This window comes from Manacus candei, unplaced genomic scaffold (assembly GCF_025592945.1).
Source record: "Manacus candei isolate 608988 ecotype Guabito, Panama unplaced genomic scaffold, ASM2559294v1 h1tg000014l, whole genome shotgun sequence".
In the NCBI taxonomy this organism is placed as follows: Eukaryota; Metazoa; Chordata; class Aves; order Passeriformes; family Pipridae; genus Manacus; species Manacus candei.
This window is the reverse complement of record NW_026138062.1, coordinates 40,343,396-40,415,069: the sequence shown is the minus strand read 5'-3', so window position 1 is coordinate 40,415,069 and position 71,674 is coordinate 40,343,396. Positions and strand designations below refer to the sequence as shown.

The following is a 71,674-nucleotide window of genomic DNA, read 5'->3' as shown; positions in this document are numbered from 1 at the left end:
GAGCCTATTGTTTACATGCTTTGCCTTGTACTTCCAAGCAGCTGTCACTGACTGTCATGGAGACCTTGAACCTCTTCTACTAAGGTATTGTCATTGTTTCTTAAAGTCAGTGTCAGTTTTGCTGGAGATTTTCGATGGGGCCGGGATTTCAACGCAAGATGGATTTGATTCCTTATGCGATCTATTAAGAAAGGAGAAAGAGATTTCTTGATGACACATTTCCTGTTGACTTTGCACAGCAGCCAGAAAGAGTAGAGGGTGTCTCTCATGGTAATGTTAAATAAATTGTGTTATGTTTGCAGCCTGAGGTGCTATGCAGAGGATCTATGGTGGTTGGGATCTTGAGAAGAAACTGTATTTATTGACTTCGATGTTTGCGTCTAGTTTAGGTATTTTTCTTTCTTATGGTGGATTTTATCCTTTTGGTCACTTCCATCTGTTTGTTTTCAACTCCGATGGGGATGCATGAGATTTACAGAGCCATAAATAAAGGAAGAACTAAGACAGTTTTTAAAAGGGGGTCTGTGTTCTTCACATTTCTTTGTGCTTGCTTAGCTTGGCACACTAAAGTACCCTCAAGGAAAATATCAAGACTGTGCTGAGGATACATATTTTCTCTGTGTATAAGCATTTCCAGAACTGAAGTCTAAGAAGGAACACTCCTCTACCTGAGAGTACAGTAATAAAGAGGTGTGTATCAGTACGGATTTGCTGGGTTTGGCACCCTTTATGGTTTCCTCAGATTTCACCCTTGCTTTCAGAATGAAACCCTTGGCTTCACAAACATTAGCTTTGTATTAGTGTTCCATCCACCCCTTAACTCACCTTTGCATTTCCATATTAAAGCAGATGATGCTGTTGGCAGCAAGCCCTGTTGGGTAACATGAAACATGCTTTAATGCACTAAGTACAGAACTGTAAAATGTAACTGATATCATTCAGTGTCGTTCATTCATGCACGTAGAAACACAGAATCATAGAGTGGTTTGGGCTGAAAGCAACGTTAGAGAACATCTAGTTCCAACTGTCCTGCCATGGATAGGGATACCTTTCACTAGACCAGCTTGCATCCAGCCTGGCCTTGAACACTTTCAGGAGCAACTTGTTCCAGTGTCTCACCACTGTCACAGTAAAGAATGTTTTCTTTATATCTGATCTAAAACTTTTTAGGTTTAAAGCCATTCCCCTTTGTCCTATCACTACATGCCCTTGGGAAAAGTCCCTCTCAGCTCTTGCAGGGCCCCTTTAGGAACTGGAAGGCAGCTATAATGTCTCCCTGAAGGCTCTTCTCCAGGCTGTACAACCCCAAGTCTCTCAGCCTGTCTTCACATCCTCAAGGCAAAGCAGTAGCCCAGGATGCTGTGGTTTTGGTACATGGGCCCTTCAGATGTGCTTGTGTGTGAACAGGAAAGTCAGAGTAATACAACTCATGAACAACAACAAAGTGCAAGTACAAACTTTGAATTACCAGTTTCAAAAACTGAAGTAAGAATGCATCACAGGGATGTACAACATGGCTATGATCAGGAAGAAATATGAAGCAAGGCTGGGGATTTTTTTTTTTTTTTATAGAGGATGTCTCTGAGCAAAACATGATCAAGGCATGTTATAATCAGGCTTAAGCACCAGAGTAGAGTCAGCTGTGTGTCCCCCATCTCATCCCCACTATTTCTTTCTCTGCTGTTTTCACACTGCACATCAGAAGGCTTAATTTTTCATTCCCATTATACAATATGTCTACTTTAGGTGCAGGTCCAAGCACATGAGCCCACTGCCTCCCTAACTATAAAAAATCTCTATGAGCTACAAAGGTATGTACAAAAAAAAAGGCTTTCCTTTATGCTGCACACAATCTTTGCTCTTGAATCAACAGAATAATCCACCACTGAGCTATCTGCCATATGTGTTTTGGAAGAAATTAATGTAAAATTCTGTAAGTTTACAGAGTGAAGACAAAACTATGCTATGCCCTTAAATGCTTTTGAACTATCTTTCCAAAGTTTATCACTGTAGCAGTATGCACTATATGGCAGAAATATCTGTGGGGTAAAATCACTCAAAACTCTCAAAGCTGAAGAAATGAAGTGCTATACATTATATTTATTGATAGTTGGTAGAAAATAAGACAAATTCTCAGAAGACAAAGTCTAGAAGTTTAGATGAAAAAGTAAAAAATTCAGAAAAAAATTGAAGTTTTGACTGAAGAAATTAAATTTTGACTGCTGTAATTAAAACCTGTAGCTTACAGGAATTTTTATACCTTCCCAAGTTTTTCGGTAATTAAAAATTATTCATCTACAATATGTTGCAAGGTAATTGATAACTGCATTGTTTTAACACAGCTATGTCCTAACTCCACAGATGTTCATCACATATTAAGCTGGATTTCTATTTCCCTTTACTGTCATCTTTACTAGTGTCAGAGGAGCTAAGTCTGTTGAATTTTGATGAAACAGGTTCTTTGCTTTTTGCTCTGGAGCAATTTTGGGTGTCTGTGTAATGGGAGAGCAGCTGTTAATTTCACAACTCAAGTCCAAACTGGTGTTGACAGCGGTGATTTGCATCATTGCAATGAAGAGGAGAAATGATTATTTTTTTCAAGTACATCTCAGAGAGTAAACTAGAGGACAGGCAAATGAATTTACAGGATACAGAAATTTATGTGGAAAAAAATAACAGAGAAGTAACAAACAGGTTTCTAATCATTGAAGGAATGAAGCTCTCTAATGAGAAGAGCAGTAAGTGAAGGAGCTTCAAAAGAGGACTTGGTAAGTCTTCGAAGGGGACTATTCAATGTGTTTTCTTGTCAGCTCTGAACTCAGTGAACCAGAATGCCTTTCGCATGGGCCTCATGCTTTAAGTTCTTGCTTGCTGGGTATGTTCATGTTACATTAGAAATTCCTTGTTTTCAGTATTTATCCTTCTTATGATGATAAAGTATGGTGGCAATAGAATGATGGTGGGTGACAGCAGTGACAATTATGCCTGTCCCAAAATAGTCCATCCACTGATAAGTGACAATATGAACCCTGTGACTGATTATGCCTTGGCTTTCTAGTTATGAGTGTGCTGTGTTGCAACTCAACTAGAGAGAGAGGAAACATTCAAGGGAGGGCTAACACCAGGTGTTCACCAGGGACAGTGCGGAGCTATTCTGCGGTACCTGGAGCTCGATTGCACAATGTTTCCTAATTTTCTCTGAGTTATGCAACTTTGTACTACGCAAGAATAACAGAAGAACCATTATTATAAACCCCAGGTTATGAGAAACTTCAAAACAAGGCAAATAGGTACATAATGGATTTATTGTGCAGTATTTTGGTTGTGTAAGCACAGTACAACCCACTTCAAGTTACTATAAATTATATATAGAAGCAAGGTTTTGGGATCCTGGCTTCCAAAAGTCTGAAGTCTTGGGGGAAACCTCTGACTCCTTTAGGTGAATGTTAAAAATCAGTAATCTCAACAAGACCTGGATTTCCCTTCAGATGCCTTAACCCCATTCTCAGCAGCTGCCACTGTGTCACAACCCGTAGAGAAAAAACTTAAGGGCTGTTTCACTATAACTTTTGTGCACATCAGCCTCCAGAAGGGAAGAGTTGTTACTGAAGCAGACTACCACAGTTTCTTTTTTTACTTGATGGGAATGAAGGCAATTTGAACTACAGACACAATATGTTTCTTCAAAGAGAAAATTAAGAAAAAACAGATACAGAAACCCCACATTATCTTGCTGAAAATACATAGTGGTCAGTCATCTTTCTAGACAGCTTAGCTGATACTTCAGAAGATTTTCACTGATGACATTAAACAAACTCATTGCTATTTTCATAAATCATGGATATCAAAAACCAAAACCTTCTCTGTGCATTGTCCCAAAATAAAATATTAGGGAAAGATGTACTCCTATTGTGTAATTCCAAATCTTTTGCAAGCATTTCTTTGTTTCAAAATTTTTGGCATGAAAATAACTGGAAAATAATTGTATCTGGATGGGTCAGATCAACTACATTATGCTAAAATTCTCAAAATTGCACTGAAAATCATAACAAGAAACATTATGTAATAAAGGATAAATTTAATATCTTACTTAATTTTTAATGAGAAAATTACCATTTTTGATGGAATATTAAAATCCAGTTATCTCACAAGTTTCTTGGCATATTTACAAGTTCATGAAAAAAAAATTAAATACAAGAACTATAGGTATGAACTAAATGTTAACTTATAAGTCCACAAATAAATGTTTTCTACTGTGATAGTAATGTCAGAAGCTATATTTCAATCATTTGTAATAATAAAACACATTTTTAAATATTTGTTTAGCTATTTATCTTAGTGTTTTAGAATGTTTTTATTCAGTAACCTAGAATATGTACAAAAATCATATCAATCGTTTAGTTCATATGATCCCAGGGGTAGTTTTATTTTCCTCTGTAGAATAATTATTCCTCTCCTTTCTCTATCCATGAGGCCAAAATCTGCTTAAATGCCCTGGTATTTTTTGTCTGAGGGGATTCTCTTCTGGTGGAAAGATGGTAGTATGGCTTCTCCAAATTTGAATCTAAGAGGTGTGTTACTGAAAAAATTCAGTCTCTTAATCTAAGATTTTGATGACATGGAAAATTCATCTGTTAAAATGCCCCTGCATTTCTTATCTTGGGAAAAGTAATTTGCCTTTATCTTAAGCAGTCTTTTATAGACACTGATGCAAAGAGCTACTGTACTTTTTCATAGTTTTATGGCTTTGAACATGTCTCATATTCTTGACAACTGATTTCTTGTGTGCTTATACTGAATTTCTGGATTGTTCAATAATGTCTGCTAAATTCAGTAACACCAATAAATAGCTGTTCCCTTTTAGCAGTGTATTTGACAAATCATGTTTACTTTTTTTTTTTTCTCAAAGAGCTAGAGATGAAAAAAGGTTTGTTTTTCACTCATGGTTGCAAAAAATAAAGGGATGTGTATGCAGGACTCTCATTCAGATGTGCAAAACTGGAGGCTATTTGGAGTAGGGACAAATTTGTCCCAGTTTTGGATCACAGCTTTTTTGCCCCTGGGCTTTGTTCTGAAGTAGATAGAAAGGAAGATCCACCCACAAGAAGTAGGACAGAAGACTAAAAATCATGCAATGAATTGCAGATACCAGACATGAAATATATTTACCTTCTGCATAGGTTCCACAGTTTTGAAGGAAATCATAACAGCTTTATGGTCTGCTTATACCTAGGTCTCAGGCTCTTCTGGGGGTTAAAATGTCTTCCTGTCATGTAAGTAAAAGGAACAGAGGCAGTTAAGATCTTGCTTAAATTGATTTGGTGCAAGTATTTTACACATTTGCAGTTTCTCTTCAAGCCTGATCCATCAGCCAATCTTTTGTCAGTCAACTAAAACAACCTGGATAGTACAGTTTCTGGTAGAGAAAATTTTTTTATTGGCATAAAAAGGCACAAAGGAATGAGTATGAAAGGTACATATGGCATAATGCATAAAATTTGGCATAATGCAAAAAATTGTGACAACAGAACAACAGCAAAAGCATCATTCATGCATAGCCATACATTAAACTATGCTTCTTCAGTGTTTTTGCATTTCCATTTTTTAATGCAAATCCTCTGTCATTGTTTTCAGCTAAATAAGTGTGTAGTTACTGTGCCAGGTCTAATTTATTATTAGATCACACAATAGGTTTTTTCAAACTAAAAATGGAGAAGTGGTGACTGGCTTCCGCTCTGTCATCACCTTCTCCTTGATGAAAACAGATTGTGTTGATGAAAACCCAGACTGAAGAGGCTGCAGACTGAACTCCAATAATTAGACACTGGATGGGTATGAATATTTGCTTCTTTGCTCATCTACCTTGCAAAGGACCACTTAAACCACAAGATGGTTCTTCCCGCAGAGAGCTGCTCACTCTGGAATATTTTCCTGGTTCTTTTGAGAAAGGGCTTAGTTACTTACAGCTTCTTCAATGGTTTCCCATTGTATCACCTTGTTCCCTGAAAATGCAGGTCTTTAGGAGCTGGTCAGAAAGGGTTTCTCATTGAATTTCATTAGAATTGATTCTAGGTTGGAGTTTCTGAGATGAGACTGAAGCTCTTCAAAATGCTGACAGTGATGTAATTATTGGAATAGTGTTATATTGCAGGGCTGAGTTGTAGCATTCCTCTTTGTGCTCTGTGTTTACATAAAAGGAAAACCTCAGAAAAGGAGTAGCCATGTTTCTGGTCCTCATGGTCCAGTCTTCACTTTCTTCTACTTCCATCTGATGGTCTGCTCAGCAGCCACTCTAGCAACCCATCTAGAACTGGTTTTAAAAATATTAGTCACATTTTCCTTTTCTCTCTCATATTTGTAGGCTTTTGGACCAGAAGAGAAGTATATAAATCTATAAAAATGAGAAAAGGGAAAAAAGGAAAAAGAAAGTGTTTTTTAGAGGAATTACAAATCTAGACTGTTCCTGGGGTGCCTTGTCTAAACTTAGCCTGAATGTCAATGATAGGTTTCAGATAGAACAGACAAATTCACTCTCATGCATCTCTAACTTACTGTCATGAAGGAAAACCTTGATGATGAATTTCTCAGATTGAACCTCATACTTGCCACATCCTGTGTGCATTCATGAAATGTCCCTATTGCTCTCTGTAGGCTAAAAGGTCTGCTGGCAAACCCATGTGATTGTATTTGTTGTTGAGTCACTGAGAAGAGTTTCACAATCATCTCTAGATAGAGCTCCCAAAAGTAGTTCCTGCTGTTGAAGAGCATGAGATGTGAGCCCCAGTGAGCCCCATGAGAATAGAGATGTGACCCCCAGTGAGCACCATCGGCTGTGAACTCATACATCTGAACAGCTGCAGAACTTGTTTTGTGTTTAATCCATGTCAGTAGCTATTGCTGCCTGCCACAAGAAAAACTGCTTGCCTGGCAGTTACCAATTCTCGTTTCAGCTTTGTCATGCTCTAGAGAAGTTATTTATATTTTGAATAAAAGACAGGTACCTGTTATATAGATAATTAACTCTTTAGTAATTAAATAATTTTTTCTGGAAAAAAAAGGTAAGGCGTCTTTATTTTACAGGGACTTTACCTGTTTAGAATCATTTAGGTTTGAAAACACCTTTAAGACCATCAAGTACAACTGTTAACCCAGCACTGCTGTGTTCATCGCTAAACTATGTCCCTGTGCTCCACATCTACACGTCTTTTAAACACCTCCAGGAATGGTGACTCCATCACTTCCCTGGATAGTCTGTTCCAATGCTTGACAACATTTTCCATGAAGAAATGTTTCCTACTGTCCCATAAAAACCTTCCCTGGCACAACTTGAGGCCATTTTTCTTGTTCTATCACTTGTCACTTGGGAGAAGAGGCCGATTCCCACCTCACTACAACCTCCTTTTTTAATTGTAGTGATGGTTATCACCTCACCAGCGTGCCTCAGAGACTCAGCTTACACCTTTAGACAGCAATGAAATCTGTGTTATCCCAGTTCCATTTTTAGTGATATCTGAGCTGTTGTTGCATAGTGTCCAAAGGTAGTGCAGACTTGGCTGTCTGGGTTGCACTACTTACAGTGTATCGATACATTCATTTTCAACTAACTCAAATTCACTGTCAAATCAGTTCTAAAATACTGATGTCAGTACAAACTAACATCTCTGCTTGCTATTAACATTTGTGGGTCCAACATGGACCACTCACTCCTTTGTTATGGCAGGTCTTATACCAAAATACACAGAAATAGAATAGAATAGAATAGAATAGAATAGAATAGAATAGAATAGAATAGAATAGAATAGAATAGTTCACTTGGGAGGGACCTACAGTGATCATCCAGTCCAACTGTCTGACCATTTCAGGGCTCATAAATAGTTAAAACATGTTGCTAACAGCATTGTTCAAATACCTCTTAAACACTGACAGGCTTGACACATCAAGCACTTCTCCAGAAAACCTATTCCAGTGTTTGACCACCCTCTCATAAAGAAGTGCTTCCTAATGTCCAGTGTGAACCTCTTCTAGTGCAGCTTTGAACCATTCTGCTGTGTCCTGTCAGCAGATCCCAGGGACAAGAGTAGAATTGTATCCTGGGATTTGAAATCATCTGATGATGACATAGCTTGGTTATGGAGCTGACACATTTCAGAGTTTTTGTTAAAGCAGCTGGTAAGGAAATTTCATTCAGCTTCATCAGAGAAATAAATCAATAAATGTGCTATTTTTTTGGAAACAAACATTGTGCTTATATTAACCTCTTTACCTCCACAGAGCACAGACTAGCAGGATCAGGCCTATTTGATGTGTGGTTAAATACTTGCCATTAATTTCCAATGCTGCATCTCTTTTGCTAGTGATTCTTCTGAACTCTTTATGAATACTTTCTGGATGATCTTTTCCAACCATTTTTTTTATCATAGATTTGGAAGAAGAAAGAGTTATTACAAACAGCTAATGCTGTAATTTTCATACTTTTGAAAATATATTTGGAATATTGAGACTTCCTCACTGCAATCATAGAATCATGAAATCAGAATGATTTGGGTTGGAAGGGACCTTATAGATCATTTAGTTCCAACCACCCTGTTGTGGCCAGGGGCAAGTATGATCTAAATTGTATCTCTGATAGACAACTTTGAATATGTGATAACAGAAAGTGGGCAGAGGCAGGTTTTTTCAGCCTAAGGATGGTGTATGAAGAGCAATAAGATAATAAACAATCCCTTCCTGCCTCCTTCTGCTGTGTCTGCCTCAGGAAAACATGCAACCCTTGTACTTACAGTACTCACAGTAGCCCTGCTATGCCTAACTAACCTTGCCTCCTCACCTACGCAACTGGTTTCAGGCTACTTCACTTGGATTGCACAGTTTACATAATATAGTCTTCAGGAGCACAGTTGGACATTCTCATACCTTAAAAAAAATAGACTAATAAGGCAGAAAAGGAAACATTTGAAGATTTTAGTTAAATGTGCTAAGTAGAAAACCTATTGGGAGCCATAGGAAACTGCTTATCTGAAAAGAAAGCTAAAGAAACTAAAAGTAAGAAACATCATTAGGTTTAGGATAATAGAAGTTTTCTAGAACTGATAGAAAAGGCTCATGAACACCAACTCATGCTGGTTTTCTCCAAGATTAGTATCCACTAACAAGATCTGGAAAATCAGATTAAAAGCTTTGATCATACTTTTAATGCTAATCTTCAAAGAAAGTCAGATGATCTTCATAGCAACTTTGCTAAGTACTAACTACAGTAGCACAGACATTGGCTTAGTTCTGTAAGAATTTATTTTATTACTCATGCATAATGCAGAATATAGACATGCTCTGTATTCACCAAGTCAAATGAATTTAATGACTTCTATAAAATTTTATAGCTTTTTTGAGTGTGATTTCTTTAGAATGAATCAATGTCTTTGCTCAGTGGCTGGAACAGCTGCAATAATATTGTGTTCACTGTGCATCCTTATTTCATTTGCTTAGTAAGTGTGAGCTGATTTTAAGACAGATGGGTCAGAATTTACCAGACAACTTTTCCTGGAAAAGTCATGGAATTTTTCTTTTTTTGGAGCAAATGCTTCTTTCTTCAATTTTCAGATAACATTTGTTTTCCCCATTTCATTAGGAAAAATAAAGAGAACAAATTAAATTTTTTTAATTTTAACTTTATTTACATGGGTCAGAAAAAAAGCAGTATGATAGGTAAGAGAGGTAAATAATCAAAATCATTTAGGAGGGAAAAGATATAAAACCAATTCACTGCTTTTCCACTGATTCTTTTATAATTTTACCAATTTTAAGATATTTTTATTCTTTACTTCCTTAACCATTGTAAATATTTCAAATTGCACTTCTATGTAGATGAAGCTAGAACATTTTAAGGATGATTAATTCTACTATCTACTTTAAACACAGGTTTGATTAGACTGGCTTCTGTGCTGTGCTTATTTTCCCCCAGCATCTTCCTGAAAACAGAGTGATAAGTAATGATGGTGGAAAACGCACTTGTGACTGATGACATCTAAAGACCTAAAAGACCCTGTATCTGATCAAATGTTTCCCTTTTCTATGCAAATTAATGTAAAATATTTCCAGTGCTAAAACATCTCATTTAATGAGTTGGGAAATTCTTCATCACTTGATGACTTTAAAGAAGGATTTGATGAATTTCTTTAAAAAAGTACTCAAATATAAGGTCAGTTGCATAGAAGATAAGAAACCCTGGAGAAGTTTCTGGTCTCTGTATTGTGAAAAGATAAAACAAACTGATGGACTAGATCCTACTAGATATAAATGTACTTGTAAATGACTCCTTCCTTATTAAGCCTTTTGGTGCATTAACTTTTGCTTAGTGTTTAGTGGTGTTCACTTCATAAGCAGCAATAATATTTAACATGAGCTGTCACGTGAGTTGAAGAAAGGAAAGAATGGCCAGTCTCTTAGTGTTGCAGAGAGCTCTTCTTTGATGAATGGCACATGGCAGTGACTTCCTTGGCAGCTTCAGCTTTGTGTTCTCTTTAGATAAGGAGATTAAAAAACAGTTGTCAGAACTGTACCATTGGAACAGGGAGAACATTTATTTAGGTCATGCATACAAAATCTGTCAAAAAGAGGTCATAGAAAATCTGCACTGAATTTACAGTAATAAGGACTTCTGCCTTGGTCATTGTAAACCCATAGTTACCTTGATGGGGGCTGTGTGGGGTGAGAGGAGGAGCAGAAGAGATTCAAAGGGCTACAGATTTGTCAAGTGCAGTTTGCCCATATGCAGCCACCACACACAGAGCACCTCTCTAATATGCTGCCTGAATTCTCTTTGAAGTTTTATGTGTATGCACACATATATATAGGCATGTGTTGTGTGTGCGTCTAAAAAGATTCTGTGCTGTCCTACTGGGCCAGCTCTCCAACATAATCCTATGTCTGTTCATGCTGCCACTAGACCAATGTGCTTCACATATGTTTTGAATGAGCGATAGCAGTCTCCAAAGGATATCCTGCTTTATAATTTCTTCCTTTTTTTTAATTGTGGTGTTGTGGCTGCTTGCAAGGAACTGCTATGCTGCCTCTTGTGAAATGGTTGTAGCAACTGCAACTGATTCAAAGTCTTGCCAAAGTCATCTGAATTCTCTTGTCAGACAAAAATTTTCTTGTCAGGCATAAAATAAAATGAGAACACAATAAATTGTCATGAAATTAAAAGGAGGGAGTCTAGGTGAGAAGAGCAGAAAACATTTTGCCTGTGAGTCTCACTGAAAACTGCTGCACTGGCATCTGTGAGCCTGATGTTCGATGGACTTTGAGAGAGATGGAATGATACTCAGGTTCTGGCTGGTATTAGTAAATTTTGTGGTACTGAAAAACATTTCCAGGCACTAGACCTCAATCTGTCCTGCTGGAGTGGTTGTTGCATGGCTTCATTTCAGATCAACCCTCTGGATGGTTCCCAGGCTCTATTCAGGGAATGTAATGTGTCAGGGACAATTCCCAAGTAACCTGTTTGGAAGTAGAAAACTACCTCAGAGATTAACAGACTTTAATAGCCTGGGTGTGAGCTCTTTTATGCCTCTCAGACACCATATCAGTGAATGATCTCAATTGTATTTTCTCTCCTGACAGAGATGTAGCCTTAGGCTTTAGACTTCATCTGAAATGCTGTCTTACATGCTTCATTCTAGTAGCCTCAGTCCTACAGTTTCTCTTTGGTCACATTGGTTCTGTCTACAGCTGGAGATCCTCATCCAGCACTGATTAAAGCATTAGCCCAGCTACAATCACGTTACCTCTGGTCTGTCAAGAATTTTTGCAGGTGGTATCTCCTCTAGGAGCCTCAGAGACTGAGTGGTGATAAAAAAAAATAATAGTAAAACAGAAAAGAGTTAGTCTTGTCACAATTCTAGGAGATGACTCACAGGCCACAAAGGATACAGCAACCAGTTTACGAAATCTGGGGAATTTTTCAGTTCCTTATGAAAAATGAAAATCTCATAAATTAAATTTCTTTAGGAAGCTTTTTTTATTTTCCAAAGGATTTTGCTGACATTCATTATTTTTGGCAAAGTGCTATTAAGGCACAAGTCCAGTTAAGTACTCCATGACTCTCTACCAGCTCATGGGAGGCTGTCATGAAAGGTGGCTGGAGTATATGGAGTTTCACTGGACTGTTGCTCCAAAATGGTTCAAAAATGCTGACTGTTTTAAGTCTTGAAAGCCCAAGAGAAACACTGACTGTCACAGCTTTAAGTGGAATGCTGATTGATTGTTATCCAAAAGAACTTTTTTTCACAGAAGAGGTTCTCAGTCCTCTTGGTCCCTGGTTTCACAGTAGCTGAAGGGGCAGGCCTGTAAAGCTCAGCAGAAGAATTAGTGTTTAGGATATCTGCTGTAAACTTGGGCTGAAATGTATCCAAGTAAACCTTGTCTGCCGTCTTCTAAATGATAATTTGATTGATGCTCTCACAGGAAAGGTGTGCATCCATCTTCACTTTCCCCAGCTGCTGAAGTATCTGTTTAGGGGGTAACAAGTCACTTGGGTCAGTGATCTATGGCTGGACTTGGACCTCCCTGGTAAGTCAAAGGACTGCAGAAATAATGCTGAATTTGGGCCCTAAATTTTGCAGATGAGACAGTCTATACAGATTAGAAAAAAGATAGTCCAGAGCTTTGAAGGGCCTGAGGTTTGGCAGAGAGGTATGCAATCAGTGTCTTAGATGCTTTGTACATGTTTAAAGTTGGTTGTTGTTTTGACTAAAGACTGAATGATACATTGGTCTTAGGTCTGCCTTGTAAAGAAGGATGTTATAGAGTGTAGTTGGACAAACAGCAGATGTTGAACAGGACCTTCTGTGGTATTAGATTTCTGTGGCACTATTAAGCAAACCCACCCAAACAGGACTGAGATGACTGAGAGCATGTGCTCTAAAAAAACCCCTAATAACCAAGCTGCAAAACCACATTATGAAGCAGTGGAATATCCAGAAAATAAAAAAAGAAAGAAAAGGCTTTTGCAACTTTTTGTGGGGTTTTAAGGTTGGACCAATGACTTCTATCTAAGAGTTAGGTTTGTTTTTCTTACCAAAGAAAGCTTCCAAAAGAAAGGTTCCTAAAACTTGAATGTGCTATAAGAGCACCTTGAAGGAAAAGTATTGGGTAATACCCAGGTGCATGACAAATAACCTATCAGATAGGAAGAAAATGTGGTGATATAGACAAGAAAGCAGGTATGTTATGCTTATCCACATGAGTGAGGTAACTCATCAAGTTTCAAAGAGCAAACTGCTAAAATAAATAGGCCTGAAACCATTCTCTTCTTATCTAAAATTAACTTTCAAAACAGGGCAGATACATGCAGATCACTTGATTTCTTGAGGCAAGTCTCTGAACTGTACTGACTCCTGAACTATGTTCAAATGGTAGTTTGTCCAGGACAAAGCTGTGTCAGGGACCAAGTTAATAATTTAAGAGTGTAGAGTATTACTTCTCTGCCACTGCTTAATTTACTTCACTGATGACAATGTACCAGTATGTCCCACAGACATTTCAGGATTTTAATCCTCAGTACTACAAGATGACAAAGGTTCCAGTGTTGATCTTGCAAAGCTCTTCGGGATGGGCCTGACATTAAAGCAGCAATTCCTCATCTTAGGGTCCTACAGACTCCTGTCACACAACAGGTAAACTGTTATCCCATGGCTCCTTAGAAAACCACAACACTTAACAACATTATGAGTTTATATACGTATTTATATTGATCCTCACTGAGCAGCAGTAAAAACTGTAGCTTGTGTGCTTTTTAAAAATAAATGTTGCAGATAATGATGGATTTAATTTTGTTCTTCTACTCTCTGTTACATAATGATAGGTCAGAAATAACTCCCTCAGGATTGAGTTAGCCCAGTTTTGAAAGAGTAACAATAATTCCTTTCCTTTTTAATTGTTTCAATGAGTTTGCTCGGGATTAAGGTTTATCAGTCTATTCATATAGTATTTATTTTCCAAACTGACCTCAAATTTATCCCCTAATGTAGGATTTCATATTTCAAACTTCTACATTTTAAACTGTTCTAACATCCTACATTGTTATGTTGTTACTCAGGTAACTCAGGAATGGACTGATTTCTGGAAGGAAATTTTAAGGGTCATTTTTCAGGAAATCCTTGAATTTGCAATGTTTATAAACTATTTTCAGGTACCATTTCTTCCCACAGTCCACTTCTTTGTGCTTTCAAAATTATTGTCCCCTTCTAATCCTTCACTGGGGCAAAAGCATGTACCAGGGTCCCACATGGGCTATCAAAGGGATAAGAGTCATGATGATCTAGCAAATAATAGCAGAAGAAAGAGGAAGAACACCCACATGTATAGCATGTCAGAAACTCTATTTTTAATGAATAACTGAGGTGCTTTTTTTTGGAAGGAAAAATAACCTAGCATCAGACTAGGAAGCAGATTACAAGAGAAGGTGCCTTTTCACAGCTGCAAGCATGAACAGTGACTGAAAGACTCCATGGAAAGCAATAATTTAGACACTTTCAGGGAGGAAATTAGATTAAAGAAAGATATCATCTCTTCAGTAGTGCAAATACTTCATGCCCACTCAGAGCATTCAGCTGAAGGTTTAAGTCTGTGCAATGGCATGAAATAGTGTAACAACACCATTCTGATGCAAGTTAAACTCATCCCTAGTAATTAACTATAATATTATATGGGTTATGTCCCATGGCTTTCCCTCTGTAGTTAGAAAGGGATAAACCTGACATCAGCTTTGGTTTTTGGTATCATTTACTATGACCAAAATCCCTTTGCATCGTTCCACTTTATACAAGTACTAGAAGAGAATGAAGTTCTCTGAAGCACATTTTTTTCCTATAAACATGGATAGAGCAATCAGATTAAACTGATGTAATCACAGAATACAGAACTTGTCCTGTATGCAGGTAAAGTGGGAAGCTTTTCTCTCGTGTTATACACAGAACATTGCCTTTTCCTTGTCCCTCCCCTTTCTAGCTCTTGTCCTGGGAAGTTGTGACCATGATGGCATTCATAGTCCAAGGCTAGTCCTTCTGTTGAGTGCCAGGACATGGTCCAGAGCTGTGATCTTTGCAAATATTCCCTTAATCTGTTATGGACAGCATTCGTCAATTCCATGACACGACATAGAGAATGTACCAAGTCTCCTTTCCTTTAGGGTCCTGTTTGACAACCTTCTTGAATGTAAACACAGAATGATATTTCATCACCAAGCCCCATACTTAGTGCAATTTAGCTGTGAACATGGGCCTGAAGGGCAAGGTCATGGAGCCAGCTGAGATGTAAATACAGGTAAGTCTATACTGACTGAAGTAACTATACCTGATAATTTATTTTTCTTTATGTGACTTTAATTTGTATCAGATAACTTCTGAGTCTCATTTTTCTATAGTTATTTAGTGTTGGAATTGTGCTAATGATGAAGAGTTCCTGCAATGGATCAGACTCCATTTTGAAAGATGCTCTAAAAACAGTGTAACAGCCCAGAGGAAGAAAGTGGCTTCAAGACCCTTTCTTGTATATCACAACAGTGGTATTCTTCCTAGAAACCCCATAATTTAATGCTACTAAAAGCTAAATATCAATAGTTACCTATTTTCACCTGGCCACAAGGAAAGTGCAATACTTTCTTCAAAGTTATCTCTTGACCAGACTTGCGGGGACCAGTGGGGCCTTTTCATCATCTGACATCTAGTGGCAGCGCTGTGCAATAGGGACAAGGTAAAAAACAAAGCCGGAGTTGTCATAGTGTGGGAAAATTCCAGCCATTCATGATCTCATATTGTGAGACCATTTCATTTTGTGATAGCCAACCTATATTTTTAAATTGGTTGTCTTCATAATGTAGTGCAATGCACTTAGTGGTGCAGTAACAAGTGTGTGTTTCTCTCTAAAACAGATGAAGTATTGTGCATTTGAACATGCATTGTGCTCTTTTATAATACAATCTTCCCTTAATTTTAAGGACTAATAATTTTTGGAAAAAAACCCAAAACTTAGAGGCTTATTACAAAGTCCTTGCTGAGTTTATAATGGAGATAAAATATATGAAATACAAATTGGAGACAACATTGACAAAAAATAAAAAGTTAATTGTCCTTTTAAAGCCAGAAACCCCACAACTCGCCTGTGTATTCGTGTATTCTTTTTGCATTCCTGAAAAGAGGTGGTAGTTTGCTATGTGAGGAACACCATGACCTCTGAGTCATTCATGCTCCTAGTGCTGTAGCCCACATTCCTGGTCACCTGAACACCCAGGAATGCCTGCATCTCTAAGATTTCTTATCATGAAGCTGCTGCTATCCTCACAGACTGATGCTTTCCCTTTTGGGTATTATACTTGTCAAAGGACTCCTAAAAACCTACAAAAATTCAAGCAAATTTTTCTCATTGACGTGTCAATATTTTGATTGATGTAAATTGAGTATTTTCCAATACAAATTTTACAATCTGACTTGTATGAAATGCTGATTAAAAAAATAATCTAGATGACCATATAGTTCTTAGAAAAGTCTGGTAATGAAAAATGAGCAATTATTAATATAAAGACAGTGTAATTTATTTATACCAAAATTAAATCTTATGCTGAATTGGGGTTCAATTCAGAATGAGAAGAAATTGTAATGCTGGAATTTCCTATGATAGCAAACATTCTGGGTTTGACAAGTTTAGATTATTTGCATCAGTTTTCTCTAAGGTAAATAGAAATTCGGCAAAGTCTAAACTAGAATTTTATTCTAGTATGCAAAGAGATTATTATTTTGTAGATGGTTACTGCTCAGCTTTTCTGATTCAAATACACAGATTGTGCCACTCTGTGATTTGCACAGGCCCTCGTCTGGCAGTAGCACAGGAAAAATACTGCTGTTAAATCTACTATTTTTTTTTTGTCAAATGAGCGAGATAAACTTACTATTGTGCATGGAGATAAACTTACTACTGTACATGGCAACGAAACAAAACCTTTATCTCTTTGTCAGATAGCATATGATACTGGTAATTCCAGCTGCCAGCCAAGGAGGGTGGTACCACTGCTGGAGGAAGACAATTTAATTTAGACTAAGAGAAGGGACTAGGACCCCTGTGTCTTGCACACCAACAGTACACAGCTGTGCTGTGTTACAGAGTATTCACATTTTTTCTTCAGTGTTCAAAAAAACCCCACAGCAGTCTGGTATTTCTCCTACAATGTCAGCCTGGCCTTGGTGACTGACAGTAGGTGCAGAGACTAGGTTTTTGAGAAGTCCATGCCTCCCTGAGCATGGTTCCCTGGCTACCTGTCCTGAGGAAGGGACAGACTCCCAACAGAGGTGGATGCAGGGATCACTGTGTGCTGATTTTTTGCTTGGTGTTGCACAAAAGTGTTACCTGAGAGCTATGTCCATCTTTTCTATAAGTCTCTTCTGTTAGCTACACACAGGGAAAGCATTCAGTAAGAGACTTGGGACTGACTTCTGGTCACTTGTCTTGGCCATGTGATTTGAAGGTGTCCAAAGGACCATTCATTGGTCCAAGCTCTGATCTCTCCATTAGGCATATGGGCAGCTGTGGCAGAGCTTTCCAGATAGCTTTCTCTACTAGGACTCTGATTCATGGCCACAAAGTGCTCCATAAACTGAAGTCATGCACGGCAAGTGAGGGTGATTAAGAGGCTGGCTTCAGAAACATGCTGCTCTGAAATACAATGCTAGTGCTCTCTAGACATACTTATCCTAGTGTTAAAGGCTAGAATTCCTTTGTCCCTTGCCGTAGAGAGATGCCCCAAGAGACAAAATCTTTATTTTCACCTACAGGCAATATGTTCCCTAAATTCAGGATAATTTTTTTCCACGAGTATTTTGTCTCACCATCACTTTAAAACTTTAAGAATGGCATCATGATGGTCAGATTCATCCCAAATTGCAGAGACTTTTCCTGATGGTTACATATCTTTAAAGACTCAGATCCAAACAATAGAACACCAGACACAAGGATATAGGTGGAAATCAGATAATTAGATAACTAGGACTTGGTCTTCACAGTCTAAACAAATTCTTACGGAAATGCCATGTGTGCAAAAATATCCCACAACGTATCAGAAATGGATGAATGACCTCTGTATTTACCTTTGTACAATTTACATTTTATTTAGATAGACTTCTGCCTTTTAATAGCAACTGATTCCCAAAATTATGACCTCCAACAATCTGCACCTGAGGATAAACTTTGCAAAACCGGAGGCAGAGACAGAATGGTTTGCAAAGTGGCAGGTTAAGCTCTGGGGATGAGAGTCAAGGGGACTGCAACGGGAAGGAAGATGGTGGGTTCCATTCTCATTTATGTACAGATCGTTTTGAGTGTAACGGTGTGAATGTACATTTCTTCAGCCAAGTGCTTGAGAAATGACCATGCTTTGTGTGAGCTTTGTTGAGGCAGTACATTTTTATGGTCTTAATGAGCACAGATGTCTCATTAGGACTCTGATTACGCAAAACATTTCAAAAGTAGAGTTACATAAATAGGTGTTTGAATTTTGGCATGAGCTTGAAGGCTTTGCTGAATCTGCACCTTCTCTAATTAAAACCTGTTCTCTAGCTCATGATGCACACAGTTTCACTGTGTTCCTGTTAATGAGGAAATAATTTGTCATGTTTAGAAATGAAAAAGATGCCTTTAATAGTAGTCATTCTCCTCCCATAGTCTGTACACCTCTGTAAAGAAACACTTGTTAACATGCAGAATTTTGCTCCAGAACATACCTGTACATACCTGCACCAGTTTGGTCTCCTCCTGAGATCAGTGTAAACTTTTCTTGCTTGCTGACACAAGGTGTTTCTTTTATGCTAAAAGCTTGGTTTGTTCACGGTAATCCTGTTTACAGTAGCATGAAGTGATAAATTCACTTCTCAGCTGCTTGGAAAAATACAATAGCCTAAGCTAAATTGCATCGTGATGAGTTCATATATTTACTGTGTAAATAATTTCCCCTATGATTTTGGGTGAAAATCAAAAGCAGTAGTTACAAAAGTAATGATGATAGTCTGAAACATAGTTAAAGATAAATATACATATATATTTATATAATATACATACACGTTTGAAAAATGTTTCCAGTGCTTTTTGTAAACTATTTATTTCTTATATTTATTACCCACTTTTTCTATTTAATAATTACATTTCCCATATATCTGTAAGCTATTTCCTTTTTAAAAACATCTTCATTTTTAAATACTGATTTTTCATCCTAACCATTGTAACTATCTCAGTCTAGGGCAAAACGGCTTTTACCAGTTCCCGTAATAACTGCTGACAATTTAGGGGACTCAGTCCTTCAGGACATAGTTTCTAGTACTCTGTCAGTGCTTTTCTATAGGTTTTTAGTGATTTTGAATCACCACCAATGTGGCAAACACACAGCTCAGTTTATTTAGTTTAAATTACACTATTAATAGATTTAACAAAGTATTTTTCATTTTAAAATCTAAGTGCTTCTCCTCTCATACTTTTTTCTCCATAAAATACCTCCATGCAAACCGTTCTTAGAAAATCTTGAGCCGAGTAACCGCACAAGTGAAGTTAAGCGTCTGAGGAGCTGAGCTGTCAGGAGCCAACCTGGAGCAGGTGATGGGGCAGCTGTGCCCGCGGGGTGGCAGCAGTGACCGCGGGCTGGAACCGTAACCGCTGGGTGACATCTGTGCGGGGTGACAGCTGCGACCTTCGCGTGACGGCTGTAACCGCAGGGTGGCAGCTGTAACAGCTGTGTGGCATCTGTGACCGCGGGGTGCCAGTTGTGACCGCGGGATGGCAGTTTAGACCAGTGGCTATGATCTGTGACCCCTCAGTGGCAGCTGTGACTGCAGGGTGACAATTGTGACCTTGGAGCGGCAGCTGTGACCCCCCACTCCCAGCCCAAGGGACCCCGATGTGCAGGGCAGTGGGTAGCTCCGGCTGGTCCCTGCAGTCTGTGGCCATGGAATGTATAGGCTGCGCTCACCAAAGTGAGATTTGCAACTCCCATCTCTTGAAAGAAGCAGAATTTTCTTTGTCAGTCTGTGCTAATCTCCCATACCCACAGCAACTGCTCTAAAAGTAACCACCATCTTCTCCCATCCAAGCTCAAACAGATGCCCCACAGTCACAATATTCAAAGGTTGAGACCTAGTCTTTAGGATCTTATGTTGGATTTTTTCTCATAGTTTAAAACCTTGTCTTACTCATTTATGTGGAGGCTTTATGGTTCTTGGTTCCACAAGCAGCATTTGCTTGTAGCATAGAGAGAAGCCATTTCCACAGCTGAGGAGACCTCCTGCTCCTTTAGCCTCTGCAGACTGCAGAGCCCCACAGAGCCTGCACAGAGCCACATGTACTCATGGGCAAGGCACTTCTATAGGAGCACACAAACACATACACAGATCTATGTCCACTCACTTATTGAAAGATAGCAAGATACAATGTTTACAGATCATAAAAACACATGAAGCCCATGATACATAAGGAAAAAAACCCCAAAAAACCCTTCCCTGAAGCTGATCTAATTAATGAGTGCAGACAGACCACGAAAAACTGATTCACAGCTAGAACCACAGAACTCACAACTCAAACCTGTCCTCTCTACAAAATACAGGTACAGGGTACACTCAGTAAGGTCACTGAGATGGCTGTCATTAAGAGTGCTTACCCTACAAGGGTCTCTGCCTGTGTCTCCAGGCCTCAGAGAAGTGCTCTCACCTGTTTTGGCCTGGCACATTGTCCTTCTCATCCTCAGTTCTTGTTGAAGTTCCATCTCAGTACCTGTGATGTGTGTAGTGGTTTTCAGTTCTCTGCTTTGGGTATGGCTCTGGCAGGTCTGAAAGATCAGCGTTCAAAAAGGTTCAAACTCCAATAAGATGTTCAAAGAGCATGTTGGCTACCAGTGCTTAAACATTGGCCTTGCAGCTTCCTTGCCTGTTATCTGGAATTGGGAAATTAGCATTAAGAGGCATGAAGTTATGAGTGAGTGCAGGGAAGGGTGATTATGTACATCCAGGTAATGACCCATTCTTTCTCTGCACTTTAGCTCCCATGTTCATATTTTTCTTCCTTTAAAGTATCAAACCCTTAAAAAGATTCACTATGAGTTTTCTTAAGGTTTTGGGGCATCTGTTTGGCACCTGAGAGCACAGGGGAGAGGTTGCTCACCTGAGAGGGTAAGGTTTTTAAACTCTGGTTATAAAACGTGGGTTTTAAGCTGTGCTCTGGCAAGTATTTGATTATACACAGCTCCTTCCCCACTCTGTTAGCCAGTGTTGGGAGATCAGGTTCCTGTAGGCAAAGAGGTGAGCATGACTTTTCAGGACAAGCTACTAGGAATGCTGTAGTTTGTATGTCTCAACAACACATTGCATTAGGATATATAATTTCCTCATTTCAATCCAGTCTCATCATCTTATGATCTTATGATTCATCTGAAAAACAGCTGGTAAAAAACATTAATTGGATGAGAAACAAATGACCATTTTTTTCTTAGTGATATGAAACAACTGGATTAGCTTTCTCTTTGGTTTTATATGTCTTTTCTGCCTTGCCTTGTCTGCCCTTCCAAAGTCCTCTGGTAAACAAGAGGGGTAATATATTACAAAACTGAATGAAAATGTGCAGCGGAAAGCAAGAAGAATATTTAATGAAAACACTAAGAAAATTATTTTAGCTTGACCACATGGGATCCTCTTTTTTGTGTGTGTCCATCTGGTCCAGCTGCAACTGAAGGTATTGGCCAATTCAGCCAAGCCAAACAGAAATTCCATAGTTCCTACAGGTTTTGTGGTAAATAGCAGCTGGCTAGAGGAGAAAAAAACCTATTAATGGCAAGGTAGATAACTCACCCCTCGACTGGGCTGTGGGGCCAGTGGCTGGTCACCCCACAGGTAACTAATCAGCATTACTCAGCTAGATACCTAAATGTAGTATGGGGCATGCATTATGAGGAGCTATAGGTGGCATAAAAGAGTGCTGGGGAGGTGGTATTGGGAGCTCTTTAGGGTTGTGGGAGGATATGGTGAGGTGCAAGACATAATCCCATGTTGGCCAGGTACTTGGCAGAGATGGAGGGATAGGACCATCACTAAGCACTCATCACTTATTGAATTTCTCCTCTGACACTCCCATTCTGGTTCCTATTACTCCAATGAAGTGGCAATAAAAGAGGGAAAACTGAGTGATCAAGCTGTTATTGCTAATCAGAAGTCAAGTCTTTTTGTGTTAGGAATGATTTCTTAGGCCTTCTTTGCAAATAAAGGAAAAGCAATACTCATTGCTTTATTTATTTTTGCAGGTGACCCGTGAACGTACTCCCCAGTGTGGTTTAACATAATGCCAAAGCTGCCAGTCAGAAAACTTCAGTAACAGCATTTCACTGTTAAATATTAACTTTCCTTAAGACAAAGTATTTATATAAATTATGAAGCAATGTTTGACCTGAGAAAAGAAGGAGCATAGAGAAACAATCATGTTTATGTATCTGAAGACAGAAGAACTTACCCATGTATTACAAAGAACTGAATAATCTCCTTGATGGCTCCATGATTAACTGTTTCTTGCAGCTTAAATTAAAATTGTATTACACACTGAACAGAGTGTCTGAAAGAGTAATCTTGCCTCTGAATATAAACACTTGTGTATAACTTGGCAGCCTCTGATTGTGCTGTTGGACTGTACTTTCTATGCAGACATCAGTTGAACTAAATGCAGAAGAGAAGGCTGGAAATACAGAAATAGGTAAGGAACTGTCTCCATCCCACCTGCCTCCAGTATGTCCTGCTCTTGTCTTGTGGAATATCACAATCACTCCACAGACAGTGGCGTCCAAGCAGGTGCCTTCAGACAATTCTGTCACTGGCTTATGGTGATACAAAAAACTGCTGTGGTAACTTGCCAAAAAGTGAACATTGTAGAGGAGAAAAATAGAATGTACTTATATATTTTGAGTAAAAACTGAAAGATACCCATCAAAGACATTATAAATTCCACCAATACTTATCTGTCTGCAAGTTAGCTACTCTAAGCTAGTTGACTGGCCTTCATCTGCAAAGAGATGTTTTCTCTGGGGGCTGAAGGCACTGGTTTGTCCCAGAACAGTCTTTGAGTGAGATGAGATGATATGAGAAATGTGGAGAACTTCTCCCTTGTCTTTCGGTACAGGGATCTTCCCTAACTCATGTAGATATGTAGCTAAACAGTAAGTAGTCAGATGAATCTCGCTCAAATGTCTACCATTTCATCTTAATTTAAGGTTAAGTTTTGTTAAGGATTAGATTGTAATGGTGTTCATCATGATTAGTTTTGTAAATCAGTGAAACAGCATATTTGAGCCTCTGCTTTGGTTTTCTGGTGGGAAAAAACCCTGCAGGTTTCTCATGGCAATAGCAGCAAAATGATGGTACTCCTGCTGTTTACACAAAACTATGTGGGAAAGGTTAGTTTGGGGTAAGTCCATTGTTGTAAAAGCACGTAGCAAAAAGAAATATTTTACTCAAGCGTGCAACAGGTGTGTTAAACAGCCTAATATGTGAGAACCAGAGAACAAGAGGACACACCAATTCTGAGATCAAATACAGCCAGCCACGCAGGCAGTATGGCCAGCCATTTGGCAGTGTGTTCTGGGCCTGTCTCCAGAACTGAATGTAAAATAAATACCTGGAGAGGATATGACTGTAACTCTATAGATTTTGTCTCATCTTGTGTGAGCCGTTTGATCCATGTGTAATGGCAGCATGCATTAAATCTCAGATGTATTTTCACTTGAAGCACATGGTTTGAGTTAGTGGAGCAAAGATTGTGCTCTGTGACATTGTAGTTGAATCTATTTCTTTAATAGGACAGAGCTGATCTGTGAAGGATGTCATTCACAGCTTTACAAAAAGTGGCCACTGATGAAATGCTAATTGGCTATGCTATAAAGGCAGATCAGGGTGATTATCAGGTGAGATACTGTATTTAGACCCTGGGGCTGGAGGGTGATTTTGATGTCAAAATATTGTTATAATGTGAAAGGAACAAGGCTGCAACGGCTGAAGAACAGGAGAAGATACAGGAGAGAGGACAGAAAAGCAAGTGACTAATGAAAAGCCTGGCTTGTGCAGATGGAGAGAAAAGATCACTCTTTGGAGAGAAAAGAAGCAAAATACAAACATTGTATGTTGGAAGGATATTAGCACATTAACCTACAGTCTTTCACACATCAGAAATATAGTTTGTCTTCAATAGATGAAACAGAAAACAGTGACATCAACCAAAACCAGTTTATTGACAAAATATTTGAAAACCCCTCTGGAGTATAAACTAATGAATTATGTTGTACATTTTGTACTTGTGAAAAATGCTGTTTTGTTCTAGCCTTTGGAGATACAATTTGAGCTGACATGTTCTTTCATTAAAATACATGAAAACCATTAATGAAAACGACTCCTGTTGCCTCTTCTGTACGTATAGTATTGTATATATTAACAAGTTCTGAGATCACCAGAATTATTGTCTTTTGCTGAATGTAAGAAAGTTTAATGATATTAACAGTTAAACCAACTGTTACTCTTTATTTCTCGGATAACCTTTTTAGCAATAGGGTCGAATTCCCACTGTTTCAATTCATGGAAGAAGTAGAATAATCCTGGAAATGAAAAAGCAAAGCATCATGTTATGGATACAAGAAATAGCTTCATTTTGACAATCAGGGAACACAAAAGAGAGCATCTCTTAATTTCTGTCTTTTGCAGGATACAGCAATAATGATATTCATCATAACTTCAGAACTTATGATCTTTAGAAGTAAAGTGATTTTACTTAAAAACTCATTCCATTTACCTTTCTTTTGAAAAACAGCATCAACCCTCTGGCTAATTCCTGGAAAGTCATCGACTGTCAGTCTAGGATAACCCTCCTCCATGGACTGGCTGTTTTCATCAAACCTAAATCATATGAAGGAGGATGTGTAATTTTACACAGAGTTTTGACATACAGTTAAGCAGATGCTGAAACATGCCCACCATCTTCAGCTTGACTGATTTCACTGGGGTCACAACAGAAAGTTGTATTATTAGGTCACAGAAATATCTGCAGGATGCTGGCCGTTGTGTTTTCCATGAGGTTGCTACTTGTTTGCCCATAAAGGCAGATATAGCTCCAAAAAAGCACCTGAAGTAAGAAAAATTGAAGGAAGACCCACATTTTTGACAGCAGGGATGAGATTTACCTCCTCTAATGATAGCGTTGTGACAGACAGTACATGGAAACTGAACAGATTAATTTCTGCTATAGTAACTGCACATATTTATCATAAGAATGATAAAATATTGTAGATGGTCCTCTACTACCTTACAGATTTAGATGGAGGAAAGGAAGCGGACTTATTTCTAAAACAATCAAGTTGTTCCTAACTGAGCCAGGACAATTTTTGTGAGATGGAACTGAATTAAGGGGGCTGAAAGGAAAATCTAAAAGGTTCTTCCAGTTTTGAGAAACCCTCTCAGGAAAGAAAAACAAGGAAACAAGCTAGCCTTTGTTTTACTTCTCCTTGGATACAAGAAATATTTTTCACAGGGACATGAGGTTAAGAGAATGAGTTATTAAGTAAGAAATGTGTGTTGTGGTTTTCTTGCATGCTATTGTCTTGTGACCAAGGCAGTAAAGTAGCAATGCAAGATACTGTGAAGAATCTTTCCAAAACAATCAAAAACAGAGGGCAGGAAACCACATGAATCTCAAAATCCAGCTGACACCATATGTCTCACTGAGGAACCCCACAATTAGTCACGATAAAGTCTGTGTGACCCACATATGCTCCTGGTTGCCTGCAAAAGGCCTTTGCAGCCATTGTTCTTGCACACAGAAAGAATCTATCAACTTACCAAAGCTGACTTTTGCTTCCACCTGCTTGGTGTTTCGGTATTGGGAGTCACTCATGCCAGTTTGGGAATAGGGTTTAGAAGAGAGACATTGAAAATCCAGTGCTAGTCAGTCAAAGATGGGAAAGAAACTCTCACTTTTATTTTTCTAAATAGGGTAAAATAATCCAGGACTTTTCAGAAATCAGAGAAAGCCTACACAAGCTGTCCCAGCCAGCCTTCTGCTGAAGAAGGTTGTCTTTCAGACCTTTATTTTCTGGAGACACTTTCTTACCTCCAGTACTTGTCACCTATGAAAAAGTCCGTCTTCCCCGTATGTTTATTACAAACAGCTGCATCAATTTTCTTGACTCCTTTAGGGAAGCCCAGTGTGTTGATATTCTTTGGATAACCAAGCAATACCTGATATCCGCTGATAACCCAGAATTTATTGCCTGTTAAAAGCAATAAAAATATTTAGTTTCACCTGTCATTTTCAGACAGTAAAAGGAAAAATACACTCCTTTTTTGTAGGTTGTAGGAACGCTGGATGAAATGTTCTAAATTTTTATCTTATTTATTTGAAAAGTGAATTTTATGCCCACATGTCTACTCTTTCTTCCTCCCTTCTTCCCAAAAAATTAAAGTTAAGAAAAAATTAAAGAAAATCTCATACTTCACCTTTGAAAAATAGGATCTGATCTTTCATGTTTTCATATGCAGCTTCAATAGCAGGTGGCAGAGTTGGCCAGAAGGCAGAAATTAATTCACGTTCAGCTTCTGAGTTATCAGGATAGACCCGCCATAAGTGCCTGATTTAAATATGAAACAGGTTTTATAGTACATAATAAACCACAGACATTTCTACATGTACAAAAGAATGTGAAAAACGTTGTAATTTACAAGTTCTTTCTTGTTAGTGGAATGCAACCTGGGTTGATGTGTCAGAAAGGAAAACACTCTCCACAATGGTAAGTGTGGAGTTTTTTATTCTGGCTTCTTTCTGGCATTACCCTTCTCATTGGTACTGATTGATTAATGGGATCAGCTATAAGCAGCTGAAAATTTTAGGTTGTACCATATAGTAGGAGAGTTATAGGATCCCAGATAAGCCTTTCTGTAAGCTACTAACCAGATTAATTCCCTGGATGACTTTGGGCTTGCAAAGATGACTGGAGGAGAGATTGGCTCAACTATATTTTCAAACATACTGATTTCTTATTTAATTAATTAAATGAGTTAAATTAATTATACACTTAATTAGGTGTTCAAGGCCAGGTTGGAAAGGCAATCTGGTCTTATTGGAAGTGTTCCTGATTAGAACTAGATGATCTTTAAGGTACCTTCCAAGACAAACCTTTCTATGATTCTTATGAAATAGTTGCAGCATTTATTCAAGTCACTACTTGGTGTGACCATCTACACATTTGGGAATAAAGTCTTATTGATATTGAGATGCTTTCTGGAAAAAAAACAAAGCATGTTTTTTCAGGGGACCATGTAAAAATATTAATATAATTCATACTTGCTTAAAGTTTTATTTCCATGAAGTGAAATCTGTTTGTCTCACTATAAACCCCATAACCACATGAACCACAAAAGTATTCAGTTTTTGTATAAACCGAGAAAAAATAAACTCCATAGAGACAAATGGCATTTCAGTATTTACCTGTGCTTTAGAAAAATGACTTCTCGTCTAAGTGTAGTTATAGCATCAAAAGACATTTGGGAGCCACAGGTTTTAGGTGAGTTAGGAGTGGTTGGCCTTTTATCTGGGGCATTTGGTGGTGATCCTGAGGGAGACATTTTAGAAAGAATACATCAAATTGTAGAAACGTTAAGGTTTTCACATATAAATGCATTTTTAATATATAAGAATACAATTATTTTTATGGTGAAACTTTATGAAAGAGATTATTTCTCTCCTGCTTATTTTTTTTTTTAAAGCCATGGATTTTACTCACCATAAATGGACTGAATGCCACTTATATCATCTGGAGAGAGGGGAAATTCACTGAGGCTGCTGTGGGCATAATTGGGGAACATGAGAGCCCTCTGATCATTAGAATGGGAGAGACCCAGGGCATGCCCAAACTCATGAGCAGCAACGAGGAACAAGTTGAATCCTTAAGAAATTGATAGAGAGAAGAGATTAGTCTAATTTTTTTCTGCAATTGGCTGATACAATCACAGCAAGGCTGCTGCTCAGTGAAAGTTTTCATAAAATGTATTGACATTCGCTGGGGTATGCATGAACATATTTTTTATAGGATAAGGTTATGGTCTTCCCCCACTACAAGGGAGTGGCTTTTGACTCTCTTTCTTTCTGTTAGCTACTGAAAGTATGTGTGTGGCATGAGTAGATGTCTGGAGGTAAGTGTGGGTGCAGCTCTGAAGAATGTCCTGGCAGGGTTTCCTGGCTGAGGTAGAACAGATTAGATAGTGAGTCAGATCAAACTAACAGCTCTCCAGGGTAAGAGTAGGACAACGCACTCCATGCTCATTTCAGGTATCAAAGTTTCACACATCAAAATTTGTCACCCTCCCTTCTAAAATGTGAGAAAGAAAGATGAGATCATGAACAGACAAGGAAAAATAAAATGTTAGCAGAATGATTTAGCTTTCTACCATTAGGACTTTAAAGAATACGGTTTCTTTATAGCCTCGTCAAACAAAATCTATTTTTAAAATATTATCCTTATACATGCTTATTCTCCATGAAATATGTCAACACAGTAAATAGATAAAAATGGAATTTCCTTCAACATGCATCCCTCCAGGTAACACGCCTTTCTGAATTGGGGAAGAATGATCATCTACGCTGCAGACCAAGAGACAGAAAATGTCTACAGACTTAGTGAAGATCACTAGTCTGTGGCAGAGCACAGGACTGGTCATCGATTGCCCAAGAAAGGCTTGCTGAAGCCAAGATATTTGTTTCTCAAAAAGCAAACAAAACAAAGCCTCATTTTTTCCACACATATTTCCAGTCAGACTCCCCCTCTCACGAGTTGTCTGCACTCTCCAAGTTCTGCAATGTCTGGCCACTGGAGCCGTGCTGCTGAGGAACAGCAGCAAAACTGGGGTTGATCCATTTAGTCCCAATGTGGGGAAAACATTGTTTTATCACATGACATGTCCACTCCTCATGCCTTTTGTTTTTTTCCCATCACAATTAACCCACACTCTCCTCCTCTTGCAGTGCTCTTACAGGACCTTCCTGCTCATTAGCTACTTGCTCTTCCTGTGGCATGACCTTCATTCCCCTGCTGCAGTTACCCTCTGCAGTTTTCCATCCCAAAAACTGGATAAGAAAAGGATAATGTAGCTGTGTACTGACAGATGTATCAGAGGCTGTATGTGCTGTACGGCCAGCCCAGAGCAGATGAATCCCAGTCAGATAGTTGAGTACTCAGTGTTACCCTCTCTGCTGCCTATAGTTGAACCTATCTTGGAATTATTAATGAAGACTCTTCATTATCGTTGGTGGCTGTATTGATTTTTAGGTGATAGGGATCTCCTCTGAGGGCTGCTGCGAAGCTTCCTCTGCAGTCTGTGGTTCTGCCAGGCTTGGTTTTCACCAAAAGGGGAAAACGTCAGAAAGCTTGATTTGTGAAACTCTGGTAGGCCCTACCAGCCCCCAGGTAAAAGTGGCCATGTTTGTAGCACTCCTACCTGAAAAGTGTTGTCCCATTGGTATTTTTACCAGTATTAAATAAGAACTAGAGTAGAACTAGAGTAGATCGGGCTGAGTTTATGTCTGTGTCATTATAAGTATCCAGGTTGGAGGACGGCCTGTAATATTCTCAAACTGCTCTTATGGTTGATGCTGCGTTTCATCTCAGTCTATTCTTTCACTTAAATAAAATCAGAAAGGAAATTATTCATCCACACAACACTTCAGAAACCTTTTTTTTTTGACCTACCAGCTGAACCTGTGGTCCAATCTTCATCCTCATCGAAGTGTACATCACCACCTAAACCATTGCCAGGTGGAAAGGCATGGGCAAGGACTCCTAGGGGGCCATCAAAATAGCGAGGGCAATGTCCATGAGCTAAATAACATGAAGTTGAAGCAAGATTAAGTTTATGTTATGATAACTGGAAAATCTATAAATTAATCTTACCATCGTATGCAGTCAGCATATTACCTTTGGTCCCAAAAGCAATCATTATATCTGCTATTCCCTTATGAATACGAGTGAAAATCAGCGGGGTAACAGCACTCCACACTTTAAATGCCTTCTGGATTGCTTTATCCACATCTTCTTTGCTCATATCTGGTGTGTAGTTCACAATTCTATGGTTATGAGAGTTTAAGTATTAATACCTAATATCTGCAGAAAAAATTCCCCTAATGTTTTTAAGATGATGAACAGAAATGTATAAGAAGAAATTTAACCTGTAAACCAATAGCTCCCAAGATTCATCTTGAACTGAGCGAGTTTGAGGTATGTTTGATAACTGTTCAACGTCTTTTTCATTATAATAATGAAATAATAATAAATACACAGTATCAGTTTTTTCTCAAAATGGCTCTTAGCCAGGAGGTTGTCACTTGAGCATGAGGAAAGTTATCTCCTCAGGATTCTGTGACAAATAAACTTCATCTTATTTTGAAGATAATGGAGCTTGTACAGGGTGCAGTTGATGTTTCCGTTTGGCTCACAAAATATTTGTCAGGAGTGATACAGGGCAGGCAAACCACTGTGGTTGACACAGAAAATGTGGAACACCCGTCTTGACTCTCAGAAATTCCTCTCAGGAGTATGAACAGCTAAAAGCTGGGGAAAGATAAACATATTTGTATTCCCAACTGTAAACAATTGCTATAAAAGTTATACTTAAATATAACAAAAGTGGACATCCACAAACCTAAAATTTAAACTTAGACAGTAATTACTGGAATACCACCTGTACGTCAGTTTGGTTTTTTTCCATCCTGGCAGAGTAACACCATAGAGACCCACATCAGGAACTCCACACCTGGGTTTCTTCATCATTTCCAATGTCTCGTTATCTGGTTTTCCAGTCACTTTCAAACCAAAAAATTGTTGCATTTTCTGAAGTTTCTCAGCTGTGGATTTAACATTTATTTTCCATCCAAGTAGATTTGGATCTGGTTCAACAGTGTAGAATTTACTTAAATAGTCCTAGTGAAAAGAAAAAAAACAAACACATTTCACATTTTGATCTGTTTCATAAACAAATACCTTTGGACTGATATGTTTGCATACTTTGATGGTAAAATCTTCTACTTGTGATTTTGCAGCATCACAGATATTTTCCTGCAGTTTGCAGCTAAAAAGAAACAGATGAGATTGTCCCTGACTCTTACTTACTTGACATTTCCAGTTTGTAAAAATTTACCCTATTTTAGTAAAGTTTGGACAACAGCCTTCTATGCAATAACATTGTCTCAGAAAGACAGTAAGTTTTCTGTGCAGCTGGAACACACAGATTATATCTAAAAATAGAGGGCTCAATAGATCTCAGATACGGACAATGCAGTTACCTGTACAAGCTTTGCATCTTCTTTGTTGTCTTTCTCTGGGTGGCTGGGAAGAGCATTAGAAACAGCTGCACATGTTAAAAGCCAAAATGAAAGATCCTTCATTCTTACTCTCTTTCCTGTCCTGGTAGGAGAGCAGTCTGCTTTCCTCTCTATGTGCATACTTTCTCATATCCCACTCAGTTCGTACAGTTATGGGGTGCTTTGTAGAGTTAACTGTATGCTGACTCAGACTTTATCACGCTCTGTTTACCTCCACACATGCTATAACTCTGTGCTGACTAACATAATAAAACTTAATTAAACCCATCCGATTTCTCAGTCATCTGAAGTCAGTTAGTACTTGAACACGCCCAAGCAGCTTGGCTACAATTTGAAAACCAGCACTCAGTTTTAGTTATTTTACACTGACTTAGAAAACCTGAGCAATTTCATGCCAGATAAAATGGTGAAAAAATGCAAAACCTGTCCTGACCCAGCTGTGTGAAATGGGGCCACAAAATGTAGAAGGGCTCTTAACCATTAGCAACCTAGAAAATGAAAGTTGTGCGGGAGATATGAAGCCCATTAAAAAAAAATAATTAAAACTTTGGCAGAAATTACTGTAAGCAGAAAATTTTCTTTTAAAATTGATTCATAAAGTGTTTTGGAAAATGGATGAAAATGCAAAATAACTCCCCACCTCTTCCCTGCAACCCTTTGAAAAGGGGTGTTTCCTTTAAATTATACAGTAGAATCCAAGATATACGTAAATGAAAAAGATTTTACCTTATAAATCCAGCCTAAAAAATGTGAATAATCTTGTATCTCTGTCTGCACATATGTATGTATGTATGTATGCATGTATCTATCTATCTATCTATCTGTCTATCTATCTATATATCTTTTATCTATCACAAAGTTCTTTCATCACAAAAGTTTTTTTTCAGTTTAACCACATTAGCCGCAGGGGATATGATTATTTCCTGTCTTAAGTAATTCAGAATAAGGGAAGTTTCAAAAGTCACACAAGCTGTGACAGATTATGGGATTTCACCCTGTGCCAGCCAAGCATCTTCCTCATCCGCTGGCAGCAAAGGGAGCTGAAGGTGTTTGGCACCTCAGAGGAGCTCTGACAGCACGTACCCAACTTTTACAAAACAGTTGTAAGAAATGCCTTCATGTCAGACGGTGGCTTTTTCAGAAAATCCTTTCTTCCCTGTTTTTGGCTTTTTTACTGTCACTTGCAGCCAATTTTTCTCCAGATGGAGGTGTTAATGATAGATTTTTCCATCTTAATAGCCTCGTTAGTTAAACTTATTTGTCAATGGCATTTCTCAGCTACAATAAAAAAATAATCAAACCCTTCCCTTGATTTGTTTTTATTATCATTGCATTGTATGGATCCCATTCAGTTCTGTAACTGAAGTACAACCTATAACAACAGTTGTTCTGAGATAGAGAGCTCAACTGAGCCGATACTGGAAATGATGTGTGCATTTTTTCAGAAGTACAAACTTTCTTTTTTGAGACCTGTCTTATGTTTTCTAATGGATATGTTTGTTTGTCTCAAAGGTTTCAAATCTAGAAGGAATGACCATGGTGCTACCATCTGACCGTGTACATGCATACGCCATGAAAGACAAAAAAAACCTGCTCAGTGGCTTTTGCATCAAATGCATTTTCCAATGGCACTAGAACACATTTTTGAAAAAACATGTTTTGGCTGATACTAATTTTATTTTATATAAAAATCAAGCACTACGAGCAGATTTGATGTGAACTGGGAGAAGTGATTATCTTTCTACCCACTGTGGCTGGCTATCAGATCCCCACAGCTTGTCTGCCATGTAGCAGTAGAAGGATAGAGACAATGAGAGCAGCTAGGTTAAGATCAACTGCATCTAACTTTATGCATTTATTAGTTAAGCATTCTTCTATAGAAAACAGAGAAATACATATCTCTGGAGAGTGATTCAAGCAACTACCTTAGAATAGGATGATCTGACCTCTGTTGGTGCTCTCTGTCTTCATCGAAACAACTAATTTAGTCCACATTTCCTAGTTTCAACTAACATTAGTGTTTGCTCAGAAGACATTTGAGTGACAGGTGATGGAGGTCTACATCACACAAAGCAGTACCAAGGTTTTGCAACTTGGCCACCTACATAGCAGCCAGTTCCCACTGCCCGTGGGAAAAAGACCTGAATATGTTTTTTTGCAAGCAATGTTTCACAAATACCCCTATAGCTGGTCTTGAGGCCTGGGAAAAGAAGAAGCTGTATAAGTTGCTTCTGGTTACGGTTTCCTAATGCTTTGTATAGGCAACTTCTGGCTGTAGTTTCCTAATGCTTATCTTTGACATTTGTTAGAGCTGGTGGATATTGACCTGCATCATGACTTCTTTTCTCCCCTTAGAATTGGTTTTATCCAGACAGCAGCAATGTGATCTATGTTTTAATCCAGAGAGGTCACTGCCTGTCCTCATCACATCAGTAGTACCAGGTGACATTATACAGAGCATCACAGGAGTCAGCAATACTGCTGCATTGTGGTGATCTTAACAAATACCAGCAGGGATTCAACATTCCTAATTGTTCACAATGTGGGTGTCTGTGAGTTAACTGTCTAAGCTTGCATTATATCAACAGAAATCTAATCAATGTGGTCAAATGGCATTTAGAGAGCATTTCATCTCACCACATGTAGGAAGTAAACCTTAGTAGGATGCTCTCAGGAGCTCACCAAATGTTTTAACAGACACCATTGACTGTGGTGACAACCTAAGTTGATCAGATGAAAACACTTGGGCAGCAATTAAGCTGCCTAAAATGTGATTTGTTGTGCTTTTGAGACAGTCTAGTGAACCTAAGACATTGACACAGGTCTGGTGTCTGTGATCCAGAACCTAGAGGGGACGTGTGGCTTCTAGACTGGTGGTTGGAAGCCAACTGGAAACCTTCAGGTACCTTAATGGCACTAGAGAACTGTTCAGGTATCCGAGCCACTACTTTTCAGGCTCAATCCTTCCATGGAGTCAACAAACTTGAATCATTATTCAAGCTGAATGAAAAACATGGGACAAAAGTCAGATAATCTCTCTGACCTTTGACAAACCTTTAGCAAAGACTACAGCCTATGAGAGCAGGATTCAACAACCTGAGAATAAGTCCCTAGAGACAGTACAGGCTCTGTGGGACTTCGGTAAGTGATGATCTCCCAGAAATCCTGTTTCATACCTGCATGGGTTGCTTGGATACCCTAAAGCACCTCAAATGCACTAAACACATTTAGGGAATTGAATTCCTGTCTGGGCAAATCTGTCTCAGATAGTAATTATAGGGGCTATGATTACACACTAAACCTGTAACAAGACAGTAGGGAGTGGTACAGTGCTTTAACATAGTACAGTAATTACAAATAGGACTGTAAACTTATTAAAAAGGAGTAAAAAAATGGTAGGTGATTGTGTGGACTGAGTTGGAAACAACACCTGGATTCCAAATTACTGAAAGTATGTGCCTGAAGGCAGACAAGAGTCACTGGTACCAGAGGTGCCCTCCTCCTAATGGTGTGGCTGGGATGGAGCAATCACCACTCTCATGAAGGCAGAGGAAATATTCACTCACATAAGCACAGGTAACATTTCTCACAAAGACATCACTTCATTTTGAGCTCTTGGTCTTCCTGCAATTGGGAAATAACGCAAAGCGATTTCAAAAATGTGTCTGGCAACTAAAAATAAGAACTTCACAGGATACCAAAAGGCATGGCTAAAAATATGCCATTAGAATCTCCATCCTCTTTTTAACTTCTTTATCTTCCGTGGTTTGTAAATTACTCTTTATCTTTCTTTCCTCTAAAACATAACCACTTCCGTACCCCTTGTCTCCCACTTAACATTTCTCTGCCCCATGACTACACACTACTTCTTTATTCTAGAGAGGGATTAACATTCTGCTCTAAATCTGAGGAGCTCTTTTGGCATTGCCTTGAGATCTTCTGTTTCTACATCATATTTGTAGGGGACATGTGCTCCCAGTTTTTAATTTTTAATATATAATTTTTCTATTAAGAAATATTATCTTTCCTTGTAAACCTTGTGTTATGTTTGTAAACCTTCCTGGCTAAAAATACCAACATGATCTATTTAGATTTATATACTTCCCAATCAATTTTTGGTTTAATTGTCATTGTTAGTTCAGCAGTACTGGCTTACTTAAGAAAATACATTTAAATAGCATTGCTACAAAGGCTTGAAATTAGAGAATTGGTACCTACAATACCTTGTGAGAACAGGATTCACATAAGTTGACTTTTAATTAAAGCCTTTGATTTGCTGTAATTTATTTTTATTTTTATTATTTTATAATATTTTCTTAGGTGTTATAAAGTATATAATCAAGTTAATTTTCAACTATACAATTTATTATCTTTGAATAGTATTTAGATTAACTTTTACCCCCAAATTTATTAAACATAAGAACTACCTAGTCTGTTCTTTATTTATGAAGGATATAATTTAATAGGTTTCAAATACAGACAGATAAGTAATGAAAAAAATGAAACATATATTTTTATGAGGTTGCACATTCTTTTCTCAAATATAATTACTTCTATTACAGTAATCTCAAACCTTCTTCTGAAACACGTTGAATAATGCAGGTGTTATACAAGATAACACATTTTGTGTTGGTCATATGTCTTTTGTTGTTATCAGCTGAGCTACAAAGATTAAAGAGAAAGTGGATAACCCTTCAAAAACCATTTTAATTGAGGGTATTTGCAAAAAATATGGTTAAGCTGGAAGTCGTCTTTTTCATGAATTTTTTCATCTGAAGTATTTTTGGCCAAGAATTTTCATTTTTTAAGCAAATTTTTTATTCTTTTACCCACTGAAATTAGGAGGGATTTACTAACTCCTGGAGTAGTAAGCACTTGAAAGGTCCCTGATTAAAGAGGTTTATGTGTTCGTTATATGAAGTGACTACCTGTGATAGCAAGAGACTTGCTTCAGTGATCTCAGGGGTCCTTTCTAATCTACAATTCCAGCCTTGAAACCAGTTTCTAAACCCAAAAATATAAGAACACACACCCCACACACATCACACCCCTCTGCCTACAGCTGCAAAGACATACACCCCAGAGAGTAGGCTAAGAGTGGAAGTTGGGGAGAGAGGAACTGAGGGTGGAATTAGACTTGTACACTGATGATAATGAGCTCCAACTGGTCTAATTGCCCATCAGGTTTTAACCAGGGTTTGTGTGGGTTGATGAAATTCAGAGACAGCTGTCTGCCCCTTTCTCTGTCTTTGGGGAAAAAAGATTTGCCATTTCCTGCCAGAATACATTTTTTTAGTGTTTGGAAGTTAGACTTGGCTCTTGAGCATTAGGGCAAATTAGACATAAAGGACACAATTATATGAGAAACATAATTTATTTGGGAACTTAACAGTAACAGGTGAAATTGCCATAAATTATATAAATGTATTTAGTTTAAAATAAATAATTGTTAATAGTATACTTCTACAGAATTTGAACAGAAATCCATTCTGACCCCGTAGTCAGGTAATGCTGAAAAATGCAGGACATAAAAACATATGGTGTGCATATGAAAAAATATTGCAATTAACAGTTAAACCAGCTGATGCTCTCCATTTGTCCAACAATCCGTTTGGCACGAGGATCAAACTGGAACTGAGTTGTTCCATGGAAGAAGTAGACATAGCCTAGAAGTAAAATTTAATCCAATTATATTTCAGAGGTGACTTTTTTCAGTATTTTGGAAAAATAAATCATGTCCATTATAAGCTGTCCATATATACTTGATATTTTTCATTTCCTTCTCATTAAGGTTAATGACAGCTTTCTGAAAACTTTTTAAAATTATTCTATCTACAGAAGCCCAAATATTTAAGTAAACACAGATTAAAGGTATGTTTTACTCACCATCTTTCCAGAAAGCAGCATCAACTTTGCCAATTTTTCCAAAGTCAGAGACTATTTTCCTGGGATAACCAGGATCCATGGATTTTTTCTTTTCATCATATCTTAGAACAAGAAACACCATTATAATTTGTGAGGAAGCAGAAAATATTTTGAAAGTCAAAAGTGAATTCGTACATGTACACAACTCTGCTGTTACTAAGAAGCCTTATAAAGATTAACTAAATTAGGTTTCTCACATTATGAATGTCCTGAGATTTGAAAATCCTGCTTATGGCAAAGTTTGCAACAAGGTTCTCAGAGACCTTGGGAACACAGCACAGAAATTTTTTAATGTATTTCTGGACTGGCAGAGCCTTCCTTAGCCATCACTGGCACATAAAAGAGTTTTTATTTCCAGGCACTGAATATCCAGTTCAATATAAAAGCAGAACAGAAAACTTTGGAGAAGAAGACAGTAGCACAGTCCTGAAACATTGTTGAATTAGTGTCAGCGATTCACTTCTTAAACAACGTTGCTCTCTGAAATTTGTCATGTACTTGAATTAGAAATACAACCAATTGTACATTTGGAGAATGTTTCTTCATAGAGAAATTTAATACAACACTCTCTATTAGCAATTCATTTTGTTTAAAATGTGAATTCAAAGTGGATATATTTGCATGGAACAGCAGCACCGTCATAGAGAAAAAGTGAGTAATTTATAGAAAACCACTCTTTAATTGAGCAGCTGCTTCACTCAGTTCCAAGCAATTACATTCCTGCTACAGGAATCCAATGTTTAGCAAAAAAAAAAAAAAAAAAAAAAAATCTATAGTAAAGTTGACATTTTCTAGCAAATGCTTAGGTTTTTTTAAGCTTTAGAAAATCACATTTAAATTTGTGGAATATACCTTTTTTAAACATCATTACACTTGGATTTTATAGTAATACATTAATCCCCAGGGACAAATGAAAATAGGCCTTCTGGTAAATGAACATAAAATCTTACCTCCAGTATCTGTTAGCTACAAAGAAGTATGTTTTTCCTGTGGTTTCATCACTGTAAGCTGCATTAACTCTTTTAACAGTCTTTGGGAACCCCAAGTGGTAGATTGGTTTGGGATAGCCACGTGCAACATCATATCCCCTGACAACCCAATATTTATCCTCTGAAAAATATAAGAAAATTTAATTTGGTTTTGCTATTCATAAGCAGCATTTACTTGTGTTTTAGATGTGTAGAAAATAATGTGTCTAGATGTCAGTATTATTCCTCTCAGTTTTCTACTTTCGAAAATTTTTCTAATTCTCACACTGGGACTACATCATGAAGACAACGGAAATATCTTTTGTTTTTGGGAGTAAAACATTAGAATCATAAGGTGTATGGATAGAACCTTCCCTAGATTTTTTTTGAAATGAATATAAAGTAATTGTCTGGATAACAACTTGGAGAAGGCTGGAGCTTGATCAGTTAATCCACTGACACTGGATTAGGTTATTGAGTTTATTAAATTCCTGCAATATACTATTTGATTAGAGAATCATATAATATTTTGAAAACTAGTCAGTATGCATCAGTTTAAACTATTAAGAAAAGCATATATATCTAATTAAAGTGCTTTGGTAATTTTAAGTGCAATGAACATATTTATATGTGGTAATATATCATGTACCTAAATATGTATATAATAAAGTTATTTGAGATATTTAAGGGGTGTTTGAGACCTTTAACAAAAAGGACTGATTTTTAATTCAGTGAACAATTATCCTCTCACAGTACTCTTTTCCTCTAACATTTTTTTTGGTAGGTTTTTTTTCCAAAAATATCACAAAATGTAACAAACATACCAGTAACAGTAGTGTAAAAAGGCCTGTATTTGTCAATTGAATTCACAAAAAATCCTTCTGCACAAAGTGAAGTACTGTTACCTGAAGAGAACTAGACCTGAGGAAGGGTAGCTGTTTTCATGTCTTGTTTTTCAGAGCATTAGGTATAACAGAGGGGCAAGTTTTCAGGTTTATGACCTCTGGAGATCCCTTACAGCAGTATGATTCTCTGGTTTAATTACTTGCAGAATTGTAAGATTCTCTGTTTCACTTCCTTAAAAAACACTTTGACTTCTGTAATTGCGTAGTTTGCAAAGGAGCAGGAAGTAACTGGTCAGAAAAAGTAGAGAATTTCAGATTCCATTACCTTTAAAAAGTAAAATTTCATCCTTTTCAATGTTTTCGTATGCAGCTTGAATTCCTGATGGTAATGTTGGCCAGAACAGTGAGATAAAATTGAGCTCAGTCTCTACCCTCGCAGGATGTTTGCGCAGCATATATCTGTTTTAAACAAAATTTATGTGATAAAATAATTCCACTCCTATCATAAATGCAAAATAATTATTACAGCTCCTGGAGTGTAACAGAGGAGAGATGAGTACTTGGGTGTGAATACTCCCCCTCCACTGAACATAAAGGTAATCTACAGCAACAGAATTCTTTATTTTAGCACCTCAGTTAAATGCTAAAAATCAGGCAAGTTCAATACAAGGTCTTCTATTTCTTTGTATATCAAGAAGGCTCAGACATAGGTTCAGTAACCACCTAACAAACCTCTTTCTACCTTGCCATGCTTTCAGTTCTGCCACTGCTCCTTAACTGAGGATGAGTGTGGGACCCACGGATGAGTGTGGGACCCACAGACACATTGCTGAGGGCCATATGAACGCTCTTGCTCATTACTTGAATGGAGTTCAGAGACAAGTCTGTCACAGTGGCCACAGTAGTAGAATAGCTGGAAGACAGCCTACAAGCCCTTGTCACTGTCCCTGCTCTTGTCAACTAGGGCTCTTAGGACTAATGATTTGAGAACTCTTGCTTCTGTAAATACACAGTAGTTTTCTAGTGCTTCTCTTTGTACTAGATTCCAGAAGGATAGCTTTTCCCCTAGTGGAATTTTTTAAATTACTGAACCTTTTAAAGGGGCAATATATATGCTTGTTGTTGTTACCTGCCCTTGAAGAAGAATATTTCTCCACGTAGGGTAACAATAGAATCAAATGTCAAATTTGGGTCACAGGCTTCTGGAGTTACGGGTCCTGTTGGCTGCACAGCAGCATTAGACTGCCCTGTAGGATGAATGTTTATTGTTTAGTGTGGAGAAATATAAAGACAGTGCTCAGAAGTTCTGTGAGGACACAAAGAACTCTTTTTACAGAGAATGAAAAGGGATACAATTTTAAAGTAAGTGTCATGACACACAGGATTTTAATGTTGGTAAAATCGGTTGCGTTCATCAGTTCCAAAATTAGTTTTTTGCAGAAATGGACTTCAGCTGAAGTTAGCTTCCAGGAATTTTCTCTCTTTCGTTATCTGCTTTTCAGTACCTGTTAAACATCTCATTTTGGTGGAATAAATGTATTTTTGATACATTCCTTTTATCATTTATCAGCCTCTCAAGTAGAAATATTAAATAAATATATTTGTTTTCTTACCATATATGGCTTGAATGCCATCAATGTCATCCTGGGGAAGAAGGAATTCATTGGGGTCTGTGTAGGAGTAAGCTGGATACATCAGTGCTCCAGGATCATTTGAATGAGACAGACCCAGTGAATGGCCAAGCTCATGGGCAACAACAATGAACAAATTGTAGCCTGTGGGATAAAAATCATACAAAGAAGGTAAAATCTATTTCAGTATTTAGCACGGTCGACTAAATAGGGAGCACTTACGCTTCCTCCTAAAATACACTAAAAGTACAAGAAAGATTGTAAGTAATCCTATCAACATCACAATTTAAAAATATTGTAACAGAAGAGTAACTAAAGAATGTCTGACCTTAATTGTGGTCTCATTTTCCTTTCTCTAGTGTTCTTGTGTCTTAAACACAAACTGTTTTTCCTGCTGTCACATAAACTGCTCAGATCAAGGATCATGCCAGTGATCCAACAGAAAAATGACTTCAAAACAAACACTGAGATTACAGTTTTGGTGATACTTGGACCACCCTAGTTAGCACCAAACTTTGAAGTGCTAGGTTAAGAAAGAGAAAGGATTTGCCTAGAGAAATCTCCCATCAGATCTACTTGTATGCAAGTTTTGACTTTCATCTGAAAAAAAGGTATTTTAAAATGCTGACTTTAAAATTATTATAAACCATTATGAACTAAATGTTTATATGCCATTATAAACGATTATAACCTAAACCCCTATTTTCTGCAAGGTAATACCTAAAAAAAAAAAGGCCACATTCTGTCTCTTTTGCTCACTTCTCTGCCTGTAGTCAAGCTCATGAAATAATAAGCATTACCTGAGCTAAGAACATCCAGGGTAAAACTATATAAATGAATCCAGTTACGAAATCCTTACCTCTTCCATCTTTTGTCCAAGCTTCCTCCTCATCAATATGCACATCCCCACCAATACCTTCACCAGGCTGGAATGCATGAGCCAGCTGCCCATTAGGACCATCAAAAGGAGAATTGTCACGGTGGTCTATAATGAAGATATAAAAAATCAGTTAAAATCCTAAATTGCTCCTATGACTGCAGATGGCTATTGAATACGCAAAGTTATCATTGTTACCTCTATAAGCAAAAGAAATCATTATATCTGCTTCTTTGTCCTCAACCCTTTGGAATGTCAGTGGTGTTACGTTGCTCCAGACACTGATAGCTTTTCGGATTGCTTCATCTACATCAGCTTTTGTCATCTTTGGGGTGTAATTCAAAATTCTTCAAAGAAAAACCAACACATAATAATATATTGTTAAGAATTTCATTGAAATTTCAGCATTTTCCCTGAACTTCAGCATTTTAGCTGAAAAATAATAACTTGTGAAAAAGTAAAAAATCTTAGACGTATCTTTTGTGAATGAAAATCAATAATGGCTTCAGTTTAGATACTGCCTTCCAGAGTGTGTCTTCTAGAAATCAATCACTCTATATGTCCATATATGCCATAGTATAATTACTTCAGACCCCCCGCACCCCAAAGTTGGGGTGCTAGATTTTTTGAATAAGATATTTTTGATTCAGATTAGGAAATATTACCTGTATGTCAGATTATTTCTTTTCCATTTGGGATTCCCTGCTGTGAACACATATTGCCCTATATCAGGTAAACCACATCTGGGTTTTTTCATCATCTCCAAAGTGTCAAGATCAGGTTTCCCAGTCACTCGTAGTCCAAAGAATGACTGCATTTCCTTGAGCTTTGCAGCAAGGAGATTTTCACCATGGCTTCTTAAATGAAGATTTCTATCCCTTTGAAGGTCATAGAAGTTCTCTAGATAACTCTGAATCAGAGTTTTAAAAAAAGAAGAGCATTGTGTCATATCAGTACTGTCTTGGGTCACACTAAAATTTTCTGAGTAATCATGAACTATTCCAATGTCGACTTGCCCTGTGTTTACCAGGAGTAAAAACAACCTATTTTCTCCAGGAAGTGGTGTGAGGAGTCAGGAATAATTTACCATTTTGCTATAGTTTTCTGAATTTCTTGTTTCACTGATGGAATATATGAAGAAATGTCTTGAAAATCTCATATTTACTATTAATAAATACTCCCACATTATTTATCATGTCCCTCTAACAGCAAAATTTATGAGGAAGCTTATATCTGGTCTCATTCAAGGAAATCAAGATTGGCAGTGATACTCCAAACAACCAGGTCTCCCACGAAAGCAGGTGATTACTAACAGAGAGTCAGACTTGGCAAATCATGCCTTTTATTTTTAGTTCCAAAATATGATAGTAGAAACTCAGGTCTCTACTAAATTTCAACACTTTTGTCTACAACAAATAGTGTTGTGTCTATGTGAGTGCTGTATTTCTCATAGATGTCCCTTTTTCCAAAATATTCCATGAAAGATCTATTCAGCCAAACATTGCAACACGTCTACTTCAAGCAAGTTTCCTTCTTTATGTTATTAAGACCAGTCATATTACAAGTTTCAAAGCACATTCGGAAACTCATATTGTTACTGAATTTGACTGTTTCTGCAGAGCCACAGAACTTGCTGCTAGAACTCATGCTTCAGAAGTTTTGTTGTTTTACTGGAAACACCAAAAGTGAAATATGCAATATTCAGATGACTTTTGGGTAAAAAATTTCCATATAATTTTCACACATTTTCTAGATTGATTGGGAAAGCTTTCTCTTGGAACCTCTGCAAAATGGTAAATCTTTAATTTCAAGCAATATTCTGTGAGTTTCAATTATAATTATCCCAAAGACTACCCTTTGAAATGCACTGAAAAAATATTTACCTCTACAAGCTCTAGGGTTTTTCCTTCATCTTCTGCTTCTGGGGCCACAGGAAAAGCAGAGGAGATTGCTCCATATAACGACAGAAGAAGTGAAAGAGTCTTCATCTTCGTCCAAGGTTCTCTGCCTCAGTTTCTTTCCTGAGCTACCGGACACATTTCTCAGCTTTGTTTATATAGCTAATAGTAAATCAGTGACAGCCTGACTCATGCTGTATAATATCCTCTGATTAGTAAAACTGATGCATAATGGTTTCATCACCAGGCAGTGACGCAATCTGTTTAATTTATGTTACTGTCCTTATCTTGTCCTAATCTTCTCTTTTGGGCAATTTTGTAGTGTGCTTAAAAATAAGGAAGTGTTTTTCAGATAAAAGGTGGAGCTACATTTCGTAGGTTTTCTTGAATTATGAATTTAGACTATTTATGGCACAAAGTCTTGATAAACTGTAGAAATAATAAGAAAAAACATGTAACAGCAACATAATATACTGTATGATAATGAACCAAATAGATGATACATATTATTTAATACTTAACAGACTACAGAATAATATGTTCTATTATGTAATAACAAAATACAAAAGAGAGTACAAAGAACTTATCTAGGAATAATCAACAGCATAACTTCAGGAGGACTGTTATCAGTTACCTAAAAGTTCTATCTAAAACAATCTTACGATGTTAGCAGAACTGAGTGCTAAAATTATTTAACATTTTTTTACTGATATTAACAAAAATCAGTCATGCTACTGGAATGCATAGCTGGGTTCCTATATGTATGGTAGGTGATATTTGTACTCTTGTTAGCATAGATAAGGTCTCAACTGCAACAGTGTGTTTGGATTCAGGTAGAGAGAGATGAGCTCTGGGAGAAAAAAACTCCATGAAACACAACAGGGATTTTCATAGAAGGAGTAATGAGGGGAGCCATGATAAAGGCTGATAAATATATGAAAGTTTTAGTAAAAAGGAAGCAGTGTCTAGTCTCCAAGACTTTAGAGTGCTCTTAAGCAACAGCGACTAAGTTAAGACATGAGGTTTGAGATTCTGCTGCCTGAGCATTGGTGTTATTTGTGATGCCTTAGGGAATCACACCTGACCTCCAGCTGCCCTAGAAGGATGCATGTCTCTATAGATTCTGTGTCATAGCAGCCAGGCCTGGTGGGTGTCTCAAGTACAGGTAAATGATTAATGAGGTGAAATATCCTTTAAGTTTTGGTTGTTTGGTTTTTTGTTTGTTTGTTTGGGGTTTTGTTTGGTTTTTTGTTTGTTTGTTTGTTGGTTGTTTTTTTTTTTGCGTAGATATCTGTAAGTTATTTAGGTCTCTAAATTCCCATTTTGGACTATGAATTCTAGAGAGCAATTCAACTGACCATAAGACATGGACTTTAAAATGAGATGAATTGCTGTCTATGCTTCATTGACTGTATTTGGTTTAAATACCATGGACACATGTGGGAACCTATGTTGTAGACCTCTAAACTGAGGAAAACAATTCTGACTGCAAGGACAGCTAAGCACCAGAGTATTTGGCCTGAAGTGGCTGTGTATTTGCTAACTCTGGAACCTGACAGGTACAGGTTGGACATCTCTCAGGATGGTTTTGATGTTTCTGTCCTTACTGGAGGTAAGGAGCCTTAAAAGGGAAACAGTAAATGTTAGTGTGAGAGGGAAAAATACAAATATACATCATTATTTTAATTATGCTGGAAAATTCTTCACTTAGTTTCTCAAATGGCATGAAAAATAATGTACTTAGTGTGCAATTCTAGATTCACTGTAGTGTAGCACCTCCTAGTTATATCTAGGTTCAACAGAGCATACATCATTCCTGGGAAAAGGAAATTACTTTATACCTTCCAATGTGAGTCACATAGCTTGCCTGGAGTGATTGACTGAAGCTAATACAGGACACTTCAAAAGCAGAAGCAACATTCATGTGCTGGGATTCAAAATGACTAGGACAATATTTCCTCAAAGGGTACAGCTGTGGTAGATGTAAACAAATTCAACTTCCATATTCATGGTTCATAGTCCAAGGAAACCTAATTATTGATTATTCCTAATCTATGTTGATTTTCAGACGTGTACAAAAGGAATTTTATGTGCTGGGTACCTCTCCAAAGACTTTGCTACAACTCACATAATCCTAGAATTTGTGAAATGCTGCTTAACTTCTCTAACTCAGTTTTTAAACTAGTCATACCTGTAAATATTTCTCCAGTTTTTCTGTAGGCTGGTTTATATAGTTCCTGATTTAATAGCTTAATTTCTTTTTTTTTTTCTAAAAAGTGGTTAATTTTTTATTTCTTCTATTTTTTTTAAAATTTATTTATTATCCAAAGGCATCATAGACATGTCTAAATACATACAGGCAAAGAAGAGATGCAGATTAATCAGATGTGTCCAGTGGCTGAGACAGGAACATAAGGAAATCGTGTCCTGTGGCTTTCACAGAGAGGTTCTTCCACCTTGCAAATTTCTAGAAAGGGTCTATGGCCAAATTTTAATGTGACCAAGAGGATACTGAGTTGGACAGAGAGTCAGAGGGGACATATAGTTGTTTTCCATGAAACTTTCAATAAATTACTTTCCAAGTCAGCTAATGGAAGGACTAGAAAGTCCTGGGCTCCAGCACTAGCTATGGGAGCTGTTTATTCATTTGAAGAGTCAACAAGTGAAAAACCTTCAGCAGTATCAGGAAGAGGAAGCAGAAGCAGTGGCTTCCTCCTGTCTTGGGATTTTCCAGTGTTGGGCTACAAAGTCATGTCTCGTTTCACCATTTGCGTTGGTTTCCTACTGCGTGTTCTTTGGCACAACTCCCTGGAATCTGTGTTGAGGGGAAGGGCAGAGTCTGGCCTTCAGAAAAAAGCTCAAAACCCAACAGAATGAGACATGAATATGCCAAAATGAAAGTGAGATCCCCTCAAAATACATGAGAATTGTTACTGAATGCCAAGTGGTGCCTACATAGTTCCTTATTTTGCCTGAGGGACCATTGCATTGCACCTGCATCTGACTGTCTTGGCCTCTCACTAAACCCAGTTTCTAGTAATTTTCCCATGTAAGGGATTCTATCCTGCCTCTGGGGGTCTCAGTGAGAGCCTCTAGGGTTGGACCAGGGGCTGAAGGTCCCTGTGTCTGTGGTGCTGTGACTGCAAAGATGCATGGGCCAGTCCATTGGATACATATGTATACATGCATGTCCCTACTGGGAATACAAGTGCAGCTTCACTGCTGGTTGGACCTGTCATCATGAAGCTGCAGCAGCTTCACCTCTCTCAAGATGCTTGGTTTGGACAACTCCTAACACATTGTCTCTGCCTGAAATTTTCTTAAAATCATAGCATTCTAGAATCATGGAATGGTTTGAGTTGGAAGGAATCTGGACCAATTTGCTGAAAGCCTTTGAACGCTTCCAGGGAAGGGGCATCCATTGCTTCTCTGGGCATTCCAGCGCCTCACCACCTTCCATGTAAAGAACTTCTTCCTAAGATTTAACCTAAATCTCTCGTATTTTAGTTTAAAACCATTTGTCCTTGTCCTGTTGCTGTCTGCCCTTGTAAAAAGTCCCTTTCCTTCTTTCTTATGATCCCTCTTTAAGTACTGGAAGCCCAAAAGAAGTCTCCTTGAAGTCTTGTCTTTCCCAGGATAAACAATCCCAGCTCTTCCAGGCTGTCTTTATAGCAGAGGTGCTCCAGAGGGGCTTACATGGAAAATCTCCATGTAATCAAAGGAGATAAGTAAAATTGACCCTTACCTATCCCCAAGAGTTCTTCAGAGGTAGCTCCTGTCTGGACCACAGGCATCAGTGCCTCACTCAGATTGTCCTCTATCACCTTGTGAGGTCTGGTATCTATTTGCTAAGCCACTGCTAAACCCAAATGGGTGCCTAAGGAAGAGGAGGTGACACAGTTGTTTTTCAAGGGTTTTTCCAGTGTACACCCAGGCAGTACAGGTTTGTGTTTCTCTGTATTGGCAATAATCCTGCTTTATTTGCACACTTCTTCCTCAGCAAAACTGCACCCTTGTTGCTCATGCTGAGGCAAGAGACCTCAAAGTGTCCCTTTTCTAGGTACTCTACTCACTGTTTCTCACTCACTAAGTCTACATAGGAATGTAAACACTGCCAGAGGTCTACCCAGTATGATTTCCCTTTTCAGCATTAATTGAAAAAGGACATTTAGACAGAAGCATTAAGGGAAGCCATATTTCCCCAGAAGACTTTCCCAGCCTCAAAAAATTTTCTCTCTCAGTGATTTCCATTTACTTTGTACCTCACTTAGCTAGGGCTTGGATTTGACTCTTGGAGCTATTTCTCTTTTCCCTAGCTAACTTTGATAACATTTTAAAATGTTCAAATGACTTCCACCCACACCCCTGACTGAATAATGAAAAAATAAATTCACAGTGTGACTCACAGTGGGGTTTCCCTAAATCAGGTTTCTCACTACAGAATTACTGTAGAAAAGGGAACTTCGACTGGTAGTTCTGTAATTTTACTGTTGCAAAAATGAAAAGTAGTACTTCATAATTCTAAGAATGTTTAATGTTTGTCACAGTGTTTCTCATTAGCAGGTGGCACTACAAAGTAGTCATAATGCCTGTAGGAAGTACTTTTACGCCCATTCTGTGCTCTTATGTATATCTGAATCTCTTCATGTGTTTCCAATGTATTTTGAAGCAACAAAATGAAAATATTTCTGCAAATGAGACAAGTTATTTTCCTTGAAGGATATAACTTTTAATAGGAAAACTGAAGTGTCAAAGATATAAATCCTGTCCCTGTGCTGCAATATTCAGCTGTTTGCCAGATGTTTGCATGAAGTTAGAAAGTTCATTAGGAATTTTACCTTAAACAATACTTAGGGCCAAGCACATTTTAACACTGAGATGAAAAAGCCAAAGGCAACCCTTCAAGTCAGTTATCTCAGAGTTTGCACAAGTTCATGGCTTATCGTCACACAGTGTTAAACATTTCCTTTATAGAATTGCTGTTGGTACTGTTCCAAGTGAATGATCAGCCACTCAGTTTACAAACCAGGGTGCTGTGCTGGGCATTGTTAGGAGCACAGTGCTATAGCTCAAACCTTTCAGAAGTCCAAAGGCCATCGCAATAGGGCTCAGGATGTCAAGTGCTGAATCACTTCTGATTATCCTATTGTAGAAAAGCAATTTAACATGACCAGTCACAGACTGGGGCAGTGCTTGAGTTACACCTCAGTGATTTGCATAGTCTCAGACATGAGCTGGAAGACATTATCCCATTTAAAATAACATGATCTTATGCAGTTATCCACAATGGCAGTGCTTTGGAAGGCACAGATACAGTAGAAGTGGATCAGCAGTAGGAACAAATGAAGAAAACTACTCAAATCCAGGACAGTTAGAAACTTCCTTAACAAACTAAAAAATATCTATAAAGTGTGAGCCAAACTGTTCATATATCTTTTTGACTTTCACTGTTATAGCTGAGACCATGGACTGATTAACTCTTGCAGTTGTGAGACCACTCAAAAAGCCACATCAGAAATAAGAAGGAAACACAGAATTGGGAAACAAGGACAGTATGAAGAGACTAATAAGGAAGAAATAAACAGCACGGAAACATTTCCTAATAAATTCAATAGAAATATGCAAGTTACAAGACTTGAATCTGCTTCCCTGATGTTGGCAATATCATACACTGATCAGAGCCACTCATTTCCTTTTCTGGAGGTGCTGCAATAAAAACTAATAATTTTGACCCTAGTTCTACTTGGCCAGCAAAGCCTTGTTTGTCACCTCCGCAGCAGGTGTGGCAGTAGTATTTGTCTGGCAAGGCTGACAATGCCATATTACATTTTTGACCTTGATAGAATTCATATAAAAATTTCTCAGTGGCTAGATCCACAATGGAGTGCCCCATTCGAGCAGTCCTGCTACCAGGGGTTTTAAAAATGTGTCAGAAAAAAGGTTCCATTAAGTGTACTGAAATAACCCATAGCATTTATACAGTACAATTGTGTGTTTAAATACAATACAATTGCCTTATCCTGACAGGGCCAGAGGCAATGGGCACAAACTGAAACACAGGAGGTTCCTTCTGAACATTAGGAAACACTTTATTTTTACTGTGAGAGTGACAGAACACTGGTACAGGTTGCCTGATGAGGTGTGAAAAAACTGTATCTCCAAAAGCCACCTAGAGTCTCAGTAGCCCACTCTAGGTGGCCTTGCTTAAGTAGCGGGGTTGAACCATATGACCTTCAGAGGTCCAACCAACCTTAGTCAGTTGATGATTCTGTGATTCATGGAGAAGAAGAATCAAATAGAACTGTTTTTTCTCAGTTTTTCCCCTTTTATTTCGGGAAGTTGTCTAATGAGGGGGAGAGATTGGGTACCAGGAAAGATCTTTTTATATGCATAAAAGAAAGAGTACCTTCTCTAAGACCTTAGATCTTGGTAACTACCATCTGAATACTTGTGGGCACCTGTAGAGCACTACCAAGTGATGTCTGACTTCAGCACCAGGGAGATTATTGTCTACAGTATTGAACTGGCAGCTGCTTCATATCTATTTCCCAGGTCAAGAGAGCCATGAGGCTCAGAGACCATCATAGACAAAAAACATGGGGTGCTTGGACAAATATGAAAAGGTTGCCCCATCCCATTCCTCCCCTCCAGCTGATGAGGACTTCTGTCCACTGTTGAAACATCAACATGGAAATAGAAACAGTGTGGAGGCCCTCAGCAGCTTGTCTTAGGCACACAGTCCTCACAGTAGAGTAGCTGCCCCCGCATCTCCTGTGTCCTAGTAATGTATGTGTCCTTGTAGCTTGCAGCCATGCTCCAACTGCTAATATTCAGATTTCTTAACTTCCTCAGCAGCCAGTCTGGCTTGAAGCTCATCCAAGAATGTACAGAAAGAGCTCATGCACACATAAGATATGATTTACTGGGAAGACAGGACCATATGTGCAGGGAGGGCCAAAGAAGCACACTGACTGCAGCCTTTTTGCATGCAATCAATTATTTTCATCCACTTATCCCTCTATTTTTCCAAACCTGTTCCTCCCCAATCTACCTTGATACTTCCATTTCCCTGCCTTTGGTCTTTCCCCTAATCAACTCACAATAAATTTGGAACATTTCCACAGTCCCCTTCAAATATGACATAATAAGTTTTATAAAATCCCTAAATGCTTTTACCCTAGATATTGATCCCTATCCCCCCAGCAGTGACCCCTCCATCTGTGCGGTGAGAGGGACCCTCTCCCATTGACACATGATGATGGGTGTCCCCCAGGCAATGGGGGCTCCCCAGGGAAAACTGAAGAGGAGCAGAGACAGATCAGGGATGACTGGGTCTTTCCTACATACCAGTGTGTCCCTCTGCTCCTGTGTCTGTGGAGCAGACAAAATCACAGAATGGGTAAGGGACCACAGTAGGGTCATCTGGCCCAACCTTCCTGCTCAAACATGGTTGTCCAACACATTGCACGGGAAATCACATATACCAATAAATACCTTAGGGTATAATTCATCACATTTAAATTTAGCCTTCTATAATCAGGTGTCCAACCCTGCCTCTTCAGTCAGTAAAAAAAAGGAGCACTTCTGCCTCTAAACATGAACTTCAGGCTGGGAGGGATTGCTCTCTGGAGCTCCCGTATATCTCACTCCAGTTATGAGCTGTAAGGGTCTAATAAAGCTACCACGATCTCAAATAGAGAGGCAAAAAGTTGGAATGATTTACTGAACATGTGAACACTATTTAAGGGTCTGGGGGGCTTCCATGCTAATGAGGAGGCATGGTTATTCCAAACAGAGGATTCCACAGGAATTATTAACATTTCCAGTAACAGGGGTGACATAAGGGGAAAAATGGACTTACATTTCTCAGATCCAGTATTTACATTTTGGGGGAAAAGGATTTGATATTTCCAGTAAGCAAGATTATACTGGGGAAGGGTGGTCAGCTTTTCCCAAAATAAGGATTTACACAGGGAGGGAGAAAACAATGAGATAACCGATAGCATCATGCAAAGTCTTTCTACATTCTGCTGGGGGAGATCAGGACAATCCACATGAAATGAATGTCAATGGATCTTGTCTGGTTTTTTAGATGGTGTTTTTTTCCCAGCCCCCATGGCCCAAGATTTCCTGTTTAATCCTAGCAGTTCCTTTTCTGTTGGTATTCGCATTTCAGACTGGAACAATGACCAGTAGCTTTGATTAGTCTGCTTGTTTAACTTTGCAATATTTAAAACTGGTTGAAAGTAATCCTAGCTTTAGGAACAGAAATGCTCTTCCTCATGGACTCCTGGAACCGTGGTAGGGCTCTGTGTAGGGTGATGTACAACATGACAAGTGAAAAGAAGATGGTGGAAATAATAAGCCATAATTTTGTATCAAAAGTAAAAACTGCATTGTTGTTTGGTAAGCTAGCCAGCTTGATGTTAACTACATACATGTATACTCATCAGTGTGTTAAATACTGTTCTGTTATTTACAGAAACACAGATCATGCAGGGTCTGAAGTCTACTGACTAATGCTAAAGTACCTGTGCATTTCATATATTTATAAAAGAAAAAGTGTTTCTAGAGCAATAACATTACGTTCTTTCCAACATCATTACAGATTTCGTTTCCTTAACATGGAAACCAGAAGTCTGTCTTTAGGAAGTGTGTAACTCTCTTCTTATCAATGTCAAACTCAAATAGCTTTCTTCCACAGAAGAAAGAAAGGAAGTCTATAAAAAAACCAGACAGCAATCAAACCAGGTGAATTATGATACTGCAGATGTAAAGATTAGTACAACTCAACAACATTCAGAAAGAGCTCAAAGTAACCTTTGGATACAATTATGCTGCCAAGAGGATCTACTCCCACGTGTAACCTCTGCAAACCATTGTACAGCAGCATGGGAACACCTTCCATGGCAAACCAACTGCATAATGTGCTGAGTCCCACAGGATGACAATACAAAAAGTGTATCTTGAGTGTTTCTTCAGTTTAAAACATCTGCTGGTACACATCAGCTGTGTTGAAACCCCCCAGAAGAGTGCATTTCTAGCCAGCTGTGTGCCAGATACCATGCAGGGAAGGAGATATCCAGCCGGGGGCAGCCACATCCACACTACCCTCTGGGAGTGAGGTCTACAGCTAAGGACCCTCAGCACCACATGTGAGACTTGTTTTGGAGGAAGATGTTATCAATTGCATGATTTGCTATGAAACAATTAGCATGTATGGGTTTTGATAAGGAACATATGAGGAGCAAGGAGATAACTGGGAAGCTGTGACATTTGGCAGTGTGGGTGTATCCTTGAGTCTAGATCAGCATCTCCCTGTCTAAGCACTATTCACCCTCATGCAGGAGAAGTTAGTACCAACTGGGACTCAAAGCAGTCCCATTTTATGGTAGAGGGCCAGGCTGTGGTAGCTTTGCTCACAGCAGGTGAACCTTATGTTGTTGAGACATCACTGTCTTGGGTAGTGCTCTTCATGGTGTGATGTGCACGTCAACATAAATACAGATATATCTGTCCCTTAGAGACCGCCTTCCCAGATCTGAAGTTGTCAAAGGGGTAAAGTGAAGCACGGGAGCGTTATGTGACTGTTTCAGGGTTTTACTGGTCATCTTGAGGGCTCTGAACATCATTTAGAAGTGTCTTTCTCTGCCCAGGCTCTCTCAACCCTATGATTGAGCACTTCATACAGATTTTATTAAGAACAGTTACTCACTTTCATGTTGAAAAACAGTATCAATCTTCCCATTAATTTCTGGAAAGGCATCTCTTACGAGTAATGACTTTCTATCCATAGACTGACCTCTTTTATCATAACTGAGAAAAATTATAAACAACCTGGAGTCAATGAAAACTGCAAACAACTCATGATTAAATAATCTCACCTAATTACCTTCTACCTATCAACAGGTAACTGCATTCATTAAAGATTTTCAGTATCATTTAGGTAGCATCGAGAGAGACAAAATTTGCTATAAATAATTATTACTCTAGTAGCTGCACTGGAAGAATTGCTTCTTTTTACTGCACCTCAAGATACATCTAAGAATACTTAATACTGGAACCATTGTCGTAAATCTGCTTAATACTTAATACTTTTTTCTGAGGGACCATGCCTAAAGGAGATAATATATTATAAAAAGATTGCTTTCATGTCATGACTCTGTAAGAAATGTTTATCAGGAAAAAATCTGTGGTTTTTTTCTGAAGTTATAAGTTATTTTAAGTCATTTTACATAAGTACAGCAAATTATTACATCTTTAGTAAAGTCTATTTGATCTACTAATGGTGGAATAAGAAGACTTCTGAAAACCTTCTTCTGATAATTTTGTCCAGCAAGAGATTTAATGATCAAACATCTCATCTGAAATCATCCAAGCTACCAGAATTTGACTTAAAATGTGGAAGTCTGATTTTCTGCTTAAACTGCAAATATGTGTCTGAATAGTTACTTCAGGGTGATGTCTGTAAGCACAATGCCTTGGGCATTGTGGTGACAGGCAGAAGAGAAGTTTTGTTCTTCATCTACAAAAGTTAAGGTTAATCACTGCTTTCATTACAGGAGCACCTCCTTTGGCTGTTAGAAATCTATGTCCTGTAAGAAAAACCTGAGCAGTAGGGACTGAATTGGAAAGAGAAAACAATAACCATGCACAGCAGATAATTATTTGCAGTACATAGCATTTATCAGCAACTTTATGAAACTATCTGTTAGTAACTGGAAAAGGGTGAGATTCTCCTTCTCACTCCACAGAAACATTTTTATATAGATGGTGAGGTTCTGACTGATTTCCTGAGATGACTTATGGAGTTGTAGAATAGCTTTTTTTCCCCAAGGCAGATAAATGAAAATAAATAAATAAGTAAAATATTCAATAGTTATATCGGTTAACAGGAAAGCTAAAAGCACAGTTTCACCTCCATTTCAAATATTTTTTTCATAGTCAGTTGTGACACTGAAAGAGATTACCAAAAGTGTATGACTAACGCATCCTAAATCATGGCAGGATATTGATCATGGGATTATGTTTGCTTCTGTTTAGGAAAGTAGCACAGGAAATATTAACTCCAAAATTTGTCCACTATGAAGTAATATGTTTTCCCCTCATTTTCATTATAAAAAGCAGCATCAATTTTGGTAAGATCCTTTGAAAAGCCCATGGTGTAGAGTTTTTTGGGGTATCTCCTTTCACAACCAAGAATTCATTCCCTATGAAGAAAAGTTGATGACAACATACTATCAGAATCTTCTTCTAGGAATGACATAATCCCTTCAATGAAAGCTAATCTTTTAATGGAAAAATACAGAGATAAAATAACGGTTACTTGAAAACATTCTACATATTAGTTCTAGAGTCCAAAAAAGCGCAATATTTCTCCTCATCACTTTTTGTGAAAACTGAAATTTCAGTCTTCTTTCATATTTATATGGGTTTCCCACAAGTTTGGAAGAAGCACGTGGTATCATTTTTAAATTCAATAGATAATTTCCCAGAAAGAAATAAGTCATTACATTTATTTTGTCAGGGAAACTTTTCTGTATGGATATTAAAAAATAAGATACATTTTCTTTATCTTAGATAATATTTTGGTTATCTCTGTGATTGAAACACACCGATTTTTAGACTAAATTCAAGCTTGTTGGATCCTACAGAAAGAGTTTAAGTAGTTTTTAAGCCAGACAAACTCTCAAGGCTAATTGGAAGACAACATGGGAAAATAAAAAGACAACATTTTACCTTTAAAAATGATGGTTTCATCTTCTTCAGAAATTTCATATGCATCATCAACACCAGGTGGCAGCCATGGCCAAAACAAAGATATTAAATTAAAATCAGCTGTTCTGACTGCAGGATGTTTGCCCCAAATTTGTCTTACATAAATATAGAACAGGTTTTAAATAAAATTAGGTGTTCACACACACTAATGCATGAAACCACATCATGGCAATCAGGGTAGGATTTATCTAACTAAACCCAACCATGTACCCTGAGCAGTCACATTAAGCTCCCCTAATCTTAATGTAAAGAAAGTTAATTCCATGGTGGGATTGCTCTCATCTTGATCCAGACATCTAAAATAGGTCAGAGGAACTGTTTGGTCAGAACATTTGTTTTCCCTTATGCAGAAAGGGAGCTTAGAGAGACCTGGAATCACATGGCTGGTATGGGGTAAGACTTTGGGAATGAAGCCCACTCTGGGATTACCAGCACCAGTTTAGAGAAACAGTCAGTGTGTGTGAGGCTCTTCTGCAAAGTAACACTTTACTGGCCTTGTGGACTCCAAACTCTGAGGTCAGAACTTGCTTCAGTGTTGATTTTTAGGGATGGTCTGAAGCAGGGGAAGCACAGCCCTATCTCATGAAAAGAAGGGGAATCATCTCCTTTACCCTTCTACTTCAGACCTTGGGATGTCATGCCCTGGAAAGGGACACTTTGTCTGAGTTTAGCACTGAATCTATCATCCTTTTCTTTTATTATTTTACAAAATCGCCACTACAGAGGTTCTTCAGGTAGGTATTGTGTCAAGACTGCTAAAACCTCAGCTCTCTCAAAGCAAGGACAGCAATGAAGGTGTCAAGTTTCCCAGAGCTGGAATTGTGTTTTGCCAAAGCTGAACTCTCCCAGATGCCAAACACTTGGGACTTGCTTACAGACTAAAGTGAAAACAGTCTGTTTGCAGAGGAGCCATCTTTCTCCAACCTTTTCACAGCATGTCCTGTTCCACAGGTCATCTTCCTCCTTATCCTTTTCTCTCTTCGTTTTTCCAGCAGCCTCTTTGTGTTTGCTTTCCATCTCTTCTCCTGATTCCCCGTCTTGCCTTCCTGTCTAGAATGGCTGATATTCTGGCTAAAGTTATTTTCCCATGCTGTGGGGCATAATTTAAAAAATGATACCTAACTATTTTACTACTAGAAGCTGACTTGCTTGTCTTTAAAAAACATTATTTCTCCATGGAAAGTGGTGACAGCATAAAAAGTTAAATTGGGGCCACAGGTGTTTGGCAGTGCAGGATCTTTTGGCTCAGTTGTGTCTTTTATCTCAGTAGATTCCCTTTGATCATCGTATGTGTTAGAAGATGGTCCTAAAAGAAGCAGTTTATGGAAGAAATTATAGAGAGAACTCACTGAGGTATACCCAGTACACAAAAATGTCACTGTAAGGTATTCCAAAGTCTTTGAAATTATAATTGCTAGTTAGTCAATAACTGTGAGTTACCATAGAGGTACCGAATGCCAGTAATATCATCCTAATGAAGAGGGAGTACTGAAGGGTCAAATTTCCTGCAAACTAGATGCATCAAAGCATTGAGGTCTTTGGAGTGGAAGAGTCCCAGTGAATGGCCAAACTCATGGGCGGCAACATAAAACAGGTTCGTACCTGAAAACAACAAACAAAACATATAATAGGAGAGCTGCGTGTTTTCATTTCTTCTGAATAACATTGAAGGGCATAAGGTAGTTCAGAAGCTTTCAGAACTGCTTGCCTAAGCAAGTGAATCTCTCACGGGAAATTCAGTTAGAGATAAAATTCTGGTCAGAAAGAAAAATAATGAAATCATTATAGCAGAGTACAAAGAAATAGCCTGTAGATCCTGTAAAGTCAGCGTGGGAGAAGGACCCTAGGCTTTGTGCAAGTGATATAACTGTTGACAAGAAGCAAGCAGTTTGGAGGAGTGGAGAGAAGGGGGCTCCCTCCCAAATAATTCTCCATCCAGTGCAGCCCTTAACCAGAGGGCTTTTTATAGCTATGGAAACCCCAGAACAATGCTCCCCCAAATCAGTAGCAATTTAAGCACTTCATAAGGAAGAGAAGAGACAGACACTGCACCCTTGATTTCATATGCAACTTGCTTCAAGAAGGCCTTGGAGAACTTAATTTCTTACTCTCTGTACTTTTTGTCCAGGTTTTATCCTCATCAAAGTGAACATCTCCACCAATGTCCTTGCTGGGTGTATAGGCATGAGCAAGGGATCATCCTGGGCCATCAGAAAGTTATTGTGATCTGTGAGCCAAGATGTTTTTGTCCTACTTTTATTCAACAGTTTTTCCACTGTTCTCAGAGAATTGCACAATGACTTTGTATTTCACAGTCTCCTTTTATACTTACTATAAGGTTTTATAAAGTGTGGGAACAAGCTGAGCCAGCCTACACCTGCATTCAGTTAACTAGAACCAAAAAAGAGGGTCGACCTGACTGAGCACTGTGGTCTCAAAGTGGAAAACTGCTTAATGGTCTGCGTGATAGCATGTATGGTTTATACTATGATTGAAAACAATCACAGAATGGTAATGTGTGAACGTGTGAAATCAAAACATCAGGTCAGCAAAATCCTGGGAATTCTAGTTAACTGAATGTCAACACCACGTGCTGCTTACCTGAGGAGGTTAACAAAAGGGGAGCACAGAGAGAGAGCTGTGGAGAATCCCAAAAATGGAGTAGTGTGTGTTTGCAGTCCATTCCTTCATTGTTGATAATAAAGCACTGAAGTTTTCTTAATCAAACTGTCTATTGGCTGTCCTAGTCAGAGAAGAGATTGTTCTCTATGTCTGTCACTGGTGGTGAGAAATGCTGATATTCAACAACAGGTCCACTCTAGCATTGGGTCCACTTTTCCACACCCAGTCAAGTCACACCCTCCATGAACTGCCACAAATGAGGACAAAGCAGTGGTGATGGTGGAGTCCCTGGGAATCCTGAAAAGAGATGCTTACTGCCATTGAAGACAGTCCTATGTATCTGAGATTTATTTGTAGGGCTGACACAGGATTTAGGGTACCCCCACAGCACTGTAGGGAAGGTGGGACATTGCATGTGCAGAGAGATAAACCCCCTTCCACAGAGCTGTGAAAGGAGAGGTTATAGTACACTTGAGGTATTTGCTAAAATTATTTCCTCCTGAAGAGCACTGTGTTGGTACCAGAAGGATCCCCAGAGCACAGGGTGCCTGTGGCTGTTTGCAGACAGGACATCAGGGACTGTAGGTCTGGGCAGCTGAAACAAGAGCAGCCCCTGGCAAGGCCGATGGGACTCTGCAGGGGTTAGCTGGTCACTGGGGATGGAACTCGTACCCTAAGAGCAGATAGCTAGCTGAAGCATTCCCCTTAGGGCAGAGACCCTCTCCCTAGCCCTGGAAGGAGGTGGACAGGCTCAGGAAAGGGCCCAAAAATGGGGCAGCTGAGCCGAGGGGAAGCAATCCCCTGCGGGAGGTTTGATGACTCCCCTCACATAGTTATGTGAGGTGTCTCTGAGTGGGTGAGAGGAATCTAAATATTGGGTGTAGAGTTCTCCTGTGCAGCTTACACACCCACAATACCTCTTTGCAGAAATAGCTTCTGGGACTTACAGCCCTGCTATAGACTTCCAACATTTTTTCTCTTCCCATATTATCTCCATATATACTAGAAGAAAGAAGAAGCTTTTCAGCTGGCAGTACTTGATAAATTTTCCTCACTTATCTTTTTCACTAATGAGAGGGCCTTCAGAAGCCATCAAAACCATATAGGAAGCTGCTGACGAAATGTATACGGTTTTCTGATTATCGACCTTCTCAAACACATACTTTTGCTACTCTGTCAACCTCTTTCTCATTTTACTTGATACTATTCACCATTGTCCTCAAGAGATCAACAACCTAGAATATGCTTTGTGGAGAAAACTATATAACCACAGAGATCTTTGATGTTGTCCTTTGAGGTGGCTTTATTAATAACTACTACAATATATAATGACAATCTATTGGCTTGGGTTAAAGAAATCAGTGTGAAAATTGTTATGTTCTCCTCTTTTCAACCTGTAAAAGTGCCCTGGTGAGCTTCTAAGATTGCCCTTTTCTCCCCCTCTTCTGGTGTCAATCTTTTTCCTTGGATGTATTCCCATAGCCCCAGCCCCTCTTGGCTGTACCCAAGAAAGACATGTAACACTGGTAAGAAGTGTTAGAAGTTGCTCATTTTTTGGCAAGGTTATTGCTAGTGTACAGTTTATATATTTTAGAACTAATGCATACTGTAGTATAGAGAAAAGCAAAAGAACATCTCATAGAGCCTCAATAGGACATAATTAAGTTGAATTGTTCTGCAAAGTCAAAAGCTTAACTATGTAGAGCTTGAAACTGCCCCACTCTGCTGCCTTATGTACCCTCAGTGTCCTGACCAGGCTGGACTCTTGTAATCCCCAGTCAAACCCTGGGAGAGCAGTTCTGTGCACAGGAAGCTTCTGAACTGCAAATCTTTGCTGCCATGAGCATTGCTTAACTCAGTGCCTTTGGCACCTCATTCCTGGTGATGGTGCAAACTCTCAGGCCTGGCAGCACAAACCTAACCTCAGAAATACGTATTGCTGACAAAGATGAGTGTGTGACCTACTTCTGGCTTTTATATAACAGTCTTCAGCATGGTAATGCTGATTCACTGATGGGGCCCCCCTAGTTCCAGTCAGCTTGTACACAGGTCACTATTGCTCTTTGTTGATGAAGTCATTAAGGCATTTTTGCCTAAGATTTCATGTGCAAGAGATTGGGTCTGGGACAACAGTTGTGCTGTCAATAATTTCAGACGTAACAGGTTATTTTGCGTGCCTCTTTTTTTTTGTGTGCCTGGCCTCAGGCTTCAGGGAAAGTTCATATTCACAGAGGATAAGTACTTGAAATTACATTTATGGACAAATTTCCCCTTCTGGTACCCAAGAGGCCTTTAATTCTAGCAATCATTTATGAGTTATAAGAAAATCATGATTATAAGAAATCTCTTGCCCACTAAGTGTAGCCAAGCAACTCCAGCATTCCTGTTTCCAACCTCATTTGAATTATGTTTTTCATTTGCCAGGAATTTCATTGCTTTTCCCAAACCAAAAGTAACGTTCTTTCATTTCAAAGTTTAAGACATTAAGAAAACAGAAATACAGATGGAAATTCCATGGTTAGCATTTGTCACCAGTCCTCTTGTCCTGGTGAAATCCATGCCATATTGTCTTCTATTTATCCTCCAGGCTACACTTTCTAGATTTTCCTTCGCATCCAAGTAAATATCACTCATTTTTCTGATACTGGGAGTTTAACCTAATTAATACCCAGAGGTCGAAAGAGTATTTTAATTTTGCTGTTTACTTGAGGTCATAACTAAAAAAACTATACCAACCATATATAAAAAAATGTGTTAATATAATGTGAGTCATTGTAAACATCAACAGTATTCTGCTTCACCATTGCTGAGATGCTCTTTTTTGTTCTTCCTTAACCACTTTGGAGTCTCAGTCAACAACCAGATCCTAAAGGCCTGATTTCTGAAGGTAGCCCTCACATATAAGAAGGCATCTATGTAGGATATCAAAGCATGTAGGCATTTTTAAAAACAAAGGGGATTAATCCCATTATTTATGTACAAACAGTACTCACAAGCACCCTGCCTAACCCTGGAGTCATCTAAAGTCCTTGAACTGAAGTTTCTTCAGGATATGCTGTGTACACAGCACAAGCTATTGAGAAAGACACTGGGAGATGTTGGGGCAACACAGTTTTCCTGTGTCTCTGCCCTGCCTGGACTGCTGCCAGGTAAACTCACTCACTTGTCAGTCCATGACTTCACAGTGATGCACCACTGCCCTTGTGGCAATGCTGAACTGTTCAGTGCCTACTTGACTTTTAAGCCACTTCTAACCTATGTTCATTTTATACCTTGCTTTTAGAGGTGCTCAGAGTGAATCTAGCATGCATGAGGAGGAGAACACGGCAGAGAAGAGATATTCCAAGATTATAGAATCATAGAATAATTTGTGTTGAAAAGAACTTTAAAGATCATCTAGCTCCAAACCCCCTGCATTTGGCTGGGACTCCTTCCATTAGGACAGGTTTCTCAAAGCCCAATTCAAAGGCATCTCTGCTGCCCTTCTTTGGTCTTGTCTGCTAGCACAGTGGGACAGTGGGTCTGTGGGTACACTGGGAGACACATGGCTTCCTCTGGACCGGATGGATGGTGCAACAGGTGTTAGTATGTGTTTTGACAAGATCTCTCAGGGATCTACGCTGTGCGGAAAACCAGGAGCAAATCCTGTGTGGAAAACCTGGAGCAAACCCCTAACCGGGTTTGAGCTGTGTTAACTGGAATACTGTCCTTAGCAGCCATTCCCATCCTCTCTACCTTTGCCAATGCTGCTAGAGAAAGAGGAATAGTGAGTCAACAGCATCAGTGTTGTGAGAGATGAGACTAAATCCCTTCAGATAGGATGGACTTCAGCCAAGCTTTCTTATATCCTGAAGGGTGTTTAAGGTCACTGAGCTATTGCCCTGTGAGGGGGACCCAAACAAGGTGCACAGAGGAAGCAGATGTGCTTTTCTCTGTGTCTCACCACTCATCCTCTGGAGGATTCATCTGTGGTAGTTACATAAAAATTCTGGGATTTTCTTATCATTTCAGCTTGTTTGCTCTGGGAGGTAGTTCTTGTTAGTGGTTTCTTATTCAGCATTGCAAGGTGGACTGCCAGCCCTGACTCCATTCCCAAGCCACACAGTCACAGCACAGCAGGGCTAATCCACTGACTCCCTGTGACCCTGTGATCAGTTCCCAACCTGCCTGCATGCTACCTCCACCCCCAAACTGGACACCTACCCTTCTCTCTCTTGGCTCATGTTCTGCTGTATGAATGACTCTGCTCACCAAATCCACCCACAGCACTGGGGCACTGGTCCTTTCAGCTCACTGCCATGCTCCCATCTACTAGCAGGCACCTGTCTCCATCCCTGCCCTGACCATTCTGTTCCTTTGCCATGGGGTCATGGCAGGTGAGTCCCAGGCTCCAGTCTCTCCCTTCACACGCTGTTGTGTAGGATCTCCTTTTATGCCTCCCCCACATTGTTCCTGAGTGTCTTTGTTTCCCTGTTCTGTCACCTAACTAATTTCTTATTGTCTGCCAGAACTGCCCTCCTACTTCTTCTTCATTTTAACTTTCCCTCCACAGACACTGAGCCCTACTAAAAACAGTCATGATGCTGTTCAGGCTTGCATATGGTTATAGCAGATGCCTTGTCTCCAGTGGACTGAACCAGAACACAAAGAACACTGCTATACTTGAGCAAAATACTTTATTACTCAAAAACAACTTGATTAATAAATAGCTGGAGAACAAAATAAATTAAAACTGTACATTAGGTTTTACATTTTACGGTTTTAAATTAGATTTGTCAAAGGCCATCATTTAAGACTCAGATGCACAGCAACAGCTGAATAACACTGTTTAGAACCAAGGAACATGTAAAACCATTTCTGGTACAAATACATCCCTGCACCACCACTTAATATTTCTGGCAATTAAACCAGCTGTTGCTCTTCATTGTACGAATGAGTTTCCTTTTCTTGATGTCGACCTGATACTGGTTTGATCCACGGAAAAAGTAGAAATATCCTAGAATTGGAAGGACAGAATATTGGAAAATTAATATTTCATTTTTGTATACCTACTGTTATACACTTAATATTTTCTTGAGTGATTAAAAAATCAAAACAAACATTTAATATATATGTTTGAAAGATACATATTTTTGGTTTTGGTTGGTGGTCTTTTGGGTTACTTCTTTTTAGTTACATTTTAATTTATTTACCATTTTTCTGAAAGGCAGCATCAATTGTGTGGCCAATCCCTCGGAAATCAGCTGCTATTTTTCTTGGATATCCCCTTTCCATTGATTGAGTATTTTCATTGAAACTAAATAAAGAAATTGCATGAAAACAGAAAATAAGCATGGCAGGTTCAATGTTAAAATCAGATGAAATTTTTACAAAATATGCCCACTCTCAGCTGAAAATCCAGTAACTGCAAGCATCTGTGATCTCATAGAACAGTCTATGTTAATCCTGTCTATGTGAATATTTACATCTTTAGTGGCCTATGTAAGGCTGTTTTCAGAATATCAGACTAAATGGTTTACTTTCATTCCCAGAGACTGACAGTAAGGCTGGATGGGACTTATACTGAGCAATAAACTTAAATAATTATTCAAACTTAATTTAATTTAACAGCACACAATCTATGAAGTGACCCCATAAGAGAAATGCAAACTTATTGTGTAATAATACTCTTTTAAAATAATATTGCAGATTAATTATTAAAGCTAAGATTACTACTTAGTTGAACAAAGAAATTTCTTAAGAAGTAAATATTTTAATGTCCTTCTACAGCCTTCTTAATTGATTTGTCATTTATAGATTTCATAGAGCACTTCTGCCCTTTAATAGCTACTGAATGAATACATGATATGACGACAAAGTCTTCTCACATTGTCTTTTTATACTAAGTTCATAGTCCTACCTAACGAATAAACAAAGCTCATTCACTTGTTAGTAACAGGCTGGTAAGGGTAAATGAAAGTTGTCTTTACCTCAGGTGCTACAGACTTTGTTCTATGAAAAGACCTGAGTGAAAAAAATGGAGTAATTGCCTCTGAGTTTCAGCTTTTACAGTCTGAGAAGGCTGACAACAAGAGTATACTAATGTAACTTGATTTTAAAAGCTATTTTGGTTATCTGCTGTATGGAAGAGGAAAGATCCTTACCTCCAGTACTTGTTGCCTACAAAGAAATTGGTTTTCTTGGTATTGTGATCATGAACAGCTGCATCAACTTTCCTGATGCTGGTGGGGAAGCCCAGGCTCTGAATGGGCTTGGGGAAGCCTGACTCTATACTGTAGCCACTGACAGCCCAGTACTGATCATCTACAGGAAAACAGAAAAAGTTATAGGGATTCATTGAGGAGCCTGATCTGCTTTTCATCAAAGTCCCAGAGCTTTCTGTGTAGTAAATGCCACCAAACAGCACAAATGTTCTACTGAAAAACATACCCTCTAGGGCACACATAAGTTTGAATACCTCACAGCTGTTTATAGACATTAGTTTATAGACATTTTATAGACATTAAGTTATATACTCAATAGTTAAAGGTCAACAAAGGTGTGTTTGGCACCTTTAAGAATGTATTTAAATAACTTAATGTAGCAATAAATTTTGTCTCAGTTATGATCTTCTCTCTCACTGACCAAAGAAGAGTAACATCCTATTGTATAGGAATGTTGTGAAGCAGAATTAGTTAATGGTAGTAACAGCATTTTCAAAATCAAAATGGATTTAAGTATTAAGAATAGCCCCTAATAGTACTAGTATTAGTATTAGAATTAGTATGAATATTAGTGTAATATTGCTTCCATTATTATTAAAAAACATTAGCAGTATTACTATAACTTCATTCATTCATAAAAAGGACTGAGGGAAATGTAAGAGAAATACCTTTAAAAAATAGCACTCGATCAGTCTTGTCAACCTCATAAGCAGCATCAAAGCCACCTATCAGCGATGGCCAGAAGGAGGAGATGGTGTCGTGCTCAATTTCTGAGAAATATGGACTTTTGCGCCAGACATAGCTGATAGAAATGAAAACAGCAGTGTTTAATTATCTGTACTTCACTAGTAGATCAGGAGCCCAGAAACACACTTTAAAGCCTACTGTCTGGGTTCTGAAGCCAGTGCTCCCTATGAGGCAGAGATATCACCCCTTTTGTGATTGCAGTGCTTCACACAGATATTTGCCCTTTACTATGTATTGCTCTGAGGTCACAGAATAGTGGAGGTCAGAAGCGACCTCTCAAGGTCATCTTATCCAATCTGTTGGCTCAAGCAGGTTCACCTAGAGCTGGTGGCCCTGTATACCTCTCCACTGGCATCCTGATGGCTTGTCCAGGACAACCTGTGGTATCTGTGGTAGGGTGACAATTGCAGCTTTCTCTTTGCCATGACTCATGCAGGCAGGCACAGTTGCATTCTTCATCTCAGTTTCATTAAAAATGTTAATTAAATATTCTTGAAGAACCTGTTAAAACCTAGTTTAAGGAAGAACTACTCCTTCCTCACCTTCCTTGAAAATTATTAAGATTTTTAAGCTACAATTCTTCATCATATGTTTTAAAAGGGAAATCACACCCTCATCATCAAAGGGAGCTTGTTCAATCAAAACACAACTACCAACACAAGAAGCAGGTGAACTCCTGTGTCTCACATTCCATTCTCGCTCTCCAGGGTAGATGTGTCCAGCCGACAACCTGCTACAGTGCTAGTGTTAGAGTGTGTCTCAAAAGTGGACACCTGTAACAGCAGGGATTCCCTATAGACATCACTGGGCAGTGGTCTAGTGCAGACTCCTAGGTCAGAGTGACACAGAAAGTGACATTTTCCACAGTTCCCTGGCCCACAACCTGGACGGTGTGATGAGGACAGTGCTGCATGTGAAGCAGCTACAGCATGAGAAGTTACACTGCAATTATTCAGCCTTGCACAATTCTAACAGACGTGGGTGATAATGTATGATGGCTTACTCACCCATCAGAAAACCATGTTACTCATCCAGCCCAGGTGGGCTAGTAAAATTTAGCAAATTTGCCTTAACACTTTCCTAAGAAAATATCTTCCTTTTAACCAATGGAAGATAAATGCCTTGAAATGAACTTTATGATTTGCCTTTGTGAATCTCACACAAAGGTGTTGCTAGAAATCAAAGCACTTACCTGCCTTTGAAGAACAGTGTTTCCCCACGGAGAGTGGTGATAGCATCAAAAGTCAGATGAGGGTCACAGTCCTCAGGTCTTGGTGGGGGTTTGGAGGGTGTTGTACGTGTTGGTTCTGGCCAGGGTGACATTTCAGTTGTTGCTTCTGCAGGTGTCAGTTCAGTCGGTTCTTGGGGGGGAAAAGCTTTTGTTGGAAGTACAGGAGATTCCCTGGGGGATCCTTTGTAAAACAGATAAGTGTAGAATTGGAAAGTGGATCAGAGTAGTTCATATTGCAGAGCTTCAGGATGTACCATATGAAGCCAAATGCATGGGCTACTCGGCATATGACCATCATTTTGTGGAAGATAAAGAGAGTTTAATACTGCAGACATGGGCTGCTCCTCTGGTATCACTGGAGAAAGACTTGGATCTTTTAACTAAATGGCATGAATACAGCCTATTTTGCAGATAAAAACTGTTAGCCACAAAAAACCCCAAGAGGTTTACCCAAAAATAGTAACAGGAAATTAAACCAGAGTATCCTTCTTCCAGTAGAAATTTCAGTACATTTTAGCTGTTGGGTAAAATTCATTATAAATTATTATTCATCATTCACTAAAAAAGGATTCTTCTTGCTTACCATAGAGGGCTTGAATGCCATCAATATCATCCTGATGAAGCTGGTAGTCCCTTGTATCCTTGGCCATATATATAGGATACATCAAAGCACCGAAGACATTGGAGTGACCAAGACCTAGTGAATGGCCCAACTCATGAGCAGCAACGAGAAATAAGTTGTATCCTAAAAAAAATTCAACACAAAGAATAAACATTTACTATTTATTTTTTTGCATGACAGTGGCATAGAGGTGCCATCCTCTCATGCATAGTACATTGTTTCTGGTCTTAAAAAAACAGCAAAATCTGCGTCCCAGTTAAGAGGCTCTCTGTCATCCTGGAGAAGAAATGAATTTTGAATTATGAAAACTCATTTCTCACTGGGAAACCAATCTGGGAATAGTTTTTGCCCCTGTTGTAGAAATTTTCTTGCCAACAAAGAAACAAATTTTCTTTAATGTTAATAATGACTAAAAACCAGGTGAGAATATTTTAGTCATCTAGACAGATTTCTGAGATTAATAAATGACATGGAATTTAACTGGTAACTACTTCAAAAAGACCAGTAAAATGTAACATAATCTCTGGACATTGCTGGAAACCAGAACACTTCACTGTTTCATTTAATAACTTTTACCAATAAACTCAAGATTTTTTTTCCTTTCCAGAAGTTAAAGATATGCATCACTTTAAATCAGGGGGAAAAAAAATGAACAAGAGGTTATATTACAACTTTTAAGGTCGTTACCTGAGGGTGAAAATTCCCTGTCTTACAATGTCATGATTACCCAATATTGCTATTCCATGCTAATATCATTTCCTTTACTAGAGCTGTAATTGCTGTCTGCATTAACTTCTGGAGACTGTCATGACTGCAGCCCAGATCAAAATATGCAGCTTTATTTTACTAAATTACACTGACATTTTACATGTCAGTAAACACTGAAACTACTGCCATGGTGTATATGACTTTACAGCATCTTCAAGACAGCTCTGTCTATTAAAGAACAGGCAACACAACATTTAAGGTTACCTACCACTATAGGTAGTAAATTTGGTCCAGTTTTCATCTTCATCAAAATGGGCATCTCCTCCTATCCCACTGCCAGGGGGATAAGCATGAGCCAGAGTTCCTCCTGGACCATCAAATGAATAGAAGTCACCATGAACTAAAAATAAGAGGAGGAAAAAAGTTATACTTTTCATCATCTTGGTAAGAAAAAGTGACAAATACCATCTTTCCCAGGCAACAGCAGCATCTTTCCCCTTACATCCAGCAGCAAAGGAGATCATTATATCTGCTTGACCACTGTAGACCCTGGTGAATCTCAAAGGGGTGACACTGCTCCAGAGCTGGAAGGCTTTTGCAATTGCTTCCTCTACATCAGCTTGCAGCATGTCTGGAGTGTAGTTCAAAATCCTGTGAAATAAGGACAAAGGAATTAAAAGCAACTAGATCACATGTACTGGGACACATGGTATTAAGGTCAAATATTTTAATCAATAATTATTATTATCTATGTGTCTTGAGTTGTTTATTTTCAAAATATTTGCCTACATAATAGACGAAGCTTTCACAGTTTTCTTTCATGTCTTTCAGAAACCCTAACATATACACCCTCAGTTGCATCCCTATCCACCAAGTATATTATTTTGTAGGCTGTTAACTAAGTAATGTAAACTACTTTGGTATACTTGTCACTATTTGGAAGCCTGAATAGTCCCCACATTCATGGCCCTTTCATCCTAAATGGAGCTTTTATATGGAGATATACAGGAATAAATAGTAAAGAACCTGTTGACATGGCTTCTACCTAGCATTTACAAAGCTTCCCAGTAGTGTAGAGAAAAACATGCTTTAATGTATGTTACCGATATGTCACATCTTCTTTCTTCCACTTAGGGCTGTATGGGAAGGTGCTGTATGAACGGACGTCAGGTATTCCACATCTAGGCTGCTTCATCATGTCCAGTGTCTTACGGTTCAGCTCCCCAGTCACCTCTAGCCCAAAGAATGACTGCATCTCTCGGATTTTGTCAGCCATGTGATTGAGGTTCTTTGCTTTAAAAAGAGAACTTTTCTCTTCTTTAAAATCATAGAAGCTTTCCAGATATTTCTGATAGGGAAGAAAAAAACAGTTTAGAACATAAAACTTTCTTTTCCAATGCATATAATAACATATTCTATATCACTAATACATCAGTATGTTCATTTTCTCAATAAATTATTTCTTAAGTTCTGCCTGTAGTCTTTACCTTAGCAAATTGCGTATCTTCTTCTTTCTTTTCTGGAACTGCTGGAAAAGCAGAAGAACATACAACATATAGCAACTCAAGGAAAAGAAGGATCTTTGTCTTCATTTTGGTCTCCCTGTCCTACTAGCCCTTGCTAGAAGACCTCAATCTCTTCTCCTTCTGCCTAAGGCTCCCCAGTGTTTCACTATTTATATCAGTGCTGTGCTTGCTAAAGTCAATAATGGCATGACTCAGCTTATAACATCCTCTGATTTCCCACAGAAACACAGAAAACAAATTTGGTTTTAGAAGCAAGCTAACACATGACGGTTTACCTTGCCCAAAATCCCCTGATTTCGCAATCATATTATTGGACAGTATGTTGGTGTGTTTTGTTTTTTTTTCATTCCTAAACTGGACTGGGTAAAAACCACTTTATTTTCCAGAGGTGCTAAAGGAATCTGGTTCTTTGTGAGGGACAACAATCTGTAATTCCTTGTAGTACATGAGATGGGACCTCCAGAAACTGTCCTTCAGTTTTCTCAGCGTGGCATCCATGCAGGACCTCAGCACTCTAGGGAAGAACCCCTTCCTTTAGCCCATCTTGTCCCTGATAATTTCAGTGACATAGCTGATTATACAAATTACTCATTTCTCTTTTTTTGAACCTGACATCCCAGCTTTATTATAGAACCGTCACCTGTGCTGCTACCTGGCCCATGTAATCATGGATTTATGGCCTCATCCCCTTGTTCCCCCACACCACAATGTAAAGGTCTCAGTAGAGCAGCACATATCAGGTAACCTGGTCTGCATGGCCTACATGCCAAGGGTGGTTTCACAGCTAAAGAAGAAATGGCAGAAATTGCCCTGGAGAGCTACAGGCACCTTTGGGATACAAGGGTCTTCAGCGGAACTTTTTAATAAATATCTCCAACCTCAGATGGAAAATGACGAAGATTTGAGCCATAGATTCCAAGTTACCCAATTTCCCAGAAGGCCTGATTTCAGTTCCTATGTCCTTTTCTGAACGTGGTGCATTGCACTTTAAGCAGGATTGCAGAACCACTGTCACTCGGTTCTCTCTTGTCTGAGACATCCATCCTTCAAAGCAGAATTCTCCCATGTTGACTTAATGGCCGCATGCAAGTTTAAAAGGAGAAACATGAGCTAAAAATAATCCACTTCTTTTTGAACATGAGAAAAAGAAGAAAAAGAAACCACTTTATAGTGAGAGCAAACATATTAGAGACTTCATAAAAACAAACCTAGCACCACAGTAGCTGAGCTCTGCAGTCTGCAAGGTGGCCTGGGGAAAGGCATGGCCTCCTTCCAAAGGAAACTGAAGTTGGACAGCCTGTCTGGGGTAAAGTCACACTACATGTGTGACCCAGGTCAGAGCCCAGGTCCCTGAACCCCTGAGCGAAATGGCACAGGTGTTTATGTCTAAGGCTGCAGAGGGATGAGAACAGCTGGCTGTTGCTGTAAAGGGGTCTTCCCATCCTGACCAGCACTCTTGATGTTTTCCTGTGCCCTTCTGGTATCAAGTGTGTCCTCAGTGAACTAATTCAGAGGGCTGAAGCTGTAGGAAACAGCCCAGAAAAATAACCCCAACCCCATCAAAGATAGTTTTCTACTGAATTTAGCAATTGCACTGGCTCCCCAAAGGGAGAGAAGAACCACTATGAATGAAGGGTGGTATATCATAGATGGAAACAGGGATGCAGGAAGGCAGCCAGGCGTGCTGGGATGCTAGGACCTCTCCTTTCAGCAGCAGCAAGGTTTATCTCTGCTGGTCATGGAAGAGCATCCCAAACTGCATTTGTAGAGCATGAGGTCTGCATTTCCATAAAGAAATCCAAACACAAAGCAGGACCATTTTAAATATTGTCTTTGTATCTCCACACCTGGCATCAGCAACTTCCATATGGCCTTTATCCTCTGCTTTTAGCTAAATGTTTTGTAAACTCGCTGTTTGCTGTGTCTAGGGGTGAAGCAGTCATAGCAGGACATGCAGCATAACCAGTCGGCAAATATTTTAGTCCTTTTTAGGAAGCCATTCTTTCTCACAGACTTTTGCATGGTTGCCAATAGGCATGTTACAGCTCCTTCATAGCTGTTGAGTTCTGCTTCCAGAGCCGGTTGCCTGCACGCTCAAGTTGACAGTTATGGAATGGCTGGTGAGGGCTGGAGCTTGAGGAAGAGCTATATCTTGCCCTGTGTGTTTGGTAGCAGGAGTGAGTAAAATTCACAGCTGAGCAGTCTGCATGGCTCTGAGATGTATTAGCAAGTGTGGTCTTTGTATAGGAATCCAAGAAGTGACTTGCCTTCTTATCTGACTTCAAAGACAGTGGATTGTAGTGTTCAAACTAATATGAGTATGCATTCCTGGGTGTAGGCATTGAAAGATGCTAAAAGAACTGTGTTGTGGCTTTGGTCAGAGGTTTAAGGTGCTTGAATATTACTTTGCCAGGGGACAGGGTGAAGATTTATTGGCAAAGACACAGCTTTAATTTAAATGGAGTGAGCTGAACTGAAGAAATGACCTCACATGGCACTCTTGCCTTACCTATAGGTCAACTGGCTCATGAATTCTGCTTTAGTGTTAGAAACACTTAATTCTGGACAAGGCTGAGCAGGTCATATGCCTGTTTCATACCATGGCCCCATAGATAACAAGATGTTGATATTCCCATTTGCCCTGAAGTCACTGGTGTCCTCCAGCTGGGTTGGAGAC

General features: G+C 38.7%; 3 protein-coding genes and 1 pseudogene across 4 annotated transcripts; all 4 read right to left on the bottom strand.

Annotated features, from left to right (window-relative positions):
* Positions 1-24,468: 24,468 nt before the first annotated feature.
* LOC127467654 (matrix metalloproteinase-27-like) lies at positions 24,469-31,623 on the bottom strand. Its single transcript, XM_051779844.1, has 10 exons — positions 31,378-31,623; positions 30,777-31,015; positions 30,014-30,162; positions 29,789-29,917; positions 27,827-27,988; positions 27,532-27,655; positions 26,544-26,674; positions 26,158-26,317; positions 24,844-24,947; positions 24,469-24,649 (listed from the first exon to the last, which is right to left on the bottom strand). Exons 1-10 carry the CDS (start codon positions 31,534-31,536, stop codon positions 24,549-24,551), a joined length of 1,458 nt encoding a protein of 485 aa, XP_051635804.1. The 5' UTR covers positions 31,537-31,623; the 3' UTR covers positions 24,469-24,548.
* A 5,321-nt stretch (positions 31,624-36,944) lies between these two features.
* LOC127467656 (interstitial collagenase-like) lies at positions 36,945-43,709 on the bottom strand. Its single transcript, XM_051779851.1, has 10 exons — positions 43,546-43,709; positions 42,328-42,572; positions 41,861-42,009; positions 41,645-41,770; positions 40,768-40,929; positions 40,284-40,401; positions 39,480-39,613; positions 38,292-38,451; positions 37,303-37,403; positions 36,945-37,082 (listed from the first exon to the last, which is right to left on the bottom strand). Exons 1-10 carry the CDS (start codon positions 43,648-43,650, stop codon positions 36,982-36,984), a joined length of 1,401 nt encoding a protein of 466 aa, XP_051635811.1. The 5' UTR covers positions 43,651-43,709; the 3' UTR covers positions 36,945-36,981.
* Positions 43,710-52,179: 8,470 nt separating this feature from the next.
* LOC127467163 (stromelysin-1-like) lies at positions 52,180-57,552 on the bottom strand (annotated as a pseudogene).
* A 5,123-nt stretch (positions 57,553-62,675) lies between these two features.
* LOC127467653 (stromelysin-1-like) lies at positions 62,676-69,103 on the bottom strand. Of its 2 annotated transcripts, XM_051779842.1 has the most exons (10): positions 68,959-69,103; positions 68,575-68,819; positions 67,974-68,122; positions 67,740-67,871; positions 66,725-66,886; positions 66,103-66,322; positions 64,832-64,965; positions 64,104-64,263; positions 63,153-63,256; positions 62,676-62,956 (listed from the first exon to the last, which is right to left on the bottom strand). In XM_051779842.1, the coding sequence occupies exons 1-10, from the start codon at positions 69,061-69,063 to the stop codon at positions 62,847-62,849; spliced, it is 1,521 nt and encodes a 506-aa protein (XP_051635802.1). In that variant the 5' UTR covers positions 69,064-69,103; the 3' UTR covers positions 62,676-62,846. The 2 variants fall into 2 exon arrangements, with proteins under 2 accessions (XP_051635802.1, XP_051635801.1); XM_051779841.1 differs by having other exon boundaries at positions 67,740-68,122.
* Between the last annotated feature and the right edge of the window lie 2,571 nt (positions 69,104-71,674).

Excerpts from the sequence above, each read along its gene's own strand:
- LOC127467653 (XM_051779841.1), bottom strand. The coding sequence starts at position 69,063 with ATGAAGACAAAGATCCTTCTTTTCCTTGAGTTGCTATATGTTGTATGT. Across the intron at positions 68,820-68,958 it reads AAGATACGCAATTTGCTAAG|AAATATCTGGAAAGCTTCTA; the intron begins GTAAAGACTACA and ends CTTCCCTATCAG. Across the intron at positions 64,966-66,102 it reads ACACTGTTCTTCAAAGGCAG|CTATGTCTGGCGCAAAAGTC; the intron begins GTAAGTGCTTTG and ends CATTTCTATCAG.
- LOC127467654 (XM_051779844.1), bottom strand. The coding sequence starts at position 31,536 with ATGCACATAGAGAGGAAAGCAGACTGCTCTCCTACCAGGACAGGAAAG. Across the intron at positions 30,163-30,776 it reads AAAACCAAACTGACGTACAG|AATTGTGAACTACACACCAG; the intron begins GTGGTATTCCAG and ends TCATAACCATAG. Across the intron at positions 24,948-26,157 it reads ATAGGTGACAAGTACTGGAG|GTTTGATGAAAACAGCCAGT; the intron begins GTAAGAAAGTGT and ends CATATGATTTAG.
- LOC127467656 (XM_051779851.1), bottom strand. The coding sequence starts at position 43,650 with ATGAAGACTCTTTCACTTCTTCTGTCGTTATATGGAGCAATCTCCTCT. Across the intron at positions 40,930-41,644 it reads TTGGACAAAAGATGGAAGAG|GCTACAATTTGTTCATTGTT; the intron begins GTAAGGATTTCG and ends TTTATCCCACAG. Across the intron at positions 40,402-40,767 it reads TGGCATTCAAGCCATATATG|GGCAGTCTAATGCTGCTGTG; the intron begins GTAAGAAAACAA and ends TTCATCCTACAG.